The sequence below is a fragment of the Scomber scombrus genome, chromosome 4, assembly GCF_963691925.1.
Source record: "Scomber scombrus chromosome 4, fScoSco1.1, whole genome shotgun sequence".
NCBI lineage: Eukaryota > Metazoa > Chordata > Actinopteri > Scombriformes > Scombridae > Scomber > Scomber scombrus.
In genome coordinates this window covers 4,400,175-4,472,263 of record NC_084973.1, presented here as the reverse complement: position 1 = coordinate 4,472,263, position 72,089 = coordinate 4,400,175, and the positions used below count along the sequence as shown (strand labels likewise).

At 38.7% G+C, this 72,089-nt stretch overlaps 1 protein-coding gene across 2 annotated transcripts; it reads left to right on the top strand.

Moving 5' to 3' along the window:
- Positions 1 to 35,194: 35,194 nt before the first annotated feature.
- lhx2b (LIM homeobox 2b) lies at positions 35,195 to 47,528 on the top strand. 2 transcript variants are annotated; one of them, XM_062417759.1, is made up of 5 exons: positions 35,195 to 35,377; positions 36,875 to 37,077; positions 37,960 to 38,330; positions 42,065 to 42,270; positions 47,250 to 47,528. In XM_062417759.1, the coding sequence occupies exons 1-5, from the start codon at positions 35,195 to 35,197 to the stop codon at positions 47,526 to 47,528; spliced, it is 1,242 nt and encodes a 413-aa protein (XP_062273743.1). The 2 variants fall into 2 exon arrangements, with proteins under 2 accessions (XP_062273743.1, XP_062273742.1); XM_062417758.1 differs by having other exon boundaries at positions 37,960 to 38,349; positions 42,072 to 42,270.
- The last annotated feature ends 24,561 nt before the right edge of the window (positions 47,529 to 72,089 follow it).

Sequence of the window (72,089 nt, the reverse complement as noted above, 5' to 3'; positions counted from 1 at the left end):
GAGAGTGAAAACTCCATTACCACAGAGCCTCCGCTTCCTTCAGCCATCAAATGAGTGAGACAGAAAGTAAAGGACGAAAACAGCCAGTGACAAAACAGCGATGACTGATTACTACAACGTGTGTGCGTGCCTGTGTGTGTGTGTGTGGGGGGGGGGGACTGTAGGTGTAAAGTGTGTTTGTGTACCATTCAACCAAGCTACCACTTGCAAGGCCGCCTCCAAAAGTGGTGGTGGTGGTGGTGGTGTGGGGGTGTGGCGAAAGCAAATTCGGTGTCTATCGGCATAACAATGGAAGTGATTGGAGCTAACAACCCGAATCACTAGGCACGGGGATTTGAAACATATGTCATGTTGTTGCGCATCAGTGATAAAAACTAATAACAGTATTCCCCGACTGCACTGTATGAGTGAGAATCAGACACAAAGCCCGAGTGGAGCGCCCCCCTCCCTCCTCCCCTCCACCTCTCTCTCTCTCTCTCTCTCTCTCTCTCCCCCCCCCCCCCCCCCCCCCCCACCCATCCCACAATGTCAGATATATCAGCAATGCTAATGCCCAGGCAGCATCCTGTGCCGCTCGGCACTGAACCGCTGAAAAGACAACCATTTAGGCTTTAAAAGACACACATAAACAAAAAAGGAAGGAGGAGATGAAAAGAGAGGAAAAAATGAAAGAAAAGGCAAGGGGGGGGGGGGGGGGGGGGGGGGGGGGAGAATGAAGGGAGGCCAGGGTTTGTTGGGGTGGTGGTGGTGGTGGTAGGGGGGAGTCAATTACGTATTCTGAACCTGGCCGATGTAGTCCTTGGGGATCTGCCTCCGCACCTCAGGATCTGTAAATAATTGACAGATAATATTAATTGGCTTTGGATTAGTGAGCAAGCTCAGTATCACACATTAATATTTGATCAGAGGATGATAGGGACCCTGGCAGGGGATCCGAAGGGGCAGCTGAGGCTGTTTTGTTGATTAGGCCAGAGAAGGGAGGAGACGGAGGCAAGTAGTAGCAGCAGCAACAACAGCTCCAGACACACACACACACACACACACAGATGGAAACACACAGCAGTGGTTTGATGCTCCCGTTAGCTCCAGGCTGCTAAACCTCCTACTGCCAGCAAACTGCCTGCTCCTTGTTTCGCCACAAAGAAGAAGGAAAGAAAAAAAAAGAAAAAGAGAGGAGGACTTCCGGAGTCGCTTTGATTACTTTTTTTTTTCTTTTATTAGGGTGTGTGAGTGAGGTCTGGAAGTCAGCTAAGGGTATTATGGTGTTTTAACGAGACTGTCCTCCCAAAAAAAGTCACGACAAATCCGTCGTTTTAAGCAAGCGCTCCCCAAAACAACATATGTTTACTTTCAAGAAACAGCACCTCTAGTGGCCGTAATTGTTATTACACGGAAACATGCTTGTTTTCCGACCGCGAGTCAACATGAGTTTCTTAAAAAACCACGACCACAGTCGCCCCCTAACCCTCACTAAGGTGGTTATTATTGTAGCCGTGATGACGAAGGTCTATGAACCGTAAGGAAGTAGTCTTCTTAACCCAAACCATAATCTTGACCTAAACCTAACCAGACTTTAACCGTAGCCTCGTCTCATTATAAAAAAGTGTTTACTTTCCAACAGTGATGTGTAACAGTTTTGGGGTGTCAGAAGAGAATACTTCAAAAATGGTTCTAGGGTGTACAAGTTATCCTTTGAAGGACTTGTTGATTTGTACCTATATGAGGGGTTAATGTACTGTGATGATCTAAGCACTGATTCAGAGGATTTACCGGCCTACCAAAAATATAGGTATTGTTGAAATATATATATTTGGGAGAGTATTTGTTCATTTATAATTTTTACTTTCTTTTTGTTCTGTCTGTATTATGACAAAAGTTCATTTACTTATAAAGCAAGTCAAATCCCTCTGTCTCTTACATTTTCATGATAAACACAGAAGACACCCTAATGCCCCATTGACCCACAACACAAAGCTTAACCCTTAAACAGGCAACATGCACCAGAGGATACAGACTCTTTAACACCCTGTTAGGAGCCTGATTGGTTAAGGTGGTTGTTCAATTGTATGTGCCTTGTCCTTTTTCAAATTGGTATAAGTGAAGCTTGTGGTAGCTATAAACTTTGATAGAAATTATAAAATATGTTAAGAAATTAGTATGTGTGATTTTAATGACCAGGGAAAGCAAGAATGTATCACTTCTTTTTATCAAATAAAACATCCAATTGTTTACTATTATGACCATTTTTAATACCTTAAAATTGGACAGTGTACCTGGGTTGAGATACAACTCATGAAATCCAAAATATACAAAATATTTAAAAATATATATTTTTGGAAATGTTTTACTTTGGTGCAAATGATGAGATGACAAGTCACATCAAATTATTTTTTACATCTCATTTTACAGTCCTGTTTAAGGGTTAGTAAAAGTATACAATACTAACTCCATTCGTCAGTCAGCTGATTGGAGCACAACAACATAAGTGCAATAAGGTTCAAATTATCCTACAGAACTCAAACAGACCTCATTTAACCCTTACATACTGTTCTGGTCAAATTTGACCTGTTTTTGAGATTTGGCAGATAGGACATGATATTGTGTGATAGTAGATGTTTTTGGTGTAAAAGCTAAAAAAAAACACTCTCTCTGCTCTCTGAAACATGAATGAAGGTTTAATCACACATTTATTGATCAGTCAGATCCACTATTGATGCTTTCTAAACACATCTGTGGTATAGACACTTTTTATGAGGAGATTCTTAGACCGGGTCAATAATTGACCCAGAACATACTGTGAGGGTGTAGAATATGAACAGTATGTAAGGGGTTAACTTGTCTGTAACCTGTGTTTGATCAAATATTGTAAAGATGAATATTAAATAAAATGTTACCTATGAACACCCACTCACCCCTCACCCACCCAACCCTACATCTCCATAGCTAAATAAATGATACAAACAATATGAATAATAATGATTAGCCATACAGTGCAAAAGAGTAAGTTTAGCATACAATCAAAGAGTAAATACAATAAAATGAGTATATACATATATATATATATATGTGTATATGTATTTTTTTATTTTAAAGCTGTGAAACCTCTTCTTCTACTATGATGCACAAAATCATGCAAACACTTTTTGAGTAAGAATAAAACAATGTGGAGTAAACTTGAAGGTGCACAGTCTCTCCTGCAGCAGCAGTGATACACAGAGCGGGGAGAAAAAAAAAAAAAAAACAAACAAGACAGATTTACGCAGCAAAACAAGCTGGCAGAAATACACGCACAATTAAACTCATGGAGGCTAATTAAAGTGTTACTGGAAGCATGCAGCTAGAGTGTGACAACATAATGAAAGATTGAAGAGGGGAGGAGAGACACGGGACCCCCCCCCCCCCCCCCCCCATACCCTATACCCCTACCCTTCCTTTCTCTCTGAAAACAATGCCACCTCTCCCTTTCTCCACTCGCCTCCTCTCTCTCATCTACCATATGCTGCCATTTGTTTAGTCAAATCCCCTTTAAGCAGTGCAGATCTATGGCTCTGAGGCAGTGCTTTTGCTACAACTCGGATCACTCTCCATAGACGCGATCGGCAGCTCGTATCCCTCATGGCCCCGTGTCACTCGTCCAGCTAGAAGAGTCTCCGGGGAGCGGCTTTTTTATTGCTTTTCCACATCATTTGTCTGGCGATTACAGCTCTAGCCTCTCCTGAACCAGGGGAATAATCACAATATTTCAATTTTAAAGATAGCAGGGGAGAGAGAGAGAGAGGGAGGATGGCTAGTTTGGTTTGGAGATTGTTTCTGCACCATGCTGTGAAGAGAGCAGTGATAGGATGAGTTATGGATCACCCCCCTCCCAATAGAAATGACTGCTTAACATTAGGAGACGAGGACCTCTGTAAATCCCTGCAAATGTTCAAATTGGGTTTGATTTAACTGGCTGGGTTCCTGTGATGCTTTCTAATAAGAGGTTAATTTATTAAATTAGTTAGAATGTACAGTTTCTTTAAAAAAAAAAAATCATTGCCAATAATTTAATATGAATGAGTGAATTATTTGTAAGGAGCAACACAATAACGAGTCAGGGAAGCCAGCCAGTTCATTAATGAACTGTTCTCAACATCTAACCCGTCTCAGTTTAATAAAATATACACACTGTGTGTTATGTTGACACTACATATTTTGTCCAGTCACTAAAACACTAGTAAGTCTTCCAAACTGTGAGCTGCGAGTCATTGCTGTGTCACTTGTGTGTCACATACAGAAATAGAGACAATAGTTTCCATCAGCACCAAAGTCACAAATCCACCATATTATAATTTTCCACTGTGCACAAAACTCCAACCACAGGAAAGTACACATTTAAAAGTGAAAAGTTAAAAATGATTTGTATTTTGTTTTCTCTTGTGTGTCCTCGCTATATTGAATGTGTAGTTGTTGTTTTTTTGGTCTATTCTGTACACACACATCTATTGGACGTCTGTTTGTCCTGGGAGAGAAATCACTCCTCTGTTGCTCCTCCTGAGGTTTTCTTCCATTTCTTCCCCAGTTAAAAGAGGGGGTGTTTTTTTGGGCATTTTTTTCCTTATTCAAATCAAGAGTCTAAGGATAGAGAAAGTCTCCTGAGGGACATTTGTGATTTGTGATGTTGGGCTATACAAATATAAACTGACTTGAATTGACTTGTTCCCAGAGCTGTTTTACCACTGTTTGCACACTTAGTTTTGATTTTTTCTTACTATGATCAGCTACACGCCACTAGGACCGGTAGCATTGTTTACTTTTACTATAAGAGGGTAATCAATGGACAAGAACATCTAAATCCACATCTTTCATTTCCAGTGAAATGCATTATGGGAGAATACTGTAAAATCATCAGCACACTGCATTCTGTCTATTTAGAGTATACTTTATTTTGTCACTTTGTGTGAATAATGGACATGGCATTGAATTAGGATTGTTTTTGTCTTTCTAAAGGAGAATCTCCTGTATGACAGTACATGATGATAATTGAGTGAATTTTTTAAACACACTGAAGAACTGAGGCCACTGTAGCTGAGAAAACAACACAACATAAGCAATGAATGCTACCTGCATTTGCACTGTAAAAAAAACAAAATCAGCCTTACATAGATTTCATTGTCAGTAAACACTTGTACAACATGTTGCAGACACATAGACAAGTGTACAGATGTTTGGTTTGAACTGTGAAGACAAATAGACCATACTGTGTGAGCTGTATTGATTGACTGGGTGTTACATCAATATAATGCCTTGAGATGTAGAATGTACTTCTGTAAAAAAAAAAAATCTAACGCTATCACTTATCAGCATGACTCCTAAAAAGGAGGTCACCTCTGCAGGTGAGGCTGAATGATTGCACAACACAACTACAACTGATGTGTGTATACACCGAATACTGTACACAGTAGCAGTGGTAGAAAAAGTATTGAGATATTTTACTTAGCAATACAACAGCTAAAACTATTTTTTGTTGTTGTATAAGAATAAATCAAAGAGGATTTAATATGGATTTTTTGACACTGGTCAATAGAAAAATGCCCTACAATGTCAAAATGAAAACACATATATAATCGGAGTTAATTACAGGTATAAAAAAATGTATATAATACACACATATACACATACACAAAACCAGTGAAGGTTCAATATTAGTAGCAGTTGAGTTATTTTGCTACAAAAACAGAAAGAGATTAACACAAACTTACAAAATGACTAACATATTTTAACTGTGGTTGTGAGTATGTAACCATGTACTTCATCTTTAGACTATTGCTTCATATTTAACATGCATCGGTTGCTTCTAGAACTTTGCTGATCTGTCTCATCCGCCACTGTTGTTTAAGTTATTGAGATTATTCTCCACACTTTGTGTCATCAGCTGCAAAATTATGCAAATTTCTACAATAGTGAGTTTAAAGCATTTAATCAGATCTTGCTTTATGCCTGAACTCAGATTGTACTCTTAACCGTCCTCCTAAATACAGTTTTCTGCTCTTTTACAATCTATATTTTATGAAAATCAGACCTCTCAGTCTCTGTCAACTCTATCACCAAACAAGGGATTATGTTCTTTTTTTCTTTTCTTTTTTTCTTCTTTTTAAAAAAATGTTTTTTATACATGTATTGCCAACACAAACTGTGTCAGTGTTACAATTATTTCAATTAAATAAAAATGACTTTTTTGCTAAAATGAAGACCTTGTGATTGATTTTGAGAACTGGCACCAACATAGTTGTCAACAAAACTTGCCATCCCTGTGCACATGAGCTTTTCTGCTATAGACAACCACGGTTTATTATAGTTGGAGTCTAAACCTTCTCTATTGATAAGCAATAATCTAAAGTAATGAATTTAGGAGGAAAAATAACAGAACACAAAGAGATGAAAAGTGGACGTGAATAAGGGCAATCCGTCTCAGAGAGGATTGCTTGAGACTTGTGCATGGACCCCATAATCCCATTGCTCCATTTCATGGAGTTTTACCCAGAGGAGCTTATCCCCAACATCTAACCCCTCACATACTCCACTTGGTAAGATGGGAACTAGACTGAGAGAAAGCAGAATGACTGATGGGAAAGTTTTCATGAGGAGGACTGTTGAGTCCCATGAAGTTCTTTAATTAAATCTCTGAATGAAAATGTACAATTGGATATGCTTCAGAGTGGACTATTGGTCTGCTTTTCCTTGTGGAATGGATATTATAGTGACTGGATTCTTAAAGGAACATGTGAGGCTTTGTATTTACTACTGTATGTGAACCCAAAAGTAGGGTTGATGCAGATTTTAGTATTATAGTGATGAGTCATATGTTAGCATCTCATACAGCATTGTTCCTTGTATTGGCACAGCAGGGGATGCTACTGTATAAACATACAGTACCATTTATTAAAGAGGTTGATCTTGGATCCAGTGATGTTCTTCTTGATAGGACAGGCCTTCATAAATATGTGTAAGAGCACATACTAGATTGAATATGTCTATGTTGAATATGTGTGTGTAGATTTTAGTGTAGTGCTAATTCTACTGTGTATCCCACCAATGTTTTCACTGACTAACATTATTATATTTTAAGTTGATAATGAATCGGTACTGGAGAGGAGGGTCCGTCGGATAGTCGAACCTCGGATTCAGGAGGAGCAATGTGGTTTTCGCCGGGTCGTGGAACTGTGGACCAGTTCTACACCCTCTGCAGGATTCTTGAGGGTGCATGGGAGTTTGCCCAACCAGCAGTTCCCTGCTTAGGCTGCTGCCCCCGCGACCCGACCCCGGATAAGCGGAAAGAAGATGGATGGATGAATTATATTTTAGAAGCTATATTCATTGCGTGTCCCTTTTTGTTGCAGACCCTGAGTCGGTTTGTGAAAAATGGGGGCTCGTCCGAGATTTGAACCCAGGACCTGTCGCCGGTTGGTTGGTTGTCATGACAATCAGCCAAAGTATTTCCCCTAATAATCATCATACACAACAATTATAAAAGAGGTGTCTGTGCAGCTGTTGAGAACACACCTTCAACTGCACAGAAGGTCAGTCATTACTCTTTGTATCATGGATTAGGGTTGGGGCCAGGGTTAGGGTTCTACATTTAAAGTCTATAGGGCTATGCTGTGGTCCAGTATCCAGTTCTCATGATACATTTAAGCACACAGCAAAATGTTAAGCAAGCTGTTGTTGTAGAGTTGGATTTCCAATATGTGAATTAGGTTTACTTAACAAAATAATATCAAGTCTGACAGTGTTGTGTTGGAGATGAAGGTAATGCTTTATTTTACAGGCTCCCTAATTTCCTGGGAATGTTTGGAGTAATTTGCAGATATTTGATATTTTAAAGCACTTTACAGAGACAGCGACACAATTTGGTACAAATTATGAGAAAAAACTGAAAAAAGTGTTGGATTAGTTGGTAAATGCTTGCTCATTATCAATTATTTGTGTTCATACATAGATGATCTTTTTCAGAATGTCTTAAAAGACTCCTGACAATTCTTTGAATGACAAAAAATACTTTGTTTCAGTGTGTAGTTTTGTGTGCTAATCCCAGAATTAGCATATTAGATTTTTACAATAATTACCCACAAGTGGCTTCTATGTAACTGTTCATTTTTAGGACATTTCTTTGAAACGGTTATGTCATTTGGTCATATATGGAAAATGTGCTTGTTATAGTTTTTAAGAAACACAAAACACTGACAACTAAGTATTTTCTGTCAGTTACAGAAAAATAACCAACTTAAACATCTTAACAGAGAGTTACAGCCAAAGCCTCTGTGAATGGCTTAAGAATTGTATGAAATACCTTCCAATTACTCAGAAAATAATCTAGGAAATTAGTATAAAATTAAAGGACCTGTAAAATTAAGCATTACTGAGATCAGATGTCACTGTGACGAATATGTGGTTGCGGTTGTGGTATTCTCTACAATAAAAATGCAAATTAAAGGTAAACTCAATGTTTAAAAATGTAATATAATACAGAAAGTAACTGCTCAGCATTGGGTTTCCATTAAAGTAAAGGTTAAGGTAAAGAGTCTGGTGATATAGTGAGTTTTGAAAGGGAAAAATCCTGACCGGTTCCAGATTTGCAGCAACCAGTTAATGGTCAGTCTCTGAGGAGAACTTGATGTGAAATCATCATCATAACACGAGCAACAAATCAGAATTGAAACGACAGAGACATATCTCGCCTCTGTCTGAGAGCACAGGAGGGTATCTTCCATCAGAAAGTAGTGAATGAAAAAGCTGTCAAACAGGAGAACATAACTTTCTGTCTTCATCCAGAAAGGGGAGGTGGGGGGTGGGGGGTCGTAAGTCCCTGGACAAGAGGGAGGGATGCTGCCGTGATCCAGTTGTAGCCTTTGATCCCTGGGATGACCTGAGCCACCAGCTGGACTCTGGAAATGAACACACTAGAGGCCTAGGGGACCCAATCCATCACAGTTGAATCCTGCACATCGCTGTGCTGCAGAGTGTGTATACATGTGCATACAGCAACACACACGCACACACTCTTACATGCTCGGGCTAATTAATGGCACAAATTGCAGGGCTTGCAACTCACTAATATGTTACATTGTAATTATACCTGGTGTTAAAACGTAATATGTTACTAATATTTAACATATTCAAACATGCACACTTTTATATGCAGGCTCCACACATGTACATGTACTGTACAATCTAAAGAGTGGGAAAATAAATCAGCAGTACAGTAGATGAGCAGTGACATCATAAGAAAACTCAAGTCTGATGCGGCAAGGAGGAGGAAAAAAAAAATCCACAATGTGACAAATTAAAAGACATGCAGCGTTTTGAATGAACAGAGGAAATTATGTCTCTCTTTCCAAAAGATGAATGTTGTAAGCAGTGCAGTTGGGAGCGCATGCTAAATCTCATTAGACAGAGCAATACCCAGAGCAAATTAAACCATTAGCCTCCGACATGTTTAAAGGAACACTTTAAGATCACTTCCTATTAAGGCTTGCCAGTAAACAGGCCTTTGAAATGGAGCCCTCAACTCGGAGCAGAGCAGTGTTGCAGACATCTGCCATACCCAGCCAAGCCCACAGTAAACTGCAGGGGAATGCTTTCTGTACTGCGCATCGCTCCACATAACACTCCACATGCTGGTACGGGGGGGAAACAAACCCTGGGGATTCATGGCCTCGTAGAGTAGAAGGCATGAAAACAAGAGTAGTTTGATACTGATGTCTACTGTGGGTTTCATGTTGTGCATTAATAAATATATATATATGGCGTCTGCATTCATTTGGAGCACGGGTGGCCACATTCGCATTGTCACCCGTCACCTCGGCAGTGTTAAGCCGCCTTGTTGCTCCCATTTCACAAAATAATAAAAGTGCTATTTACAAAATCAAACTTGTAAATGTTAAAGTGTGGTTTAGCCTTGTTTTTTCATAAAGGCTCAAGCTAACACTGTTTTTCTCCTTTTTCTTCTTTTTTTCCTACAAAGTCATGAATCTACAAGTCTTTAAAGCTTTAAATGATTAGTGTATTAAGCTCGACAAAAAAAAAAATACAGTATTAGCTCTCCCTTTAACACAAAGAGCAGGTTTCGGGAAATTACAACCATCTGCTGAAGTTAGCATAATTCACAACGGAAATGGAGACACACCCCCCTGAAGTTTACTGAGAGGAACCCACGGGGAGTAAACCCCCTTAACCACCATGTAAAAACACCACATTTCAGACACAGGGCCATTTTAAAATTGCTTACATTTCTTCAGAGCAATCGTGATATATATTGCCTGTGCTTGTTACGACTCCTCGTGTTGTGAGGGTTGTTCTTGAAACTTTGAAAATGCTAAAGCCAACACAAAACTTATAGATAAACTTTGTAACTTACAGCAGAGCAGAGTTGTTTGACTTACGTTTTTTACAGGTAAAAGTCATGCTGGCAAAGGAACGATTTCTGTTTTGATGGTATAGTTTTTTTTTTTTTTAATTATAAATGTAAAACTGGGTAGTTAGCACGAGAAGTGTTAGCTGCTACGGCTAAACAGACAAAAAGAAATGAGTGCCACTAGTGTTGAAGGACAGTTAATGTCTGTCTTAAAACTACAGTCAGGAGCCTAAATGAACATTGAAACCTGATTTTCTGGCTGTTATCATTCCTCCTGTTCAAACTAAAAACAAACATGTATCTAAAAGTTGATCTGAAGCTAATATGAAGCTTCAGCGTCCAAATGAGTCAAATCTTCATCTTCTATGTTTCAACGTTACAGTGTTTTTAGTGCCAAAGTCCCTCATTTTGTTATTTACTAAAGGTCTGCATGTGTAAAAACGTGTGCAAACTTGACATCACCCGCAAAAAATGTGAACGCTGATCTACTAACGCAGCGCACTGAGGTTTGTGTCTTTCAACTGTGCAAGATAATACGCGCTGTCCATTTAGTAGTTTACCATAGTGAATATGTAATATGGGGCGTTTCAACCCCAGTGTGCAAAATACAGGGAGGAGAAAATGCAAATATGTTATTTAGCACACGCATTGTGATTTACCAAACCTGAAGGTATTTTTTCTGATGCTAACTGCGTCTATAAATAATACCTTTGAAGGACAGGTATTAACCTGCTGTTACTATGGAGACGAGGAGACGGAGGCACCATGACAGAATACGCACAGGACGGAGTTTTTCCACCTGTGTTAATATTTGTGGAGTGGAATATTTTTGGTTTTACTAACAGCATTGACTTCGTCACAAATACTCTCCCATATGTCGGTTTCTCTGGTAATATTTGTTTTTGTTATAACTCAATATATTTGTTAACCTCTTCCACTAGAACCTGATCACATTTCATTTTGCGTTTGCAGCTTTCTGCTCGTCCAAACTCTCCATAAAGATACAAAACCCTCATTTAAATACTGCTGTCTGCACCCTGTTGCACCTGTTTTCATTTACGCAGTTATCCTTAGTAGATCACCCGCTAAACACACGCAAACAATCTATTGCACCATGCACGCAATTTAGTACCCACTATTTGGGATCTTAGTAAGTCAGGCCCTAAGAGGGAATGTAATGCTAAAAAGACTGTAAATGTGTCAGATATCACTTGATATGACTAACTCAGACTGCTGAAGCCTCATATAAGCTTCACATCAACTGTAAATGACATGGGTCACGTTTTACTAGCTAGTCAAGTGCAGAAGTAGTTACTCATTTAGCTTAGAAAAATATCAATACAGTTATAACCAATGCTAGTAGAATGGTTCAAATTAATACTTTTGGCCGGTTTGAATTACAACCACATTGACTTAACTTTATTGATTGCATTAAAAACATATATTTTAGTCCACAGATAACACACACCATCTTAATCAAGCTTAAGCGAGATTCTGCACACATTTAATGATGCATCTTGCTTAAGCTTCCACGATGGACAAGTGTAAGACTTTCATGCCATGTTACAGCTTTTGATGTACAAATTTATGGTAAGGTTAAATGAATAACAAAATGAAGTTATAATGGCATTCGCTGAGCCTACACAAGGTACTCATCTTGGTTTTGGAAGCATTGGAACACATCTGTATGTGTCTTAACCAATACTGCCATGTATACATCTGTACTGTTGTTTGTCCAAGTATTGTAATTTCATTTTCATTTTTTCTGTTTATTTTATTGATATGGTTCTGCAGATGTGTCCGAAAATAAAGTTTTCTATTTTTTCTTCTTCATCTGATATCATTTCTGAGGATATTTTGAAACCCTGATTTGAGACTCACCAGACACCATCTTGGGGAGAGTGTGGCACTGAGGTGGGTAAGAGCACCCCCCCCCCCCCCCCCCCCCACCACTACTGTAAATGTGACTGACAGAGACACCTATCATTCAAGAAAACCAGCCCACCAAACATCTATAAGCTTTCATCTTTAAAATTTAAGAGACGGCACCAAGGCACACTACTCTACCATAACTAATGTTCTCTAGCTACTGTTATTTGCCAGTTTTAGTTGATAGTTAAAATAAAAAGTTAGCAACTATATGGGCAAATTTACCTTTTTAATGTATTTATCTAGACATTTCTGCACTGAGTGAACATATTTTAGGAGATGTTTCTGTGTACAGCAAAAACAACTACATTTCATCAGTTGTCGACATGTTTGAAATAATTGTGGCCTTGACAGAACATATAACCATGTTTATGTGTCAACAGAGTCTCAGAAGCATCTCAGACATCTTTGGATATATTGGACACATCTTGTCTGGATTTCCTTTTTCCAATTCTGACTCATTGGATTTTTCCTCTTTTAAAAGTTGAAATTTCTGACTTTCCAACATCTGTGAAAAGCAGAGTTAATTCTTCAGTATAACGCTTTTGTACTTTGAGGTTGTGTGGTTTGGATTCAAGCGTCAGTGGTTAGGCTCTAGGGAGTTGCTTGTCTACCATGGTGGAAGCCAGCTCCATGTGTTGTGAGCAGTTTTAATAGGGTGCTGGGGAGAAATAACACTGCTGAGAGGAGCGACCATAGGCTCTCTGCAGGAGGAGTGAGAGACAGTTGTGCCAGCCCCTGGTCAGAATCACACACATTCACATTCCAGTCTAACTGGATATTGCCCCAAAGTCCCCCTGAGGAGATTAACCACAGCTGAGTGTTAACTCTTTCGACTCTGCTTGGCTACCTGCTTTTCACCAGCAGATGCCTTTTCCAACACCTCTGTCAGGCTCCCTCTGCCTCCATCACCTCATGAGCCAATGAGCCACCTCCATCACTGTGACTGCACAATCCCAAACTATACTTCACTATAGTCTGGTTTTGAAGACTGGTGCCAATAACTTTAGAACAATGCAGCTTAAACCAGCACGCATACACCGAGAATGGACTTTTCAGTGAAGTAGGAGAAATTTAGTGTCAAGCTTTTGTTTTGATATGTCTCAAAAGAGACAGCATCTCAGAAATATGTCCAACCAATCCAGCAGAACTTCCTACGTCTTCAAACATTGTTGTAAAAAGGCAGTTTAATCAAAGCTTATATGTAATCAAGAATGAATCAATTAAACTTTATTGGTTCCTACTCATGTTTTCACTAAAAGTTATTTGTTACTCCAACAATAAACAGCATGAGGTTATTTGCTTGTTGGATGTCTAATGGCGCTTTTCCACTATACAGTTCTAGCAATACTCGGCTCGACTCAGCTCGACACGGTTCCAGGACAGACCTTTTCCATTATGAAAAAGTACCTACTCAACGTGGGCAGGGGGCGTCATGGCACGGCTCCGCAAAACTGCCGTGACTTCGTTTTATACGCGACACAAAACACATAAACAATGGAGGACATGGAGGCAGTGGTGTACTTGCTGCTGTATGAGGCTTTTTGTCACACACAAAGCAAAAAAATTGAGCCGTATAGCTGTAACGCTGTTGCCGGTATTTAAAATGCCGGGTTGGATTCTTGTGTTAGAAGGCTCATGACTCTTCTGACCAATCAGTGGCCGGCAGTCTGTTGACGTCACATTTAGTATCGGCTCGGCTCGCTTGGAACCTCACCAGAGCAGGTACTAAAAAAGTACCAGGTGCCAGGTACTATCCCTAGTGGAATGTTTTAAATAAATGATCACGATATGTATTAATATATATATTAACTATATATGCATGTATTGTTTTTTCAGAGAATTGTATTCATGCTCAGGGTGGAAGCAGCAGAAACATTGGAATTAATTTTCTGCAGTTTTCATACTTTGCAAACTTATCTGGTGGGTCACATTGGACCCCTTGATGGGCTTGTTCTGGCCCACCAGCCATATGTTGGACACCCCTAATGTAGACAATTCATTTTGTCTAAACACATAAACATATACATGTTTTCCTGTGAATGTCATTTTGTACACAATAGTTATTGTTAAGTATACTGAAGCTTCAGGATCTACAAATGGCAAAAACTTCCTTTTTTTAAAAGTGTTTTATTTGTTTTCATCATTTAAGATGTTTGAATTTGACTGTATGTTAAATATCTTAGAAGTGGTTCCCTTCAGTGTTATCTCTGCCATACTGAAACCATACAATTATATACATACATCATTAATTATATTATTATTAAATGTACAACATATTCATTCAGACTGCATCTTGTCCATCATGTCAGATAAGAATAACACTAACCAGCCAATATTAACATTTTCAAACAAGACATCATCGGCTCCATATATCAGCGTACGCCTCCTGTTAACTTTGATGTTGGCTTTGCCTGCGCTCCGTCCTCTCTATCATATTATTCCCTTTTTCTTTCTCAGCACTGTTGAGGCAGACAGTGATAGACTGGGTGTCATTTTCCTCTGACCTGCTGTATCCTCACTGCTCTGCTCTGTCTGCCTGAGTCTAACATCTTCTTATCATTCTCCCTGAGTTAATCTCTGCCATAAATCTCTCTCTGTGAATGTCCTTTATTCTGCTAATCAAGCCTGGATACTGTCATCATATTTAATTGTTTATACTATTTTATGTGGGGGGGGGGGGGGGGGGGAAAGAACATCACCATTTCATACCTCTTGACCCTTGGTTAAATGTACAGATTTAAAAGACTTTAAAGACAATTCTTTGGTAAGTATGTATTTTTTCATTTATGTGGTGATGATTTATGGGTAGGTGGGAAATAAACACTTCCTCAAATATATACAATGGATTTGAATTTCATTAAGCTTGAAATAGTGTATTAAAGATTTCAAAACAGCTAATAACCTACATTTAGTAAATAAGAGGAAAAACTACAGAAGTTATAGAACTGCATTGAAGACAAGAGTTTTGGTCCCTGCTTAATGTCCATATTCTATTTTTGCTCATATGTCACAATGAAAAAGTCATATTAGATGATGCATATGTGGATGTCTCAGCTGTTGGCAACATATAGCCAACCCTGCAAGTCCCCAAATGGACAATATAAGAGTTTCCATAGTTAAGCCATGTTAGGGCTTAGCTCCAGTGTGTAAAGGCCGAAGGATTGCTAAATTATAGTTTATAAGCTTTTCTCATTCTCATATCAGACTTTTTTTGTATGCTAAGTTCATCCAGGATTCACAGTATTTACCACAAAATGTTATAATCCACAGAATGGCCTAACTCCAACCAATACTGATCCTGTTTCCTGTGTCTAAAATATTTGTACATGCAACCTCTCAGAAACACACTCAAACATACATGTTCTCCGTCCCGCAGGCTTGACCCCCTGAACGTCTCATTATTAACCACTTCCTCTGTGGTGGCGATATAAAACACAGGCGTGAGTGCATCAGGCAGGAAGGCACTGGATGCTTCACTACAGCTCTGACCACGCGGGAAGTTCTACGTCCTTGAGATCCAACTTTTAAGCATCAAACGGACAGAAAAGTCAAACTAATTGATGGTGCATCTGATTAAAATGAGTGGCTAATGAGAACTGAGCCGGGAAGAATGCGAGAGAATCGGTGTTGAAGCTCAACTTTTAACCTTTCTGTCGGAGGGCGAACCACTTTGATGTTCCTTGGTCTTTTCATCAGGCCCGTTTTTGGTTATGAAAAAGGCATTTTCAAAGTACAAAGGCGAGGCTCACATTTGTAATTTGTCTCCTCTTCGGGAACAAATGGTCATCAGGAACACAGTGCGAACTATAAATAAAGCTGCAAAGTGAGAGGTGAGGGGGGCTGAGGGGCGCTGTCAATCCACAGAGTAGATTGGGGAGGTTCGGATCCACAGCCGTTCTGCCTGGAGTCTTACACCCAGAGCGACTATACTGTGATCACACCCTCTGCAGACTTAGAGGCTCTCGCCTAGTTAGAGAGAAAGGGAGCGGGAATTGGCGAGGGGTGGTAGAGGTTGTACATGTGTGTGTGTGTGCGTGTGTGTGCATGTGTGTGTGTTGCAAGGGGTGCGAAGGGGAGTGCAGGCGGTACTTGGATGGAAATAAAGGTCGAAATCCTTGACTGCGAAAACTGTCATAGCGGGGGACATGTGCAGAGCCTGTTTGCCTAATAACCTGGGTCTTGTAAAAATATGAATGTGGAGTCCTCTGGAGCATATAATTTAACACCACTATGCCAGGGGAGATGAGTGAGAATTGAAGCGAGTACACCTTGACAAAGGCTATTCTCTTGGTTTCACACCAGCAGAGCAGTACCATGCAGGGTGCTGCTGCTGAAGCAAGGAATGGCACAGCAACTAGCCTATACGAATCAAAGCTGCACAAAAAATAGTCACATTCATGCAAAGTCACTCAATTTATACATCTGTTTCGCTTTTCCTTATCATTGCAAAACATGTTATAGAGGGTAGCACATGTAACCGGTTGTTCTATTAACTTGGTATCACAAAATTTTGCAAAACGAGCCTTGTGAAAATTGAGTTCGACTTTGTGATAAGAATGAGAATTGAACACATCACTTGTTAATGCATAAAAAAAAAAGTTTCCTCATGATAAGCAGCAGTGTTCATGTATTATAGTTCACTACTTTGCGAGTGCCGAGAAGATAAAAAAATATGCCCACTAGAGGGCAGATATGAACATGAGTAAACATGACTGGAAGAGGTCCCTATGCTAAGTTCATATCAGAAAAATGGTAGCAATGACAAACTATTTATTTCTCTTCAGAGCTTTTTGTCATTATTGCTGTAGTTTGCTCAAGGAAGCCTCTGGAGTTTTTGACCATTAGTAGTACTCTGGAGGAGTGTTTTGAGCCCGGTTTTGTTTGTTTGATCTAACGCTATTCTGCTGATCCACATTTGGTGGCAGTAATGCACAAATAAGAGTTGAAATGTACCTACAAAGGCAGTGAAGAAGAAGAATGCAAGCTTGGACAAAGCATGTACACATTTCAATTAGTTTAATTCGTTTCAAAACCAGCACACATAACACAAACAAAAAATGTGTGTGATACAAGCGCACAGAGCAGTGTCCGTGAACAGAAAAGCATCCTCACAAGATAACCTTTCTGTTCTGTGCACAGGAGCTGTGATAAACACAAGCTCAACCCTCCCTCAACATTTGTTTGCTCGTCAAATCATCAAACCTTTGCGACTTTGGAGGCGGGGATGGAACAGATACCTGAGATTGACTGTTTAGGGGTCAGTGAGCCAGATGAGCAATTCAAAAATATAAAATTATAAAATGGTTTTGGTAAAATATATAGAACTGTTTTAAAAACAGCATCATCTTTGTTAAAATGTACATTTAGTGTTTTTGTTGGTTTTATGTCATTTGAAATGACATTTGCACCATTCTTTTTTTTACCAAAAGTAAGACTGAATGCTCCTGAAAATGTCAAATGGTGTAACCACAAAAGAATGATAAATATTAAATATTTTATCCACCTACAGTGTATTTAATTGGACTTATACTAATAATGACTTCATTAAAAAAAATGTTACATGGTTCCTAATTGACATGATTCCAAGTTTTATTGAGAATTTACTGTTTTTAAGCAAGTTGAATTATTTGGTACAAAGTATTTTATGGTTAAACCACAAAATATTCTCTCAAAATTGATTAAAAGCAGAAATTTGATGCTGGGTCCACAAAAAAGAATGTGTGCAAGTTATTCATACATTTATTTTAAAATTGTAACCCCTTTAAATTTGACTAAACCAAATGTGTCCTAAATCTCCAAATACAACTAAGTTAATTATAGAGAAACATCCCCAATGCACCTTAATAAGAAACACTGAATGACTGAGTGATATGGCAAGAAAATCAAATTGTGACTTTTTTTAAAAGTTGGGGTTAATTCAAGATTTGAATTCTTTTTTTTTCTTACCAGATTTTTCATCTAACTAGAAGATGGGCATCCAGTTTAATTATGATTATTTGCAGGGACAGAGTAGAGACGTCCACTAACTAATTACTCCTGTTTGTTATCCTTGACATCAGCTTGACATATAAAGACTGCTGCTAGCAAGTGTTACCTACTCAGCTACACAGCAGGGGCAGACTGAAGCAAGTAGAATCAAAGCACTTCAACTCTCGTAACCAGAGATGATATTTCATCAACAAATGAAATACAGTCTTTTTCTGTCTGTCCCTCTTTTAGATGTGAAAATTCACTATGAGATGTCCAGTGACAGCTAGCCACCTGGAGTTATCGGTTTTTAATTAAAAGTCTAGCAGCAGTCGATCAAGATGCTTTTTAAGTATTCCTAAGAGCAGTGCATTACAGTAGTCTAGCCGACTGGAAATAACAGTATCTACAGTATCTAGTGTTTCAGTATCCTCCCAGTGGTTCTAGAAAGTGAGGTAAGCGTCCATATTGACCCCAAGATTTCTGACCTGTATTACACTTTCCAAAGACATTTGGGTTTTTTAAAAAGATTTCTTTCAGCATAGACACCTTTATTCAGCAGTAGACAGACAGGAAACATGGGAAAGTGAGGGGGGGGTGACCTGCAGCAAAGGACCTCCTGGTACAGCTGCGTATGTGGCATACGCTCTAACCACTCCACCACCTGTGCGCCCCCAAAAACATTTGTGACAGTTTAAATTAGTTCCAATTTGGACAAAGGGGAAAAGTGGAATAGTTAAGACTCTGAATCAATGTTCTGAGATCATCAGCACTGACTGGTGCAAAATGTATTTAAATGGTAGTGATTTGAGAAGGAGGCAGGGTACAAGGAGCATAAGTGATAATGGGAACATTTGCCCTAATAGTCATTATTTTGTTTTGCAAAATCCTCACACATATCAGCAGAAATAAAATCACTTGGAATTAAAGTTCTGTAGTTGTTTAAAAGTTTATAAGGGATTGTGTGTATTATTGTTTATGACAGGAATCTGAGGCCGAACTCAAACGCAATCACTGGACAGGCAGGCAGGTGAAAAACAAGTCTTTTGTATTTACAATTAACAGGTAAGGTGAGATGGAGGCTGGCTGGGGTATTTGCTGAGGTGTGGAGAGGGGTATCCAGAGGGGAGGGCTTGGCAGAGTATATCACAGGAATGAGAACTGGCTGGCAGTCTTAGCAAACAGCCAGGAGAATAGGCAGACATGTATTCCTGGAGAAAAGGAGAACAGATGTATTTTCAAGTTGGCAGGCAGGCAAACAAACTGACAGACAGATGAGACAATCGGGCAAGTTAAACTGGTTACAGAGCTGGAAACGTGGCACATAGACAAACTTTGTATGCCACAACAATCCAGCAGTGACTGGGTGTTGGTGCAGGGTTCTTGTAGTGAAGAGGAGATGGCTTGATGGCAGAAAGATATGCTAACTGTGAATAACAGGCAGGTGCCCAGCAAGAGAGAAGGAGAGAGAGAGAGAGAGAGAGAGAGAGAGAGAGGGAAAGGGAGAAGGGAACTAGCAGACAGCATAAACCAAAACACAACAAGCAAACCTCACTTAAGGCAAAGGCTGAAAATAACAAATACCAAGCAGCTGATCGCTGAGCGACCCACTGGGCTTGTCCGGTTGCTGAAGATGGAAATCTTGGAAGAGGACAGGAACCAGGATAAGACATCCTTCCCAGTCAATGAGGTACTGCAGGGCTGTGACCACAGCAGGTTGAGACCAGGATACGACGGACTGAGTAAGTGGGGTGGTTGTCAATGTGAGGAGGCAGAAGAGGAGGAGCTGGAGGAATCAAAGGACTGGAGAAGACAGGTTTGAAGAAGGACACATTAAATAAAAGGTGGATCAGGAGGGTATGGGGGAAGACAGTGAGACAGTGACACTAGAAAGTTTCAATAAAGGGGACAGTTTCTTAGACTTCAAAGGCAGATCCCGAGTAGAAAGCCATACCTTGTCTTCATAGGAGTAGTTGGGAGCAGGGGTGCAACGAAAGTTGGCTTGTTGCCGATACCGGTCAGAGGCTCTCAACAGAGCTGAACGGGCACAATGCTAGGTCTTATGGCACCAACAGATGTTGGCTTGAACAGTCTAAAAACCATAAATGCACTGAAATGGTGACATACCTACCGCAGCAGTGGGTAGGGTGTCATGGGCATACTCCACCCAGGGGAGTTAGCAAGCCCATGGGTTGATGAACACAAGGCAGTGCAAGGTTGTTTCAAGTTTTTGGTTTGCCCTTCCAGCCTGACCATTAGTTTAGGGATGAAACCCAGAGGAAAAGCTGATGGTGGTACCAAGGGTAGAGCAGAAGGCTTTTTCAGACAGGGGAGGTGATTGGGAACAACAGTCCAAAATATCACAGATGTTGGGCCTTGCTTCTGACTGTCTGGGCTGGGCCAGTCAAGGACCACTTTTATCCTGACTGGGTCCATCTTTACTTGTCCTTTGGCAATGATGTAACAAAGGAAAGAAACAGATAGGGCTTGAAACAGGCAGTTCTTCAGGTGCTGTTGGAGGACTTGACAGACATGCTGAACATGTCAGAGGTTGTCCTTAAGTATGTTGTTTACCAGATAATGGTACACTGCAGGGGTGTTGGTGAGAACGAATGGTATCACCAGATACTCAAAGCGGCCCAGAGGTGCGTTGAAGGCCGTCTTCCAATCATCTCTTTATAGATCTAAACCAGGTTATAAGCACTGTGGAGATGAAGCTTAGTGAAAACTGTGACTCCCTGTAGAGGATCAAACTCAGAATTCATATTAGGGAAAAAATATTTGTTCTTTACTGATATGTTCTTAAGTTCTCTGAAGTTGATGCATGGCCAGAGGGTTTTGTTTGTTTATCCTGAAAGAAGAAACTAGCATTGAGGGGTGAAATAGAAGGATGGTTGATCCCTGCAGCCAAGAGTCCAGGATGAATCTCTCCATGGCTTCCTGCTCAGGCTTGGATAGGTTTTAGAGGCAAAAATGAATAGGTAAATAGGCAAAAGTAATAATTGAGGCTTACTAAAAACTCCCTGGAGGTTGTAGTACTCAGGAGGGACGAGGGACAGGTCTGGCTTGAAGAGTGTTGGGTTCTATTGGCTGATCCAGATACTCAGTGGAAAGACCTAACTGCTGGAACTCAACTGGAGATGACTCACACATCGGGAGACATTGGCATCCATCATCTGTGTTTGGCCTGCCAGACCTTGCGAAGGTCGAGCTCACTGGGATGGAGTATTGTTGGGGAAGTGGCTTTGCCTCCCTCTTCTCTGTTCACTGAGGAAGTTATCCATTCAAATGTCTAAAGAAATATGTTCATCAGGTTTAGAGGGTTCAGGTTGTGACACCAGTTCATCTTTAACTGTCATGAATCTGAGGCAGAACCCAAATGCAGACGCTGCACCAGCAGACAGGTGAATAACAAATCTTTCATTTAGACCCATAAGGTGCAGGGTTCTTGTAGTGAAGAGGAGATGGCTTGATGGCAGACAAGCGTGCTGACTGTTGATAACAGGCAGATGCGCAGTGAGAGGGAGAGATAGGAAAAGAACAAACAAACAGACAAACCAAAACACACCCAGCACACCTCCCTCAAGGCAAAGGCTGAACATTAAAATACACTCACACTTAACAGGAAGGCATCATAGGCAGGAGTCATGGAGGAGGGGTCATGACAGTTTATTATATTTCTAAAATGTGCTTGCCTTGCTTTTCTAATATCTTAGTTATAACTAACTACTAGATTTTTGCAAATATCAAGATGCTGTTGAAGCTCATTTTACACTAATTTTGCTTAGTCCTTCTGCATTCCCTTTTCTTCTTCAATTCAATTATCAATTCAACCATTAGCCAAATGATTTTCACTTTTATCAAACATCACTTTGATTTTAACAGGATCTAAAATCCAAAAAACCAAGTCATCACAGAACAACATATTAGACATTACAACATTATAGAATTTGGTGGCAAAGAGCTGAGTTAGCAGGCAGGTATACCTTTGCTGGACAGTTGGGACAGAGTTGACCCTTACAGGATCAAAACTGATATGAAAAAGATGCATTAATAGTCTGATGAAGCAACGTCAAAGTGCTGACACGGAAAGGACATTAAATCTAAGATATGGCTCCAGTTATGAATGGTTCCAGTTACATGCTGAGAGAAACCACATGCCTCCAGCTGGTTGTTTAGTGCTCTAGAATAGCAGTCTCCACTGTTGGAGACCCACTGAATAGATATTAAAGTCACCATAAATTGATATGAAATCAAAATCTAAGGAGGTTTGGGACAACAGGTCATTGAATTCAACAATTATAAAGCTGGTTGTTTTTGTTGCTTGCTACACTATGATTAATAAGACAAGAGTTGTGCATTTTAGTGTCCGTGCAAGATATCTGAATGAAGTCTACTTACTAAATGTGTGTTTCCTGCTTAAAAACATATCATTAGAGTGGCGCTACACCTCCCTCCCTCCTATCAAACCAAAAAACATTCAAAAAGTTAAAATTTGGTGGTGATTAGTGTAGAACTACCTCTAGAGTCCAGCCAAGTTGCAGTTAAAAGTAATATGTCCAGCTTACGATCTGCAATTACTTCAGTAACTAGCACAGCCTTTCCTGTAGAGTTTTAAAGTTGTCTCACTCAGCCAAGTAGCTGAGACTGCAGTCTGTGTGAGAGAGAGGCACTAATCTGAGACAGATTTTGATGGTTGGCTGACACGTGTTAAGTTTTTAGTGTAATAAAATGGGATCACCTACCTTCAACAACTTGAATAGGCGTGACGGGATAGGATAGGGATATGGTCTTTAGGACATTTTGGGGGGATGTTACTTGTGCTACCTATCCTTCCAACGCATCACAGGGACTGCAAATGGAGAACAGTTTTTTTGGAGAGCAGTCTGGTGTGGTTTTTGGATGTTTGTCTCCACATAAACAATAAGAGTATGGGCATTTGGGTGGATATCAGAACATGGATGAGTTTAATCATGTACAAAATTTTGGCACCAGGCCAGCAGTATTTGGAGTTTCCACAAACCTGACAATGGAGACTCCAACTATGAAAGACTCTTTTCTGTCTGCACAGCCTTTACTGTAGATGTCAAGGTGAGCCCATCAAGGCTGGGGACAGCATTCTTTGTAACACCTCTGACCTAGCAGTGAGCTCACCTAGCGGTGGAGTTCGAGAGAGGCATGACGTCGACATTGTTGCTAGCGTCAGAGAGAGGGAGAAATGTTACTTTTACATCTGCCCAGGAGTTGTTCAGAGGTTCAGCAAGCTAGCTCCATAGTGCATGGTGCATCATGCCATGGAGGCTGCAGAGTGGCTCGTTGGCATTGTTGTTGTATTTATGGCTAAAGAGAAGATCATCATTACATTCTCAGTGGCTAATGTAGCAGCTATCATCTATTACTTTTTGATAGAAACTAATGTTTTTGTGCATGCTGTAATAACTCAATCTTCACAGTTTAGATATTTTATAAATATGAATTATACAATTTGATTGATCCCCCACAAATTATACTTTCCTGAGTACTCAAGAAGATACAAATTTTGTCATCTGCACATCTGTGATACTTTTTAGAGATGTCATCTTGCTGCCCAAAATGTTTATCTGTGTGCACCGTATGTCATCAATTATGGTGTATGCAGTCACACATCAATATATACATGGTGAATGTAGAATACGGGCATGCTCACCATCGTCTTTGTCCGCTATTCTTCTCTGTGTTTTTTGTAGAAATGTGCCAGACCCTTTATTCACATCCTGATAGAGTGCCCTCAACTTTCATGGGCTTACTTGAATCTTGTATCTTGTATTAGCATCAGTTTATTTTTTGAGGATATGCACAACCAATACACTGAAGGAATGCAAGATATGCAAAGTGAAAATGCAAAGTTGAAAAGAATATGAGCAATCCAAGCAGTAATACATCCTTATTGGAGTCATTCTCATTATCAACTTCAAGATAGACAGTAAAAGAAGTGAAATTATTAATCGAGACCCAAACGTAATGCATGATAATATATAGTGACTTTACTGAAACTTAAATTCCAGATGCGCCATCTAGTGGCCAATAGAAGAACTACAGAATTGTCAAAGTTGGATTCATGTGTCAGCGGTGCTGCCTGGCTCCTCTGAACTATTTAAATGACAAATTACTCCATGTCTCCAGTTGTATTACCATTTAGCGTCCCTCTGACATTTTGTGAACACTTTTCACATTTTCATTTAAAGATACTGTGCTTATTTCATAAATGTGAATTCAAGGAGGCTGAGCTTTATTTAGGGTGCATGAGACTGCAGTACTGTATGGACGTTGTTGAAAAGCAAATACAGGCAGTGCTATAGAGCAGCATGACCCATTCTCATTCATAGGGTCCACTGGGCACACAGCTCTTGACTGGCTCAATCTCGAGTCATTCACTCAGTTCAGTCATGGGGTTTTGGAGGACTTTTGCTGCTGGGATGGAATAAGAAACAAGAGAGCTGCTTTCTTTTGTCCCCTTTTTCTCCTTCCTTGTACCAGCTCCGGCTCTGTCCTGCATCTGCTAGGCGGATTAGGCCGACAACACGGAGGTTGCATTATGTCCTGAGGGGGCTTTACTGTAAGGTTCGCCACCAGTTCTCTCTCCCTCTGTCTCTCCCCACTTAATGTACCGCTTCACTCAAAAGCAGCTAAATCTTTGTTAACAGGGAAACTATGAACTCAAAGGGAGTTAATCAGAGTCAGTGCAATGCTGGCTATTTGCATGTGAATCGGCTGTGGCTGTATACCAGGCCTCTTTATGTCATTCACTCCACAGTGCCTCAGGCTTCTGTCCTCTGAGACATCACACTGCCATAGGTGCATGTTGGGGAGAAATATCTGTACGTTCTTGTATTCTGCAAGGAAATCTACTATTAACGCGTCCAATAATCAACTAGGAAAATGATTTTAGCTTGCAGGCTGCATCAGGACATTTTTCCAAATTCCGTTTTGTTTTCAGTTTAAAACATTTGCTTAGTCTGCTTTATAATGATCATTTTTTCTACTTTTTTAAACGCCACTGTTTGCCAGGTGCTTGCTGTAAATTATAATAGCAAGCGGTTGAATTTTAGGATATTAAAATTCCCATTTTTCAAATTTGTTCCCATATATTTCTTTTTCAGACGTGATGCAAAGTTGTATTCGGAGCCGTGCTAACAAGCAATGTTCCTCCCTTAAGGTGAAACTACCTTGCTTGTTGTTTTTCTATATGATTTGATTTGGAAAAGGTTATTGAGAGGGGGAGGAGAGAGGATGTCAAAGGAGAGAGTAAATCTGATGTGGAAATGTAGACTTAGTAGGATTTATCCATTTGAGAAAAGACCTTTTCACTTGTTTTGTTGGTTTATCCCCTAAACCCCGTCTCACCCCCCTGCCTAAAAGCTTTTGACATCTTCATCTTGTTCACAGTGGGCAGGCTTTGTTTGCTCTGCTTGAAAAAGCGGATGGGGCTCGGCCCTCCCCTCTCCGTGGCACAAGTGTAGGACTTTGCCATGGCAAAGGGGGGATTTCTCTTTCCTCCTGCCCCCTCCTTTTTCACATAACTACAATATGGTCATTGTCTGCCAGTGAATAATGTGGCCACTCGGGCAGCATGGACTGCTCCTCAGGCTTTGACTGTGAACCAGCTCTTTTCTTCAGCGTGAAAGGACTCTAATCCATGTAAATATAAGACTCCGAGTACAGCTTGGCCACGGTGGGGAGAGCGAGAGGGAGGAATGGAGGGGAGGGTCAGCAATTTAACCTTTGACCCAACAAATAAGAGGCATGTAAGTTTTAGAATTGCTCTCCAAAGAGGGGCTCCTGTGGCAGAATGAGCTTCTTTTGTAATCCTCGCAGTCTGGGGTTGATTGACAGGGGCTGGGATGGGAGCATGGCGCAACACAAAACCAGGAGAAAAACAGTACTACAACTCAGCAGTGAGAAAGAAGACAAACGGACGATGCTAATTATTGATCACCTCTATCCAGGATCCAGCTGTTGTGAGGGGGAAAAAAACATGTAATCTTTTAAAAAATTTAGAGCTTTAATAAAATGATTTTACATACATTTAATAAATAAGGTTATTTTTGGAGAAATAAAAGTTTAAATAAAAGTTTACCACAGCATCCATATGAGAAGTGATGAAGCTCAGTGCTGATCAGATATACAGAGTTTATCTGAGTCGTGTCATCTGAAGATTCCCCACTGAGAGATGACTTCTGCTTTGTCTTTGAACAGGTCCAAAAGATACACAGAACCCAGACTGACAACACTGTCTAATAAACTGATTAAATCTCCCTCATGTTTTTTTTTTTCTCCCCTCTGTCCATTTTCAACTCCAACCTTGAGCTCTGTTGTCTTTGAACACATTTTTCCTGTATTTAATGGTTGCCTTTGATGATTTCACACATTCCCATGTTGAATGCAATTTATGCATGAGGTAAAATAAAGAAATAGTAGCCTAATTAGAATTTAAAATGGTAGTCATCTGTGTTTGTTTTTTTCTGAATCTACTGAATAATAAACTCAAACATGAGAGATTTTGCTTATTTCATAGCATAGAATGTATGAATATACGCACAGGCTGACACCGACCAGCATTTATAGACATTAACGTAGAACAGATGAAGACCTCCAAATATGAGCTGATTGCCTCCCAAAGTGGTCGATGAGGATGTGAAACCAGAATAAAAGTTGTGTTGCAGGATACTCTTTATTCGAATACACCATATTTCAGAATGTAAAACTATATTGATATATCAGCGGTGAAAAGTAACTACACATAAGTGCTGGAGTTTGGTTCAATTTTAAGGTATTTCAATTTTTATATATGTAGTTACTTAAAATGCTTAAGTTATTTTATACTTTTAAACTCTGCTACATTTGAAAATAAAATATTATAACATACTTCAAAATAAAATGTTTAAACACAGCCTTAATGTTAATGCATTAATTCATCAGACTTAGTCTAATAATTTAATCTAATCTAATCTACACTTTGATAATATAACCTGGAAAGAAAAATAAAGTAGGTAAAAGAAGTCAATACTAGAACCACTGTCTACAATCTTGCAATTATATAATTAAGTGGGTTATATATTATACCAGCACTATTTTTTTTTAATAAATATTTTAATAAATAAAATAAAAAGTGTGTGTTTTGTTTTTTTTTTTAAACATAGATCAAATTGAGGATTGTGTCACTGGCTTTGATCCAGAATCATCATTATTATTATTATTATTATTATTATTATTATTATTATTATTATTATTATTATTATTATTATTATTATTATTATTATTATTATTATTATTATTATTATTATTATGTTGAGTATTAACATTTAAACTGTGCATTAATTAAACTATTTTGAATTCATACTTAAGATATTATTACTATTCTTATACTATTATCTTACTAACACACCATCTCAACGCTGTTTGTGTGTTTTCTTCTTCTTCTTTTTCTGTGCTCCCTATTCTTAGAATTGACTCCAATGTGGTTCTGACACAAAACCACATTGTAAACCATGCAAAGTTTTTTCACATGCTTTTAATAGATTTTGCCCAAATTTCCTTGGAAACTCTGGTAAATAATCTAAAATAATCTGTAAACATTTCATACTTTCTATTCCTGAATATTTAATGTAATGATACATAATACAGTACATTTAGTGTATATAGGATAATATCCAGCATATCTCTGTGCCCAATCTGGCTCAACACACCTCTTTCTGTCATTTTCTAACACCGTGCCAGTTGGAACATATGCTGCCTCAGTTTAAGCACTGAGTCCTAGAATATGCTGTGCTGAAAAGTGTAATGTAAAGAAGCATGAGGCTGGTTTAACTCAGCTCTGCTGTGTGTTCGCTCTCCTCCTGTTTTTGGATATTTATCACCTGACAGTTGACCAATATTACAGTGTGACATCTGTTCCTTCAGTTCGGTTAACTATGTCCGTTCCACACCTTTCCTCATGTAACCTACACCTTCCCTTTGTGGCACGTACTCTAAATTAAGTGTTGCCATCTTTTCCAACTGTCACAACACTGTAGGAAATAAATGAAGCAGCTCGGAGGTCTTCTTCTAGAGAGCTTTATCCAATAAAACACTAGAGTACCCTATAGGGAAAAGCAGTGAGTTTCCTCCAAAGGGTCACATAGTAATAAAGATACATTTATATATATTTGCCTGTTTTATTGTTAACATAGAGTTTCTACCTCATATCTGTGTTTCTTGGTTGTTTTTGCTACTATATTAAAAATGTAAAAGCTACAAATGAAGAAAAGGAATGAATTTGGGTTTTATATGAACAACTGTCAAAAAAGGATGCTACAATACCAGAGGCAAGTTTTCTCAATAATTCTCTCCTCTCTTCTTCACATCCCTTCCCCTCCGTTCCCCTACTTCCTCTAAGTGACTTCTTGCTAGGAAACAGGAGGTAGAGAGGCAGGGAAGGAAACAGGTGAGGAAACACCAGCTAACTCATTATTGTACGGAGCAAGCTGTGAAATATTGTTCTATTCTCAAAGTGTCTAATTTGAGTCGTCTTTAGAGTTGAATTGGAGAAAAGTTGAAAGGATGAGCGGGATTTTGATAAATGAATTCCACTTTGTGAGTGAGGAAGAAATGTGAGATTTCATTGAAAGCTCCGGAAATAGTCAGTGTACATTGAGTTTATCCAGATACTGATTCTGAGATGAAGAATCTGGAAGAATTTTGTGTTTTTTTTCTCGACCCTACAGATTCTGCTTACGACCCTTTTGGGGGTCCCAAACCTCAGGTTGGGAACCACTGTAATAGAGGCTTTTTAATGGCATTTGTGTAAACTTATCTGACAATGACATTCAATCTGATGTGAACACACCGCTCCTCACATGAGAGGTTCAGGTGTGCTGTGTGTGTGTGTGTGTGTGTGTGTGTGTGTGTGTGTGTGTGTGTGTGTGTGTGTGTGTTTACACTCATGTGCAATTCTTCCTTGCGTTATAAGTGTTTTGTGTGTGTGTGTGTGTGTGTGTGTGTGTGTGTGTGTGTGTGTGTGTGTGTGTGTGTGTGTGTGTGTGTGTGTGTGTGTGCCGGCGACTGCGATGGATGGTGCACGTACAGTGATTAGGTGATCCGCTTCCTCTCTTTCATGTGTTTTTAGTCTCCTCTGCTTTGTTCCCTTTCTTAATTACAGCAGAGCTCTCCTCAGAGACCATGTAACCCACTCCCCACTTCCACAGCAGCATCCCATTAAAGCCAACGCACCCCCGACGCCTCCCCTCTACCTTTATTGCGGAATACAATTAAAAAATGGGACGAGAGATCAAAAAGATGCCAGGAGCCTGACGAGGGTGATGTTTTTCTGAGAAATGCAGATTTGTGTTATTGATGGCTGCCCCGTTTGGAAATCATTACGGAACAAGGAGTAATCAGTGGAGCTGTATCAGCATTTTAGTTGTCGACAAGCTGCAAACACCACCCCCTAACATACACACACATACACACGTTGTCCTAGGTCACTTTTGGGGACATTACATAGCCTTACATTCATTTTCTGGAGACTAACCCTAACCCTAACCCTAACCCTAACCCTAACCACCTTAAACAGCTTTTTTTCCACTTGGGGTCACAGCTTTTGTCCCCAATTACACAAGCTGTCCCTAATTAACTAGTCTGTAGTCTCAAATTTGTCCCCAAAAGTAGCCTATGATAGACATAAACACACACACACACACACACACACACACACACACACACACACTCACACAGAAGTGCGTTCTACAAAGTGTTTAAGTTAGCTGCTCACACTGTTTATTAGCTCCATAGTGGTTATTAGGATTAGTGCATTCTGGACTCGTTGGTGTGTTTACCCAATTAAACAACAGCTTTAAAGTGTTCACAACATGAGTCTCATATCAGCTCATAATATCTGATAGTTTTTCATTTCAATAAGACGTGTTCTGTTAGTAAGAGCTGGCATAAAGTTGTAATTTCTTTGTACAGAACAGAGCCTCAAACAACACTCTCATTAGTCTAAGTGTCCTGAAAGTGTTTTTTTTTTCACCTGGATAGGAGAAAAGTTTAGGAGGAAACATTGGATCTGATATTTTTTGATGGGCTATTGTTGGAATTATAGTGGGGAAACTTGACATAATTGTATTACACAGCATCAGTGCTCACTGTTGGCCACATTATTTAATCTGTGAGTGACTGATAGAGAGTACAGTGTAATCAGGTTACAACTGAAATCATGTCTTCACTGTTGTGTCTGACAAACTATTACAGCCTGAGGTTGAATAACTGCTGTTAGACTAAACAAACAATATTTCATTCATTTATACCTCAATCAATCATTAAATCTTTATTTATATAGCACATGTTTACATGGAGCAGGTCTAGACTGTACTTTATATGTTGGTTAATACAAATACTGTAAATAAAATGTCACTACTAAATAAAATATGAAAAAAATCAAAAATTTCCAACAATTCAGAGTTGGGGTTAGGGTTAGGGTTAGGGTTAGGGTTAGGGTTAGGGTTGGGGGTGGAATCAGTAGCCTACCTCTATAATCATAGTATGGCCCTCATTGTAGTATTGTTATATTGTAATAAAGGAGATTTTAGGGAAAGTGAGCTGTTCATGGATCAAACAAAAACACTGAAATGTGTGTTTTTGGCACTCAAATGAATTAAACAGCTGACAAATGAAGTTACATCATCAGATTTATACAAAGACCAAATTTCATTATTTGTATAAATCTGATGAAGTATATATATATATATATATATATATATATATATATATATATATATATATATATATATATATATAGTAGTTAATATATAGTAGTTAATATATATATAATTAGTTAACTATTATATACTATAATTAACTATTATATAGATATAATAGTTACCACAGTATAAACATATGACAGAATTTCTGACTATGGTTAAATTTATATTGACATATGGTCTAACTCACATTTGAACCTGCAACCTTAAAGCTAGTGATTATGAATCCATACTATCACCAGAGTTCTCTTATATTCTTTCAACCAATCCTCATGCAGAATGGTTACAATTTAAAGTATTGATAATAACAGTGTGTTAACAATCCGTTGCTTATTTCTGCTGCAACGTGGATAAAGAATATAGCTTATAACAGTCACTTGCTTCTCATTGTATTCGTGTGAAAATGATTTAGACTGAAAAAATGCTTTCGAACTATTTTAATCTGAAATCTGTTCTAAAATAAGTTTTTATTTAGAGTTTATTCAACTTTTTTAGGGCTGAAATGTATTATTAACGTGGCCTGTTTGTAAAATATGATGAAAGTTGTATATTTATTCAAATAAATCATAAAAATGCTTCCATGAGAAATAAACTGGTGACTGCTGTTGGTGATAGTTTGTCTTTCTTTGCATCCTTCCATTTAAAAAAAAAAAAAAAAAACTTTAAATCAGCACTGAAGATGTGAGTCAGCCTCAGCCTGCCCCCATGTTAAAAAAAAGGAGCGAGTTTATGTGTGTGTGTGTGTGTGTGTGTGTGTGTGTGTGTGTGTGTGTTATGGGTGGGGGTTTGAGGGGGGTTGTAATATAATGAATTCAGTTTTACCTTTTTTTAAATAAACGCACCATAGATGAATTAAATATTGAACTATTTTAACCAGCGCAGCTCTGTCTTAACACACTTGATACTGTTATTAATTATCATATCGTGATTTTTTTCCCCTTCCTTTTTCTCTGCTCTAAAAATTAAGTGAGCACACATTACTGAAGATATTCCAACATATATATAGTCCAGACCTCTGCCAACATTTGCATAAATCATCTCCAAATCCAGTGAGAGAAAAACGCGTCTTCCTCACTCTGAGAAGTGACTTAAATCAAATCCTAGAAACAAGCCGCTCTTGCTCTTCTGATACAAACACATATAAACTGATATTTTTTCCTTAATCTTACACTCCCACCTAATATCATATTTCATACACGCCCGCAGACATGCCCGCTGCCGCTATGTTTAATGTATAAACCCAGCCTTATAGCAGATAGAAAACGCAGATGATAAATATGCATGTATTCAATTAAGGGTATTACAGAGGGCTGATTTGCATAAGGATTTAGGAGCTTATAACATCATATTTGTGCTATAAAACTTCACAATAGCCTAAACGCGAGCTTTTATGCGCGGGAGGGGCAGGACAGGTATTTTTTTTTTTAGAAAGGAGAGAGAAGAGGGAAAATAAATATATCAGGAAATAAGAGGTAGATTTAAATTCTGGTGTTCATTTATCACATCAATCTGCAGCTTAAAGCAAAAATGATGTTTTTAAGAAATCATCAGGCATATATAAAAGAGTGGAAAGGTTGATTGTTGGATGGATTTCATTTTTTAATCATTTCACTAACTGCTTGAATTGACTTCAGCCCCCCCCCCCCTTAAAAAAAAACAACAAAAGCCAGAGCGGTGATGTGATAACGTGTAATTTTCTCCCACACCGCTGTAACTACCGTCTTTTGTGCGAGATCAAACCTCTCCTCCGGTGCTCAAACACGTCCTCTGATGACGAAGTCCACCCCCCCCCCCCCACACCCCCCCTCTCACACTCCCACCCTCACCACCGCCCGCCCCTCTTCCCAATTAAGAGCAGAGAGCTAATTAGAATGAGCGGATCTGGGATCAGTTGAGGCTCAGGCTGAAGCTCCACGCTGCTGAACCAAACTGCTCTCTGTCTGTGCTTAGAAATACAAGAGTGACACAGAATCATAGAGAAGTTCATGAAGACGAAGAGAGAGAGAAAGACGCTATAAATGAGGTGACACCCCATTAGTGCCAAATGATTCTTTACGTTTTAACATTAAACATTAATATTGTCTTTATCAATAAACCTCTATTTATTTTTCTGATAATTCTAATCATTCTGGTTTGACCTGGTTTGCTTTCAGTATCTCTGGAGAATTGTAGCATGAATTGATTATATTTTAAGGGCCTTACTTTTCAATGGGGACCCCTTTTAAAAAAAAAAGAAAAAATGCAAATAAAGCTTTTTTATATGATGAGTTTAAAGCAGCGCCAAAACCTTCCACACACAGTATAAGCCAACTATTAAATAATAACAATAAATCATAATGTGGATGTTGTTGGTGAGAAGCTAATTTGAACATTCAGTGTCACAAAAAAGTGTCTTCTCTGGAGTTTTTGTGCTCCTGTGGTTTTATGAAGTAATGTTAATCAAACAAAAAAAAAAGTGTAAAAGGAAAAAATGTGGGTTTTTTTATTTCGTGGCTAAGTTTGGAGACTTTTGGAAGCAGGTTCAGTATCATGAGAGGCTGAGAGCAGCAGCAGCAGCAGCAGAAGCAGACTGGCGCACGGTGCTGTGGAACCCTCTCTGTGCGTCACTTGAGTTAAAGGTCCCAGCAGAGACACACACACACACACACACACACACACACACACACACACACACACACACACACACACACACACACACACACACACACACACTCTCGCTCTCTCTCTCTCCCTCTCTCACACACACTCTCACACACTCTCTCTCTCCCTCTCTCTCTCACACTCTCTCACTCTCTCTCTCTCTCTCACACACACACACACACACACACACACACACACACACACACACACACCTCACCAGACTGAAACTCTCTCCTCTCTCTGACTCTTCTCCTTCTTCTTCTTCTTCTCTTGAACCGACCTGTCAAACTGCAGCTTGGACCGGAAGAAGGGAAGACGGATGGACAGATAAAGAAAGTGTGTGACTGTGTTTCGGTGGTCGGTGCTTTATAAGTGAAGCAGGAGCTGCTGACTGCTGCTGCTTTTTCCAAACCGGTCGGTAAAGTACAGCCAAACAGTTCGGTGACTGGCGGAACAGCCAATGAACATAAATGGTGCGTCGTGACGCAACAGGGCCCCGTTGATAAGGAGCGGAGAGTCCAACCGGGACCTGAGAAGGAGGCACGGCGGGTTTTGGAGGGGGCCAGCAAACACTCTGCCTATCATCAGTCAACGTAAAGCCAACTCCTCCTCTTCTGCTGTTACGCACATGTATCCTCCTTGGCAAAAGACAAAACACTAACTAAACAAAACAGACTACTGTAAAAGGAAAAAGCGCTTCACACAGACGGCCGGCGGGATTTTATAGTTGACCAAAGAAAAAAAAGCTTCAATTTTTTCTTTTTTACTGCTGAGAGAAAAAGTAGTAAATCAGCTGCTTTGAGCATCAACTTGGACTGTTGAACCTGGAGGAGAAGAAGCTTTCATTTTTGTGGGAAATATCTTTTGATTTTTCTCTGTGACTGTGTGATGCAGTAAATAAGGCTGCTGCTCTGCTTTGCCGCTGTCAATTCTATTTGAGAGACAGAATAACTTGTTGTTCTGAAGAAGAAGAACAAGAAGAAAAAGAAAGAGGAGGAGAAAAAAAAGAGGGGGAGAAATTCGCCAATGCTTTGCAGACTGCCGAAACCTTGAAATATTACTCCCGGCACAGAGGAGGAGGCATCGGTGCAGAGAGCCATGCAGCGAGGGCTAGTATAGTTTGGTATGTTTATTCACCGTAAATGGAAAAGAAAAAATAGAAAGTGTTAAAAGAAATAATATCACAATTGAGAGAAAGAGAGAGAGAGAGAAAGAGAAAAAATCCAATCGGCACAGAAGAGTGAAAGAAGCGGAATCTGAGCTCTTATTTATGAATTAATCATAGCTTATTAATAATGAGAGCTGCAGAGATTCGGATGACGGTTTCCATTGGCAGATGAGACGTAGTGTGGAGAACACGTGTCCAATTTTTCCCTCATATTTTTTCCTCCCTGATCTGGATTTCTCACTTGTCACGGCAAGAAAGGAAAACCCTTCCAAAAAAAAGACTGAATATTGAGTGGCGTTATTGCGCAGGGTTGTGCCTCTGATGGACATCTTGGCTTGCAGATCCGAAGAGAACAGTTATAATATCCTTCCCTCTGCGGCAACGATGCTTTTCCATGGCCTCCCTGGAGGCGACGTGCACGGTGTGGTGGAAGAAATGGACCGGAGAGGAAAGAGCGAGTCAGCAGCCATCAGTTCAGCCATCGATATGGGGGAATCAGAGACGGTAGGAGAGAGATTCATCTGGCCCTCTATACGGCTTGTTAGAGCAGCCAGCATGGCAGCTTGGAAAACATGTGACAGTGTCTGGACTGTTAACAGCTCCCAGCACTTTGTTTCAACCCTGAACGCTTTTTAATTTCAATTCAAACAGAAAAAGTGTCAACTTAAAGATGCCAGCTTCTGTTGAGTTGCTTTAAAACGCCTCTCAGGCCGCTAAACTTCTCTTAAAAAGGCCTAAACCTTCTTATTTCTACTGCTACACTTCATCCTGAAACTAAAACTTCGTTTAGTTCCAGCAACTAAACGGACCCGAATTATTAAAGCAATAAAAAATGATAACATTTGTCCAGAAAATGGAGAAATGTATTGATTAAATGTGGCTTTAATGATGCGTTCAAAACACATGTAAAACATGGACAGCACAGCGCACACACAAGCCACGCTTTAAATGATTCACATACAAAAAATAAAATGAGAAATTAACACAAACATTAACATTAAAATCAGGTTTAAACCTTTTAATATTTTACTTTTTAGAAAATGGCTCATAATCTAAAATTCTCTGATGTTTTTTTAAACAATAAAATAAGTAGCCGGAGTTATTAGAAAGAGAGTAGCTTCATTATTTCTCACAGCACTGTCATTTAAATGAAATCAATATTAGATAAATATTAGTTAATTGTAATTCTGCTTCCATATTAATTTACTAATGATTTGTGGAGGCTTTACGTGTGTGTTTACGTGCATGCACGTGTGTATATGTATGTGTGTGTCTGTTTTGTAGGCCTTAAATGACAGTCCGGCATCATAAACCTTATCCACATATTATGATCATTATTATTATTATTATTTAAAGCAATTAACAGCAAAGCTCTTCTACCAAAAGTCATTATTTATATCATTTCCTACAGTGTTCACGCTTCATAACAGTGACTTTATGTCAATTACTTTCCTTTATGATTATTTTTGAAATGTTCTGTTGTATTGTAACACTATCAGAAATATTATAATAATGACCATATGGCACCTTTAATGATCTGCTGTAGTCGCATTGTAATTCATAATTATGATACTGTAGTGAGCTATTATTTTTATAGGATCATTTTCTTTACTGTAGATAAAATGTTGAATATTGTAGACTATAAATTGAATATTTCTTCTATTGTGACAGTAGAAGGGAGATGACATATCTTTTTATTATTATTTTTTAAACTGAATTACGCTTTTGCACCTAAAATAATGAATCATATTTTAATATCACAACAATATTTAGTTAGTTATTGAAGTTACAATAATAAACTCTATATATAATCTTCCTCAGCAGTGAGATCTGACTCTACTTTCTGATTTTCTCCGATGATACTGTGATTCTAATCAGCTTCTAGTTTTTCATATTTATATTAAGATCATTTCATATAATAATGATGCTGTACATAAACAATCATTTATCCTAACAATATGTCCTCACGCTGTCCTCGTGCCTCTCTCTCTCTCTCTGCAGTCCATGCCGTGTATGAACAGCGAGCGCGTGGCTCTGTGCGCGGGCTGCGGGAGGAAGATCTCGGACCGGTACTACCTGCTGGCCGTGGACAAACAGTGGCACATGAGATGTCTCAAATGCTGCGAGTGTAAACTCAACCTGGAGTCTGAACTCACCTGCTTCAGTAAGGACGGAAGCATCTACTGTAAGGAGGATTACTACAGGTATGAAGCACAGGCCTGGAGCTGCACACACTGTCCAACACACACCACAGTCCACTGCGTTGCTTTTTAAAGAGCTAAATATCTGTTTGCAATTATGGTCATTCTGGTTAGTGTATGATTTGTACAGTTAATGACCAACATAAAAAACAATGCTCTTTAAATGATTCAAAACAAACCATGCAAAAGCTCCAAATTCGCCTTTCATTTAAAAAAAAGGCAACATTTAAACATTATTTCTTTCCTCAAACGCTATTTTCTGATCCCCATTTTTTTATTGATGATATCTGACATTCTGTGTCATTATTACAATATATATTTGAGTGTTTTTATGACAAACAGTGCCATTATATCCATGTGTTTACCTCTCAGTAAAACAGTGTCAGGAAGTATGGTAGCCTACTAGGAAAAAAGAAAAAAAAAGAAAGACAGAATGAAATTATTTCGGAGATGTTAAAAGTCTCCACTGAAAGCCAGATAATGTAACAGCTACTTTTTTAGTGTTAGTGCATCTCTCTAGAGGAGGATGACCCCCCCCCCCTCCCTCCCCCCACCCTCATCACCTCCAGCCTTCACTGACTCATTGGCCCTTTAAAAATCAAACTATTTTTAAATTGGACATGTGAAAATATTCAAATTGTAGGTTGTGTTTTGTTTTAAACGTTAAATAATCGGCACATTGTTAATTGTAAACATATTAAATTAAATTTCAATATCTTAACTTATCTTTAATAACACATGCCGGCTGTCAGCGTAACTTTAAGCTTTCTGTCTGATTCAGGGAAACTTTAGGCTACATACACACGCATAAGCACACACACACGCACACACACACACAAACACACATCAGTCCAGCCGCTGATGAGGTTTCTGTGTTGTCCGCAGAAGATTTTCGGTGCAGAGATGCGCTCGGTGCCATCTGGGAATCTCAGCCTCGGAGATGGTGATGAGGGCCCGGGACCTGGTCTACCACCTCAACTGCTTCACCTGCACCACCTGCAGCAAGATGCTCACCACCGGAGACCACTTTGGCATGAAGGACAGTCTGGTGTACTGTCGGCTGCACTTTGAGACTCTCATCCAGGGAGAATATCAGACACATTTTAACCACGCGGATGTGGTCCCTCACAAAGGCCTGGGCCCGGCCAACACGCTCGGACTATCCTACTTCAACGGCGTGGGGACAGTGCAGAAAGGCCGGCCCAGGAAGAGGAAAAGCCCCGGGCCTGGGGCCGAGCTGGCCGCTTATAACGCAGGTAAGAAAGAGACAAGAGTGTTTACTTACTGGCAAGAAATGTGCGGGTTATAATAATAATAATAAAAAGAAAATGCATCATTCAATCATAAACAATTCATATTTGATCCTATTTGGAGTCGCGTCAAATAATAATTCGAATTTGACTAAAACAAAGGAGAAAAGTTAAAAAAAACAAAAAAACAACAACAAAGAAAGAAAGAAAAAACATCCAATGTGCTTTTTGGTATCTCACTTTTAATAGGAGCTGATTAAGACTGACAGACTTCATTAATGAAACATTCCTATAGGAGCTTTTGTTTGTGTGTGTGTGTGTGTGTGTGTGTGTGTGTGTGTGTGTGTGTGTGTGTGTGTGTGTGTGTGTGTGTGTGTGTGTGTGTGTATGTGTGTGTATATGATCCTAACTTTATCACAGGATACATCGTGCTTTTATTTGTGCTCTGTGTCATATTTCTGATCCGTGATGAGTGAGTGTTTCCTAACTTTTATCACAGAGGCTTTAAGGTGTCACTAGAATATTTATTTAATAACCCTTAAGAGGTGGCATGGCGGCAAATATACTTTATTGATCTGATTGCGTTGTTTAAGGTGGTATTCAATGATTGATTGAGGAGTTGTGTGTGTGTGTGTGTGTGTGTGTGTGTGTGTGTGTGTGTGTGTGTGTGTGTGTGTGTGTGTGTGTGTGTGTGTGTAGATATAGTTTCCATTGAGGTAACAGTGTGTGTTAGAAATAACAGCATGTTGAGGCCAAACATAGTGCATGAATGAGTCTTAATAACAAGTGATAAACAGTGGAAGGATGAAAGAGAAGCATGCAGGCCAAGAGTCAGAGCAGTTCAGACTGAAAGTAAAGTATCTTAGAGGAAAGGTGTAAAAAGAAAAGAAAGAAAAAAAACATGGGAAGGTTTGTTAGTGATTCAGAATTTGTTACATAAGTGTGTTAAATTCAGGCCTTAAAAACATGTTTTATTAACAGTTGTAAGCTTGAATGTGTGGATTTAAGGTTTCACATAGATTTCATATGAGCGGCTTTCATAAAGTTTAAATATCACATTATAAAGATTATTCTAAATGTTCATCTTTTTTCTTTTTTTTTTTTTTAAAGAAAAGAAAGAAAGACATTTTTTGTTAGTGGGTCGTTTTTTAAAGACATGTTTCAGTTTAGTAAGTCTGTTAGGAAAAAAAAAATCTCCCATGTCCTCTTTGGAGGATAAAAAGAAAAGTTTTTTTGATGTTCCGGCTTTTGCTTTCACCCTTTTCCACTTGTCAGGCTCCATAGACATCTACAGACCCTAACACCACCCCCCCCCCCCCCGCCCCCCACCCTCCCTCCTCCTACACCCTTCCCTAACCACCCACACACACACACACACACACACACACACACACACACACACACACACACACACTCTCTCTCTCTGTCTCACTCTCTCTCTCCCTCTCTCTCTCTCTCTCTCTCTCTCTCTCTCTCACACACACACACACACACACACACACACACACACACACACACACACACACACACACACACACACACACACACACACACACACACACACACACACACTGCTGGAGCCTTTTTGCATTGGGACATGGCCAAACTGGGTGTGTACCAGAGAGATCAATGTGATTTGATGAGTTATTCACTGGAAGAGAGAGCAGGGAACTTTCTTACAGCACTATCTGGTTTGAAATCTCTCTCTCTGTCTCTCTCTCTCTCTGTCTCTCTCTCTCTCTCTCTCTCTCTCTCTCTCTCTCTCTCTCTCTCTCTCTCTCTCTCTTTCTCTATGCTTCGGCTTCAGTTAATTAACCTTCCTCTTATTCTCATAAACAACACCTAGATTAGAATCTATACAACTTGTCAGAATCCAAGATAATAACCCTGAAATGATTTCTTCTTTTAATTTGATCGATTCTCCACAAAAACTTTTGAATAGTATCAGCTGCAACAAGTGAAATAATTACACCTTTTTTTTCTCCTCCTCCTATTCTTCTCTTTTTCTGGATGCAGCTATTGTTTCAAATATAAACAGCATCCCTTTTTTATTTTAAAGATGCTACCCTTCTTTTATCTTTTAAATTTAACCAATTAATGAAAAAAATCACCTCCCACGGATGGACTTTGCTTTAAAAATAAGAGCACGTGCTTTTTAATCATTGAGATAAAAGAAGAAAATAGAGCTTAAGGCAAAATAAGTCACTCTTAATCTGAAAAAAGAAAAAGAAAGTCGCTTTTTTCCTGCTCATTGTGTGTATTTAGTTCAAATAAAGAGTGAATGTGAAAGCAGATCTCAGAGGAGAATAAAGAGGCAGTGCGCCCTCTTCTGTTCTCAGCCGGAAACAACATCAAAGCTTCCACCTGAACAAATCACATGAGAACATGTGGCGACCCCGGGAGCACGCAGCTCCAGGATGTTATTAACACTGCGAAACAAGAGATTGTGTTGTGAGGAGGAAGAGGAAGACAGGCAGGAAAGAAGGAAAGAAGGAAAGAAGCGTCTACAGGCTGCTGCTTCTTTTTTTTTCTGTTTCTGTTTTTTTTTGTGTGTTAAAATGCTGCAGCATATGCTTTGGCTAGAAAGCAGCATTTGTTCTGCCTGGTGTGTATGGACTAATTAAGTGAAGTGTTATTCTGATGGTTTTCACTCACTTCATATTCATCGTTTGCAGCGTTCTGATATTGAACACGAACTGTTATGCATGCAGCAACACTTTGGACGTTGCCAAGAAATTTGCAGGCTGGGACAAATACATGTTGTGTTGTGTATATGTGTGTGTGTGTGTGTGTGTGTGTGTGTGTGTATGTATGTGTGCTGAAGCCAGGCTAGCACCTCCTCCCAGGATAGACAGACAGAAAAGAGACTGAGACAAGAGAGACAGACAGGAGAGGTGCGCACTGAGAGACGATCTGCAGCTGGAAGAAACAGCTGCCGGGTCACTGTGTCAATATGGATCAGATTGATTTTTATGGATTTGAAGCGATTGAAAAGGAATCCAAGCTGACGTGAGAACACATGTTAAAAAAGCATGAAAATGATGACATAAAAAAAAGTCTTTAAAATGTTTTAAAATGACATTTTAGTAACACATTTGCAGTCTGACGCACTATAAAACTTCCTTTTTTTCTTTCTTTCTGCCTTTTATAAGCTGATTTTTTTTTCTCTCCTCAAGCTCCACATTCTTAAAACTTGCATTACTTGCCTTCCTCACTCATGCCTTTTACTGTGAAGCATCCTCATGGCGTCATGGGGGTCACTTCATATGAAAAGCTTTAGTTTTTCTTTGATGCTTTCAAAATAAGTGCATTCAGTAGGTGTAAAAATGATGTATATGAGACATTTTGGGCTGCTTCTGTACACGTAAATGGAATATTCATTGATTGCAGGGGTCATGAGAATTTTAGGGGCCCAAAGCAGGTCAGATTTAGAATTTAGAATAACCCCCAAAGGAGCACTGTGGTAGTGGAGTGGTTACAGAGCATGCCACATAAAGGCAGCGTCCCTTGGTCCATTCCAGTGAACCAGGGACCTTTGCTGCAGATCATTCCCCTCTCTCTCTCTCTGTCTGCCTTTATGTCATCCACTGTCAAATAAAGGCAGAAATGCCCAAAAATACATCTTAGAAGAATAAGAATAACCCCTAAAGTGACCCAAAAATGATAAAGATCAGCGATCGAATTAGAGATCCTTCTTTCTAATCATCTCTTCTTTTTCTCTCTTCTCTCTCGGCCTGCAGCTTTGAGTTGCAACGAGAACGACGGTGAGTCCATGGACCGGGACTCCCAGTACAGCTCCAGTCAGAAGACCAAGCGCATGCGGACGTCCTTCAAGCACCACCAGCTGAGGACCATGAAGTCCTACTTCGCCATCAACCACAACCCAGACGCCAAGGACCTGAAGCAGCTCGCCCAGAAGACGGGCCTCACCAAGCGGGTCTTACAGGTAAACACAGCAGCCTTTACATACAGTATATATATATACATACTGCTTTGCTTTACTAAAGGATGAAAAGGCCAACACAGAGGTGAGGGAGTTGGTCTTGTTTCCAGTGCGGATCATTCTGTGGAGAATATATGAAGTGAGCTTTTCCTACGAGGAGCCAAATCAGCTGTTTTATTTGAACATGTTTCTGTTTCTCATTCCAACCAAATAGTTGGAAGAGTTTCAGGAAGCTGCAAACAAGCTGAGGAAGTACAGAGAGGGATTTTCTCTTTCTTTCTTTCCTTCTTTTCTTTACTTATTTCTTGTAATCTTTCTTTCTTGTGTTGTCTTTATTTCCTTATGTCTTTTGTTTTTCTTTCCTTTTCCTACTTTCTTTCCTTATTTCCTTGTTTCTTTCTTTCTTTCCTCATTTCTTTTATTCTTTCTTTCTTTGTTTTTCCTCCTTTCCTCCGTTAGTTAGTTTGTTTCCTTATTTGTTGTAATCTTTCTGTCTTGCTGTCTTTCCTTATTTCCTTATTTCTTTTTTCTTTCTTTTCCTTTCCTTTTCTTTCCTTTTTCATTGTTTCTTTCTTTCCTCATTTCCTTTAATTTTTCCTTCTTTCTTGTTGTCTTTCTTTTATTTCTTTTATTTTTTTGCTGTCTTTCTTGCTGTCATAAAAGAAATAAGGAGAGAAAGAATCTTTTCCTTATTTCGTTCATTCTTTTTTTCCCTCCTTTCTTTCTTGCTGTCTTTCTGTCTTTCTTTCTGTTCCTCTTTCTTTCTTTCCATATTTTCTTGTTTCTTTCTTTCCTTATCTCTTTCAATCTGTCTTGCTGTCTTTCTTTAATATTCTTTCTTTGTTCCCTTCCCTCCTTTCTTTCTTCTCATTTTTTCTTCTTTCTTTCTTTCTTTCTTTCTTTCTTTCTTTCTTTCTTTCTTTTTCTCCTTTATTTCTTTTTCTCCTTTCTTTGTCTTTCTTTTGTTCTTTCTTTCTCTCTGTTTCTTTTATTCTTTCGTTCCTTAGTTCCTTGTTTCTTTTTCTTTCTTTTCTTATTTCTTTTATTCTATCTTTCTGTCTTTTTTTCTTGCTGTCTTTCTTTCTTTTGTGCTGTATTTCTTTCTCCCCTTCTTTCTTTCTAGCTTTAAACAGATGTAGAATCTCTCTTTTCCTTCAGGCAAAACAAACAGTTACTATGTGTTCATATTAGAATTCAAAATCTCCTGAAAATGAAAGCAAAGCCATAAAAAAGAAAAGAGAAAAAAGAAGCGTAATCTATTTCAGTGGACATTGTGATGTTCTGGTGAAGACTGAGGGATGAAAAACAAAAAGCTCTGTAGTACACACCAAGAAAGAGAAAAGCACAACAGAGCGTTTGATTTCCACAGAAGACGACAGCAAATTATCTGGGGGACTGAGAAGAAGAAATGAGACAAAAAGGTTTCTGAATCAAAAATTTTCTGAGAAGAAGAAGAAGAAGAAGGAGAAGGAGGAGGAAGAAAAAAAAAAAGAAAAATCATCCCGCTGCTTTAATTAACGCTCGCAGAAAACAAAGCAGTCGTTTTGCTTTGATGCGTTTGAGTTTGGGTGTCTGTTATTCCAGCTGAAGCGCCTCTCTCCCTCCGCCTGTTTCCCATGGCTCCGTCATGATTCCATCGCTAACACGCTCCAACACTCCGCTCAGCTCAGTCACCCCACATCTCACATCTCACATATACTACTGATTTTATTCTTTTATTATTATAAAAGAAGACAGCAAAGATTAAGGGTATAAAATCAAGTCCGGAAAAAATGACATTAAGAAGCAGGATGGTGGCTCCAAAACAGGCCCTTTAAAGGGTCTTTAAAGGGATTACCTGGCTCTTTAACCATTCATTTCATTGTCTTTGCAAATACGAGAATAATGGTTCGCTTTTATCCTCGTACACAATGATAATTCCATGATTATCCTCTCAAAGCATCAATGAAAACAAAGAATGGAGCCTTTCTATTTTCTTGTGCAAACATAAAAGAAAAGGCTTTATTTTCCTATAGCTACCGAAGCCTTTCTCTCCCTGTGACTCGCCATAAGAAGCTTTTTCTAACTTGTGCACGCACGGAGAAGAAAAGTGCCCCGGCTTTGTGTTTTTAAGTGTTCTTTTATCTTTGACTCCAGTCAGAGGATCTGCAAACAGACTTTAAACAGACACGAGGAGAGAGGAGATGCTCACTGACTCACTGTGTGCTCTTCGGTTTAAAACTAATAGTGATTGGTGGTGTTGGTAATGTGGCTCTGTGTGAGGTTGTGGGACATTGATGATGTTTTAAGGACCGTATCAGGATTTTGCTACAAATAATCCTGAGTCCTCAGTGTGACTATGCTGATTGATCACACCTGTTTAAAGTTTGGTTTAGTTTAGAGCCAAATTCTACTTGGTTTCAGTTAGAGAGACATCATACATAGCGTGGGTTAAATAATGCTGCGTTCTCATTATAAATGTGTTTTTGTTGCTTTGGGCCAGACTTCAGCTCACACATTCACATGACTAACATGTTAACACATACACATCCAGCAGACCTGCAACAGTATTGGCGTTAGTTGGTTTCAGTCTGTGTTGACTCCTCAGGGAAACATCTGGATGTTTGGGGATAATCAGCTTTATTCTGTGTGTTGTTTGGTGTTGAGCGGGTAGTGTACGTACGGTCAGCTGTCTACTGTGGTTTTGAAATAAGGTTGATGAGCCCTAAAAAGTGAGACTTAATCTATACAAACAGAGCGACAGGCTGGAAAACCGAAACAATCAGCTAAAAGATGATCAAATGCTCTATATGGCTGAGGGGCGTTGCTGATTTGTGGGATAATTCTCTGGGTTTGTCACTATGAATGACACTGTTCTCATATACTGTACAAATATATATTAGTGCAGATTGAAGGTGAGGTATTGCACATGGTCATGGTTAAAAGAAACCAGTGTAGAGTGTCCTGTAGCTAAATGGTTATAGCTTATGTCACATACCCAGAATGTCCCTGGGTCGTGTCCGACGAGGGACCTCTGTTGCATGTCATACCTATCATTCTCTCCCCATGTTTCCTGTCTGCCTCTACGCCACTGACTGTCTAATAATGAAGGTAAAATCATGTTTAAAAAAGAAACCAGTGTCGACTGCAGGTAGAAAACAGGAAATGAACAGTGGTCATTCATGTTAGTCTGAAGCTTCGTCGACCGATCAATCCACCCCAGTCTCTTCCTTTTTCGAAGCTCTATCACAAAAGAACTCTACTGCATATCGGGAACATGTAAAGATACACCTTATTTAGGCATTTGAACTAATGCTGCTGTTTTTCTTGCGAGGACAATCTCAGTTATCTTTACGTTACAGTTAATCGTTCTCCAACACAATCTACAACGTCCTAGATCCCTGAATCTTGTTTTTTGTTCTTCTAGGCAGCCATGCGTCTCCATTCATGTCATGACTATGAGAATTACCTTGCAGAGACATGAAATGATGCTTAAGAATACAGTAGGTGTTCAGAGTGAACATCATGTCTGTTTTTATTAGTGCCACTATGAAAAGCCTGAAACCAGACCCGTTACGTTTCGACGAGTTGATTGTCACACTGTGTGGCCAGCTGACTGATATCAAAGGCTGCATAGAAGAAAGAAAATCCGATGGTGTGTTAAGCGAATGGTCCACACTGTTGGAAAGTATACATGAGTTGTAGTTTAAGGGTTAAAATGTGCAAAAACGAAGGTGTGGACATTTAAACCAGCAACGGTTGAAGCAGGCGGTGGATTGATTTTATGGTGGTACCTTTAGTGGTATCTAGCCATGCAGATAGTTTTATTTTCAGTATAAAAGGGATGCCGTTACTAGAGAGAGATGATACGGAAGTACAGAAAACCTGGACAAATAAAACTAACACTAACTGTATGGTTAGATCATGTTTTTGTGCAATTTGGATGAACCAAGGCTTTACACACACGTCCCAAACCATCAAATACCACCAAGCTACCCTCTTCAATCAATACTTAACCCTCACTGTTCATATTCTGACTCATAATTAGTCATTAATAAATGATGATTAATCTTTAATTTAAAAAAAAGACATTCACAATCACTATTTTATGGTCCAGGGGAACATTTTATAGAATATAAAGAATAAAACATGTTTGAATGCTGATTTTTATTTATTTATTTATTTTATTTTTTATTTTTTTTAAATATAAACAGGTCAAATTTGTACATTTGCATATAAAAAAATGTGAATCAGCTTCACACAAAAAAATATGATGCATTTTACTTCAATTTTTGTTTATTCAGGGTCACATTAGGTGTGTGTTTACAGCTCTAAAGTGTACCAAAAAATTTGACCCTGAATACTATTTAAGGGTTAAATTCTTAAATGCCATTTAAATGGCTATCATGCCATTTTGATGAAATGGCCCTTTAAGAACCCCTGCTAAAATTTTTTTATATGAATCTCTGCATGTTAGTTTGTTGTCCTATCGTAACTCTGCTGTTGGAGCTATTTGTTGTTCTTGTTAGATTTAATAATTGATTTGATAAAATATTAGTATCATTTTAGTTCATTTGAGTATTGGTTGATGCTTTTGTTTTGAAGGTACTTGGGCAGTTATGGGGCACATAGGTGAGTCTGTTTCTATAGGTAGGCAGGTATAAGACCAGCAGGCACCGGGAAGGGTTGATGTTTTTTACCTGGGTGAGAGAGGTGGCAGACACTATTGTTCTTTGTCTGTTTGCTTGTAAAAAATGTAAAAACAAACCGAAATGCTTGCTCCTTAATGCTCGCCTGGACAATGGACGCTCGGTGATTTTGAGTTTATTTATTTTACTACCTTTTTATTAATTAAATATTTTATTTTTCAAGTAAAGGACATATCTGCACTACAACTACCATCAGTAATCTCATGTGTTAGGGTTAGGGTATCAGTGAGTGTAGAGTCTGTGATAGAAAGTCTTCTGCAGTTTCATTTTATTTCATATTTCATTTGTTTGCAGGTCTGGTTCCAAAACGCTCGTGCCAAGTTCAGGAGGAACCTTCTGCGGCAGGAGAGCACCGGCGTGGACAAGGCGTCTGACGGTTCCACGCTGCAGGGCGGCACGCCGTCGGGCCCGGCCTCGGAGATCTCCAACGCCTCCATGAGCCCTTCGAGCACCCCTACAACCCTGACGGACTTGACCAACCCCACCATGCCCACCGTCACCTCGGTGCCGAGCGGCTTGGACGTCCACGAGTGCAGGAGCCCGTGTCAGACCACGCTGACCAGCCTCTTCTGATGGACATCCCCCTCTTCCCTCCTTTCCCCTTTATCCCCCCCCACCCCCATGAACACCTCTGCTCCACCCTGCTGGATCTAAAAACTGAGAACAATTGACTCCTTTGAACATTAAACGGATTAGAAAAAGAGAAGGTAACAGGAACAAAAAAAAGAAAAAAGATTTCATTTTTGCTCTGAGCCCATTAGAGACTATTTGCATAGTGAGGCGACCGAGCCTTACAGATGGAACAGTTGTTGTTATTTTGATGTTGTTGTCTTGTTGAGAACTGAGGAGACTTGATTTGCATTTTTCAATGTTTACAGAAAGAGACTGTGAGGGGGGAGAAAAAAAGAAAACTGCTTAATTTTTTTGGAAATTCATTTTTTCCAGCACAGTATTTATGTTGTTGTACAAGAGTCACTGTTAGAAAGGATTGTAAAAAGTTCTTTTTTTGGGGGGGGGAAATCTGAGATTAAACACAGGTTACAATATCCTACGACTGCCATGTGCCTTACAGTCCATTTTATCTTAACTGCTGTTCTCAGATGTTGACCAAGATCAGACTCAGAAAAGAAGATGGGGTAAAATACTCCTTATACGGCTTGTGCGCATGAGTGTGTGTGTGTGTGTGTGCGTATGTGTGTGTGTGTGTGTTGTGGTTAGTGTCCGCACATGTGTATTGTACGTACAGTGCTACACATTCTGCAGTACTTTAATTTAAAATGTACCGTTTTCAAAGGTTGATGAGAGAGTTACGGCAAGCTAATTATTCTCCTGGTCGTTGTGTTCTTCTTTCTTTTTTTTTCTTTTTTTCCCTTCCTCACTTTGAGCTGGATTCTATTTGAGCTATAAAAAAAAAAAAAAACCTGCTGTACACAAGGACACGATGCACTATTAGCCGAGCACAGGTCAGAAAACATTTCAGAAGAATTCTTATGTTTCAAACTTACATGGTGAAGTTTGCCACTTCAAGGCTTCTCATATAGTCATGCAAATATGAGACTTTTAATGTGAATTGGCTATAAAATGAATTTGAATAGTCTTGTGTGTCATATTCTATACATGTGGGATAAAACAAACCATTAAGTATTCAGAAATACCCCTTAAACTGATTTAAACCACAGCTAGGACTGTGAATTTACTGATTTTGGTGAGAGATTTTCATTGACACCAAACATATTTTATTTTGAAATTGTATATCCTACGCGGATGAGGCTACTTTTAGCAACAACAGTGCAGAATATGAAACATATCACATTAGAATACTCCACAGTTCCTGCCTGGTCACTGAAAAATGTGCTTATCTACAGACAGAATCTGTATCTTTTCATTATTTTCTGAAGCAAATGAGAAATATCGACTGTTAGGGTGCAATACTATTATTTATGTCTCCGCATCATTTTGGGCCATTCCACTGCTTATCAAGAAAAATCTCTCATTAGCAGTTCAAGTACTGTAGGTGGAATTATCTTGCAGATTTTTCTTGACTTTTGTCGCAGAATGTTGAGTTGAAATGACGTGTCAAAGCTGGATATTTTGTGTATGATAGAAAACACGAGCTGTGAACGGTGGAGGAGCCGCTGGTCAGTGCCAGACTGCTGTAATGATTCAGACAGAGCTGCTGTGTGCTCCTGCACATTCTTGTACACATCCCTGTTGTCTTCAGTTCTGTATGAAATATAAACACTATGAATTATAACACCTTTTCCTTTTTGATAATAATTTGTGCCTCCAAGTCCAAGTGTTCTTTATAGACTGGTGTGTACGTACTGTACTGAATACACACAACGTGAGTGCTTATGATTGGTGATTTGTGGTACAGCTGTGCCTGTAAATTAGTTATATGAGTAGAATTGCAGTTACATTCAGCCACAGAGAGGTTTGGGAGGAATCCAGCTTAAAATATATCAACACATTTAAGGAGAAACCCATTTTTATGCATCTTTGATGTTTGTGATTTAAAGACGCATCCTACATCATAACTACCAACCACTCACCTGTTTAATACTCAGTCAGATATTTTTAATGCCCACATTTTTGCTTGAGGTGGAAAAGTTGGTGTCAATACAGAAAAAAGTATGATGAAAGCATTTATATAACAAAATATCATCAGATCTGCCTCCATTCCTTCTTTTTTTTTATTTCTGGTGGTGTAGACGCCATATTGGTGCTTTAAGATCCAACACAGACATGTGATTCCACCTGATTGAAGAAAACATTATCACATTTTATTTCATCTTCTTTTTTTTTCTTTTTAAAAAAAAAAATATGTGCAACATATCAATAGCAACACACACACACACACACACACACACACACACACACACACACACACACACACACACACACACACACACACAATACAGATCTTTAAAAGTGTATGAAGATATTTGGATTTATCAATTATAATACCTAAAAAATATCTAACTTTATTCTATGGAGTCCCCCTATGACCTGTGTCCTTAATTAAGTGTGAATTGAATAACAATATAAGAAGGTGAGCATATATACAACCAAGCCCTCACCAGGTTCATGTTAATAGTCTTCATGCAGACCCGACCTGACCTCTACCTGACTTCTAAAATCATAAAAACATGAGATCGACTCATTACGATGCTCATTCCATACAGCGACACATTTCTATGTCATGCATCATGGTCAAGTGTGTGTGTATACAGTATGTGTATGTGTGTGTGTCTGCACGTATTATGTTTGATTACCTCATTTCATAAAGACTGTTACATTCATCCGCTTCCACCAAGTGTGGCACTAAAGAAACAAGAAAAAATCACTTCCCCCGATCACTTTAAATAAGCATCTGTGCCAAAGCTGAGAGTGATAGTAGCTGGCAGCTCTCCCGAAAGTGTAATCATAAAAAAAAAAAAAAAAAAAAAAAAAATCTGTTTTCATGAGCAGCTTTTCCTCACTCTGCTGGAGCAAAAATGTGCTCAATTTTCTCATGGCACCAGCAACAACAGCAGCGACTTGAGCTATCATAAAGGTAGGAAGATTTTCCCACTTAAAAATATCAGTTTACAACCTTCGATACGGAAGTTTAACAAGGAGGTGGAGGGAGAGGGTGTGGGAGTATAGCTCTCTTATAGCTACACTTTGTAAGCAAAACATGAATTATGAAAAACAGACCTTAACTTCCCCTGCAGTGCATAATTAGAAAGGGGTGTGTATAAAAGAGGGAGAGAGAGAGAGAGAGAGAGAGAGAGAGTTCTTTGCTGTGTACAGACTGTAATTATCTGAGCGCTGGTGTGAGGAGTTTGGTGACAGAATGCACCTCAAGTGACAAAATCTGCTCATCTTTATGTCCACAGTGTTCACCACATCTCTACAGGTCTGCTTGTGTGTTAAGTATATTAGAATATAAAATGTGTGTCTATGTTTGGAGCTCTCACTCCAGGAAATTAATCGGGTCAGGCGAACATATGGATGCCTTGGCCGAGCCTGGCATCTCCGTGCAATATAAGGACAAAACATAGGCGAGTTCAGGCTTATAAATTTACAGTGTTGGAATAAAAAAAACATATTTGGCTGCCTGCTTCATGTTAATGTGTGATGTGAATATGATCCAGTAATTACAGGCAAAGGAAGAACCTTGGCGAGCATCACAGAGAAATAGCACAACAGGCTCATAACCCCCAAAATTTACTGAGTGTTAATGGATGCTTATGTTTTTATTTTCCCAGAAATTGTTATTCTAAGGACACTAAACTGCATATTAACGATTTTCCGGAGCAGCTGGAGAGAAATCAACGGCCTGAACAAAAACCTGCTGTTTCTATAACCAACTCTATCTGCTCTACAACCAACTCTATCTGCTCTACAACCAACTCCATCTGCTGTACAACCAACTCTATCTGCTCTACAACCAACTCTATCTGCTCTACAACCAACTCTATCTCCTCTACAATCAACTCTATCTGATCTACAACCAACTCTATCTGCTCTACAACCAACTCTATCTGCTCTACAACCAACTCTATCTGCTTTACAACCAACTCTATCTGCTCTACAATCAACTCTATCTGCTCTACAACCAACTCTATCTGCTTTACAACCAACTCTATCTGCTCTACAACCAACTCTATCTGCTCTACAATCAACTCTATCTGCTCTACAACCAACTCTATCTGCTTTACAACCAACTCTATCTGCTCTACAATCAACTCTATCTGCTCTACAATCAACTCTATCTGCTCTACAATCAACTCTATCTGCTCTACAACCAACTCTATCTGCTCTACAACCGACTCTATCTTCTCTACAACCAACTCTATCTTCTCTACAACCAACTCTATCTGCTCTATCTGTAACTCAAAATAAATGCAATGCTTTTATTGTCTAGAACTGTCGCCTGCATGACTATGTGTTAATATGACAAAGAAGCTATTCATACTTGATTTTAAAATGCGTTCGATTGACCCGTGACAAGTGGACAGCCGAGACACAGCACCGTTCATATCACCCTTGTCTATGGTGCGTCTCCAAGGTGTCGAGATTTTGTCAGTGCCTACGTCCCTTCCGCTAGAAGATCCAAAGGCCCCACACCACGTAGTTATTACATCGGACACCACGTAGTTATTACATCAGACAAACATCAGATTGTTTGACAGGACAATGTCATATGGCGTTGTGGCGCTGTCACCAAAATAACCTCTATTTTCCTCTTATGTCCATGTCAGGGACAAATCAGAACACATTACACTACAAAAGGTATGTGGTCATATGTGTCCCAGACCACCTAGGCATGTGGTTTGTGTGACTGGACCACAATGTGTCTTGGTGGTCATTTACTCATATTTCTCACATTTTAAATACAAGTGTATAGAACAGGAATGTCCAAACTATTCCATAAAGGGTTGGTGCCTGCAGGTTTTTGTTCCAACCAATCAAGAGCACACGATTCGATCAATCAACTGTCCGAAGACTAAGATCAGTTGATTAAATTTATCAAGCCTGGCGTGCTCCTGCTCGGTTTATTAAAACCTGCATACAAATGTTCTTTATGGAATAGTTTGGACGCCTCTGGTATTTGGATTTTACATTTAAGTTATTATTATGTAAAATGAAGGTAAAGATAAATAAAAAGGTATGACTTTTAAGGGATCCTACCAATGCTCTTAAATGATTTATCTCTTCTTTTTTTTTTACTTAACAAATTACCATTTTCAATGGTGTCCATAGTGTTTTTCACATGTTTTTCTGTGGGTCTATTTCTACCTTCAACGCCTCCCATTGGTTTCCATTCTTTTCTGTACATCATCACAGAAGTCAACAGGAATAGTATAGACAGGCTGTACTTTTCCAGCTTCTGCAAAGCTGCAGAATTGACAATGAATTGAAAAGATTGGCTGATTAATTGAGTGTCAAAAGAATATGAACTATTTTAATTAATAATTGAAATGACAGACATTCTCTGGTTCCAGATTCTCAAAAGCCAGGATTTGACGCTTTTCTGAATTGATTTGATCCTTTTTTTCTTTTGTCATAAATGATGATGGCTATTTCTCACAGTGCTTTTTCCCATGTTGTGCAAAAATGTGCAAAACATTTTATAGCTGAAATATTGAAACGATTAAATAAGATAATAACCAGCAGATGAATTGATAAAGAAATCAATCATTGTTTTTGCCATAATTTGATCCTACTAACAAGTATTGACATATCTTATTCCACTGTGCCATAGAGCTCCATTGTTGCTCCCCAAACTATTAAAAACACATTAATGAGCCACATTGTAGCACTGGGTGACTTTCCTTCAACACTATGAACACACACATTGTAGTTTATTTTGACTCAGTCCCACACACACTTTCCTGCTGCCAGAAATGCTCACTAGAGTACCAAATGTGGATTCATCCGCCGCCGAAAATAGTCCCCAACAAATACACTATTTCCTCCTGTTTGAGTAACGTTTACTAAAACTACTGTGACCATCTCTTTTAGAAAATTACTGAACCTGAGAGGTTGACTAGCACATTGTTGGTTTTGGTCTCTTCACTGGATTTGTTGACCGTGAGAAAATATTGAATAACATCAGCCTTATCCTTTAAGGTATTGTTACTTTACTACAGAGACTTTCCAAAGATTTTTGCATTTCAATCCAAAAGCATTCAACCATATTACAATATAAATTTGGTCATATTAAAAGCCGTATGTTGGCCATAGTAACGGTTCAACTAAATAAAGCACATTTTAATATTGTACGAATAGATTTTTTATAGTTAAATTAATAGAAACAATGATTTTCAGTGATATGCTTTAGAAAATAATGTGCAGTAATGGAAAATATTAACATGCAAAAATCCTAGTATGGTAAGTAAAATCCTCCAGAGGTGTTTAGGAACAACATGCCATTAAAGTTAAGTTATTACACAAGTAATAATACTTATTACTCATTACTCTTTATTGTGGGCAGGGATTTTATATTTGACCCTCCTAACTAACGGTCATTTTTTCCTAACAGTCTGCTATGTGGGATCTGTTGCATTCACTACGAAACTAGAGCCACATCCGCATTTGCATTTCAGGCATTTAGCTGGCACACTTCTGCAGAGTGACGCACATCCACTTACAGCTACTTACAGAATAGCAGAAGAGGCTTAAATTCCTGGATCACCAACATTACAAGCAACCAACAGTAAGTAGAGCAAGGGTCAACGTCACACACACACACACATGCAACTCTCCAGCCTGTCCTGATTCGCGGCCTGTTCTCCCAGCCCAGCCCAGCTTTTCCCAGAGAGGCGGGTGCCAGGCAGGCTGGGTGCCGAGGGCTTTTAGGTCTCATGTTAGGTGTTTGAGCCAGAATCGTCAGAGGATGCCAAATACGCCGACCAGATGTACCCACACACTCATATAAAGTGGTGCGATGAAGGCTTTAATAGAAAGAGGCCAGTCTTAACAACACATGACAGGCAATATAGAAACACTGGGCCCTGTAAAGTTTAATATGCAGGAACGGTGCCAAATTTCAGCATAAGAGCAGCCCTCTAAATACTCTGAATTTTGCTCTTTGAACTGGGGGGATGGATCCAAATGCTACAGACAAGCCTGAAAGATGTTATGTATCACAACCAGCCGTCCAATTAATATGTCATCCATTTATATTCACATGCGGTTCAAGTGCTTGACTGGTTGGTGAATGAGTTATATCATTAATTCATGTTCATTTTTTAAAAATAACGTTTGTTTGTGTTGCTCTTTTTGAACACAGAGTTGAGGAAGATAATCAGCTCACACTAAGGTCCAGTCACGCTTTTTCTTCATCAAATTAAAGTTCATTAAAAAGGCTGTTAAATGATAAATATTTGCTTTGTAAAAAGGGCAGAAACACTTTCTTTTTGATATTAAAATGATCAAATAAAGGTATTTTTCATCTCTGTAATACAAATAAGAATTTGTAATTTCACAAAGACGCTGCAACATTTCTTTGAGGGAACGTACAAAAATTATTAGGATGTTAATGTTTTGTTTTCTTTTTCTTTTGGCTGAGGGGAGGGTAGACAGGTGTTACCTTCTCCTCGTTATCTGCTGCATCATGATACAAAGCAGAACACCTGTCATAAAATGAACCTACAATATAGAATTTAAGTTTAGCATCAGGCGTTGCTAACTCGTTCTACTAATCAGCATTGCCGGATCTACCATACGGGCAATTTGGGAAGTGCCCGAGAGCCTTTGAGCAGGAAGGGGCCGTCAATGATGGGAGAAATTTATATTTATTTATTTTTCGGGGTCTACAGTAATACAACACAAGGCTTGACCCATTCTCTTGATGTTAATAATTATGATCACTGAAACCTAGTATGTCCAAAAAAAAAAAGAAAGTGAGTTAAATGTGAGTTAAAACATGAGTTACAAGGTTTCCACCAAACAGCAGCTTTATCCAATCAGAATAAAATAAAAGCTGTTTTGGGGACATGAGCTTCAGTGTCCAGGGGCCCCTGGAGGTACTAATGCAGCCTTGCTAATCGGTGATGTGAAATGTAAAATGATGATTTGCTGTTTTGAACAATACATGCTCAGTTCAATAATTCACATGCTCATGCCCCTCAGCATTTAGCAGCTCTTAAATCAAAGTGGCTGAAATAGTCACCATTTTATTTATGTGTGCCATACATTTTGTAAATATTATTTCCAATTTGACTTCTGTTGTGGCATTATTGGCAATATTATTATTACATGAAGATATTAACGTTTAAATAGGGGTATAAAGTTAACACAAATATCAACATGGGGGCTCTGTTTGTTTTTTTTAATCAAGTGATAAGATTCAGCCTTTTCCCATCCCAGTCATTTTCATACAGTCCCTTAGTTGGTGTTAAGGTTAGTCACATATTTTGTGTTAAGTTTAGATTCATTTTATTGATGGTTTGGCTTACTTTACAGTACATAAATGCCCTGTTCGAGTCCACATAATTTGTTCTGGTTCACACATATCAGGTTACATTCATATTCATACACTATAATGCTGTATTTCCTGTGAAACCAGGCTGTATGGTTGAAGATTCTTCCTTTTTCAGATTAAATGAGGCTACTAAATGAGCAAAATTTCTTTTTTTCACTTTGTTCAGGTGAGGTTATACCGTCTGCCCGTCAGACAGTGGAGTGTCTGATGAACAAAGGACAGGGCTACTGCTTTAGCCTTGATTCTTCCTGAAAAACTAGATTCATTTGGGTGGGAGAGGAGGGGTAAGAAGGGGGGGGGGGGTGGTGGAGAACTTGAATGTAATATGTAATGAAAATGAGCTGGGTTCCGATTCCCGTTCCCTTGGTCATTATGTGGCCATTTAGGCCGGCTTTAGCCCCTCGCCTCTCACCCTGAGGGCCTCTCCATCTCACGGCTAGCAGCTAATTAGCATGAGGAGGCTCGGCTAATGCAGAGACGGCTCTCCCTCTGATCACATTCACTCAATGGCTGAGGACGCATGGAGAGATGAAATTAGAGTGATTAATTAGGCTTTGACACTCCGCCAAAGGTTCTCAATTTAGCCCTGTCACATCAATAAAAAAGGCATCTCCTTAGCCGCACGCCGGGGCGACCTAAAGGAAAAGGACGTGGGGGTATTACCAACAATTAAGACCAATTAGTGGGAGCAACTCTCCTATGGGAAGACATACATAAACACATGACAGAGAATTTAAAAAGTTATACCAAAGTTGTCTGCTGAAGCAACCATATCCACCTTCACCTCCCATGTTTAATAACTTACTAATACGATTACATCTGAGTGCTGTCACCTTTGTGAATTAGGAATGTTTAATTTCTTGATATAGATTTTTTTTCTTAAATGCAAATTCATTGTGTCTGTGTTGTTCATTCGAAAATATAGATTTCACAGTGCACTGTATTGCACAATAGTCATTATTAATCAGTCTGGCTAATTGCTGCCAGTCATTTTTAATGATTCTAATGCAGCTGGAGTGGCATTAATCTAGTTGTTCCTAGATAGAGGCTAACAGCTATTGTGGTCATTATTGTTAGGAAGAATCCATGATTAAACAAAGGTCAACAAGATTAGCAATGACTACAGTATAGAGTAGCACAAGAAATGATATGTTTTGTGACTTATATTCAAAATATTCATATTGTCATAGTGTTCCACTGTATGATTACTCGTTTTTTAGCATGTTGTTGGTCAGTAGTTAATGAAACACTTAAAAACTAAAGCTAAAACAGCTAATGAAATGCTAATCATACAGTGACAGAGACCGCCCCAACCAGAAAAGTATGGCTTAATCAGACTCAACCAAATGTTGACATTTTCCTATCATGCAAATGTAACACAATGCTTATTAATTCTATCATCGCCAGATAAATCTTTCTGTATTTCACAGTACACTGAGTTTTTAATCAGGTGTCGGGTTGGACATTCCCATGCTAACCAGTTTCTTGACCTGTCGGACTTCTTTTAAGCAACGTCACCATGGTCTCTGTGGCTAATCTGGTGAGCAACAATGTCTTTACTGACAGGAATGATTGCCTCTATTGAAATCTAGTTGTTGCTATTGCTAAATGCTAACTAATGCCACTTTTAAATTGTTTTTTAATTGCATTCATCAATTTAGAAAGTAATTATAGGTCAAGATAATCAAATTTTACACTATTTTATATTAACATTCTATTCACAATGATAAAATAATGACAGATTCAGGTTTTTTGTACATTATACCGAATGGTGCAAAAGCTAACTTCACCATCCACTAAATTCCACCAGACTTTGCCTCTCTATTACCTGGTCCTCTAAGGATTTGAGTTGGCAGTGGGATTGGCTTTGACTAAAACTATATCTATAGCCTGTGTCTTGAGTCAAACACCTGACTTTTTTAATACTCTTGCAGCTTAAAACAAAACCCAAACGTTCCACAGATCTCAACTGTCTTCACCTTGACAGAAAAAGGAGGAGAGCTCATTTAATCCAATCCAGCCATTACCATGTCTACGGGAAAGGACTGCCTTGAACAACCAGAGTAGAAACATTGCTTCATTATCCTCCTTCCCAGGTGACAAATCCTCCCTGAATAGAGCAGAATGTAAAAGTTTCCCTGGGACATGCCGGGCCCCTGCGCTATTTAGATATGTAGTGAAGTGCTGTCAGGGCGGAATGCGAGGTGCTCGGCAGCGCACAGGCAGGTTTGGAGATCTGCACTTAACATGGCGGCGCGTGAAGTCGGGTGGGGAGCTGCTGGGCTCTCTCTCCGTGGGTGCCGCTGTCAGCAGAGAGGTGGCATTTCCTGGTCTGACGCTGACAGAGGCTGTCTGCAGGCAGCAGGAGCACAGCCAGACTGACACCCTGTTTATTCACAGATGACATCCGGGCCGGGGATGGGTGTCACTGGCATTTTGATTCACCTGGCAATGTGAAAACTTCCCCTGAAACACCGTGTGATGAAGTCTTTGTAGAGTACACATAACCAGAATAATTGAGGTGTTCCAGTGTGTGTGTGGGCCCCCCATCATCCCCGCCACCCGGCTGTGCGGGGATGGAACTGACACACACACACACACACACACACACACACACACACACACACACACACAAACACATACATGCACAGTAGAGACAAAGAGAACACATTTTCTCAGACACAGTGTAAAATCAGCCCCAGATTTGCTACCACAAAATACAAAACCAAAATGTTCTCTATTAAAGCTGTAGATATTATAAATGTACCATAACCTGGAAATAAAATATCCACCTGCTCTCACAGCCTGTCTAACAACTGTCAGTGTCAGACTAAATTATCATGGCAGCCAAAGAGAACGTGCCTGCTTTGAGTTTAGGCAGATAAATATAGTTCAGGGTGAAACAATTTTGCTTTTCTTACCTATATATGTGCAGAATACACTTTAATTATCACCAAGAGTTTGCCAGGTAGCCTATAGCTTAGCCTACCTCTACATCATAAGAAGGAAAATTACACTTAAAAATAATGTGGTTTTTTTTATGTAGCTCTGATGAACTGTTGGAACATTTTACTCATGAAAGTAATAGCTGAGGTCTATGAGAATGGTGACATTGCTAAAACGATGTCAATCTTTGTTCATACTCTAGTGAGGCACTGTGGCGTGGGCCTCCACAGATGGCATGCGATTTACGCACTTGCACAGAGGTGTTTATGCTAACGATGTTAATTGCAATTTTGTCCGAAACACCAGAGGGCGCACAAACGAAATATTCTGTAAATAAACAGGACGTCAGCACGTGTTACCAGAAGGACAATCTCTCCAGCATAAAAATGTGGTCAGATGATCAGTCAGTTTATACAGATTATCTAAACCACTTTATTTGGAGGTTTCATTTAGTGTGAGTTCACCTGAAACGTTGCTCATAATCGCTCATTGTATAGCAAATCTGTGTGAGCACAACAGATCAAATTGAATCAGAATTTAGACATAATCCACTGATTCACAGCCCTGGTACACTGATTTGTGGCCCTGGTACACTAAACACTACTTAAAGCCAGGGGTCTAGGCTTCGCTGACTATCCCCAGTTTGGAAATGGATGTTAATATTACTTTTTTTTCTCTCATCCAAATAACCAGGGGTTTGCTTTAAACTTGTCTGACTACTCACTTGTTTACACCATCAGATTTATTTTTAATGATGTGTATCTAGATTTATGTTACCCAATTTCAGATACTTTTTCAATGACGTTGGTGAGTATAATGTTATCATTACTAAGCAGTGTTGCCAAAGTTGACAGACATCAATCATCCCAATCAGTTTTCATGAAAGCAGCCATTTTTAAATGTTAATCTAGAAATGGGTTTTCTCATCCATACACGCACACACAGTAATTGTTTATTTTGTATTTTATTTCATTTTTGTCCATACTACTCTATGTAATATTTTGTTAAAATAGCAACAAATAACATGCAGATCGGCCACCAATTTGTCTGCATGGAGACAAGTATAAACAGTAAATCTTAATAGTAGTGCAACATATCAGTAGTTGCCAATACTATGTTTAAACTGCGGTGTTGGGAAGAAATCTGGCCCCTCAAAGTATCCTTATGAAATTTTGTGGTGGACCTTGAGCAAGAAAAATTGTTTGGCAACTGGTCCTAAAAAATAAACCCAAAACCATTGTTCAAATAATATAAAATGATATGTTGCTCCAGGACTTGGTGGCAGATGTAAACGCTTTATCTTTTACAAGGGTATGACCAAATATTGAGTCATTATGAAAAACTTTTTTTTTCAGCCTCTTTGTAATAAACTGACATTGTAATTGGTTTTGTCAGTCATCACTATATGTATTGCATGTTGAGCCTACCAATGCCTTGTTAGTCTCAAACACACTAATAAGAGGAGAGGAGGGATCAATCAATTGGAAAACAAAATTGGTACAAAAAGTAGCCAAAATTATCATAAGACAACAACAACTCTTTTTATTCTACCAATTATGTAAAAGGAGCATATCTGGGCTGAAAAACCATACAAGGTAGTAACACTGTTACTGATATAAAAAAAATATATAGAATTAATGATTAAAATAAAGATTCAAGAAGAAAATATGCCTTTAAAGAATCCCAGAGAAGCACCTCGACGTTTTTTGAGGCTGACTCAGTGTCACACCACTGGAGATGTGAGTGAGCCTTGTAGGAAATAGGTGGTGAAAAGGTCAAAGGTCGCTTCGAACGGCTGAGCTCCATTCGCCATCTGTTTCATCTGGCAAGCATGCAAGTTCATTCCAGTGAAAGGGGAGACGTCCATCTTTGCAGTGACAGAAACATTATTTTTAGATCAACTGGTTCGTCCCCCGAACCTGCTGTGATGTCCATGTCAGATGTTCTGAAGGGGTTTTAATGTGGACTGGACATGGACTGACAGCACATACATGAAACCTGGAATTGTGTTAACATGCATTGTTTATACACAGAGATAACACTGATCAGAATAAAGCCTGGAACAATCTTCAACAGTTCATTAGTATTGATGTAATCTCTACTCAAGGACCTCTGGGACACTCTGAGAGACCACTGGAAGTCCCCAAATCTCAATTTGAGCAACAACAGATAACAGAAATTGCATGAATTTGTCATTTTGGCTATTTGTTGATTAAAGTCAAAAGTTGGGACATGTTTATGGCATTCAACTTCATTTCTAATGTCATAAACTCTGGATATTTCACTAAGAATGAATTCCAAGGACTCCATGGACTGTGGTTTTAGGATATATGTTACCATACATGTTTGAGAGGAAGAGTATGTCCTCTTTTTATGGAGGTTTTACTTCATTTTACCTTACACTCCCTCATGTCATTCTTTAAACTACACAAAGTTCATTGTTACAACAATATTACAATAAATGTATCATCGCCTGCTTAGTGATGACTTTGTACCTTTTAGTTTACACCTTTGAATGAGGCTTTTGTGAAAAATCCCCTAAAATAAATGAAGAATTATTTTTAAAATAATTATGTAATTTGAGCTGCAAGGTATTTGGTGTGAAATATCTGTGCAGGAATGTAAAACTGCATAGATTCTGCTGAGTGGAGAGGTTTGAAGTTACTAATTGCCATTTTAACACCAAGGCCATGGACATCAGAAATGGGAAAACGTGGGGAGAAGAGGTTAAATATAGCAGTATGTGAACCGTGCATGTACCATTTTACTCATGTTGATAATGATAAAGCTCATTTAATGTTGGGCCTTATGGGGCCAGATCAACGACAGTTACATTTTGTCAAAGAAAATACAATTTGGCATTGAAAACATAGGAGGAAACACTGACATTGAAACATTTGTATTGGAAAAGTTCAGTGCAAAAAACAGTTGCACTTGAAATAAAACATGTTCTTCATGTCTGTTTTTTCAGTACCAGATATTTTTTACGCTGTCTTTTTTTTTTCATTGTCACTTGTTTTCAGTTTCAACTTTATTTTTCAATTTCAACTTTATGTCAGCCTTTTAGCTTAGAGAAAAGGACCCTTACTGGGCCTACATTACCAAGTATGCTTTGAGGTCCCACAAAGATTTGATATCCATGGCGATGGCATCATGTTGGAGATTTTGAGCTATACTCTTGTCATTTTTGTTGTACGACTGTTAATATATCATTTTGTGTTCTTTATTCCTTTTTTTAATTGATGCTCTTTCTATTTTCACTGTCCACTTGCTGCTGCAATACTGCAAATTTCCCCATTGTGGGACTAATAAAGGAATATCTTATCTTATTATGATTGAATATTTTTTCAGGCAAGAACATAACAACGCAGATTCCCAATCCGTGGTCAATTTATCCAAATAATGTCTGTTTTTAAATCTGCTGCAATGTTTTCAGGGTTGTGAGGAGTCGCCAGTCATCTCGCAGTAACAGCCCGAGTCCTGCGTCATCATCCCAGGCAGAACATGATCTGATGATCTGATCTGTGCAGCTTTTTGGTGATATACGGATGGCTCTAATGTCTCTGTAGCATTAATACAAATGAAATCTAACAATTATAGCTGCCACATTGGTTTGTCTGAATGTAAAGTGAAGCTTGATGTTTTTACTGGACAGAACAACAGCACTCCCTCTGTTGATAGACGCATCATTGGCAAAAGGTTTAGGGGTCCTTGCCCAGTGAAAAAAATTTAATTTAAAACAAATTTCCTGCATTTCTATACCACCTGACCTCTTGGATTAAGTCAAGAAACAGCCACATGCACAAGTCCAGATCAGTTAGATTGAGGGTGCTATGAAAACCAAGAATGCATCAAGAGCAATATATAACTGGGTGGACAGGAAATTAATATTAGAGGAATGGCTATATCATTTTTTAAATGATATTTGTAAAAAACATTATGTAGCCTTAAATGGTAGTAGATAACCACAGTAACTCACTCTTTCCTTTGCGTGTGCACAGCATGAGAGGAGAGCGAGAGACAATGTGCTGCTGCCAGAAGAGCCGCTGACTGAGATTACTCTGAGCAGCATTCATGGGAATACATTACGATATAATAGCAGTGTGTATATTTCTCGCTTTTGCCTGTTACTGTTGCACTATGCTGCTCTGTCTTGTCTGTCTGTGCGCTCTCAGTGTCCTGTTTTTGCGCCATGTGTGATGTGAGAGCGTGTGAAAAGTGTCAATTTCATGAGTCTCACGCTCAATCGGTGAGAGTTGGCTGCCCCCCCCCCCCCCGGCTGCACAGATCAGATCATTGTATCATGTTCTCATTGGGACGATGACTTGGGCTGCGGCTGCGAGACATCCGACTGGTCTCACTTTGCAAGGTTAGCAGCTCCTCGTATCTCTGAAAACATTGAAGCAGGCTTATGGATAAACTGACCACATATTGGGAGTCTAAATGGTTATTTAGACTCCCAATGAAGTGACATGTTAAGAGTCCTACAGTGAAAATGACCACAGTGTGGTTCAGAAACTCTACCATGATGCCATCACCATCGTATATCCAATGTTGGTTGGACTGCAAGGTATACTGGGTAATGTAGGCCCGGCAACATACTGCTATTTTCACACCAGACGCTATTCTGATTGGGGACTCAAACCAAGCATGTAGAAGTGGCAATGACTGAAAATGTAACCATGGATAACTTTTCATGGATTTGTCAGGGACCTGGCAAAGATGTTGCCAACAAGAGATATATACATTATTAAACACAGTGGATCCTTTGACATTCTGCAAAGGAAAACTGGCTCCGAGATCCTTAAGGAAGACTTTTCCCTGCTACTGGAAAAACTGAGCGACTGTCAACTATAACATGTACACATTTCTGGACCAATCCCAACTTCTGAGAAAGGAATTTAATCTTTTAGCAAACCTTGGCCCGAATACATGGCTGATGTTGGCCTGCCTTACCCATGGGATGAAGTTCATTGACAATTTCAATATCTTTTGAAACTGGAAATACATTTTGGAACTGTAAAGACCACTTTAAACCTGATTAGATTCATCCATTGGATCCCGACTCCTTGGCGCCAATTATTCCTTTAGGATGCTAATAACCCTCCACTCCACCACACACACCAATCAAGGAGTTAGTTAAAACTGTCAAATACATGAACTATTTAACAGCAAGAACCACACTCATCAGCACTCAGGTATCAACCAGAGATGAGACAGACCCCATGCTGCTTCATTAAATATACCGGTGATCTTAAAAAGCGGGTTGCATGGTCAAACACATCGTAGCAACGACAGACCATCTGGTACCTGTCTCAATAATCTTAAATTTGTCAGTGTTCATCCATAACCTGTCCTCCTTTTCTTTCACGGAATCCCAACAGCAGAAATGAGCTCTTTCAAATGTTGGATCATTGGCACCTTCTTAGTTAATGATCTGATAACTGAAAATAATTTACATGGTATATTTTTGGTTGAGACCAGGCTAAACAGCATAACTGGTGTACCAACATTTATAGAGGCTTGTTCAAACTATAATATCTATCAGTTAGTCAGACAAAACATGATACAGTAGGATAAGGGCTAGCTATTTTCTCTACATAGTTTGCATGTAATGGCATTGACTTTGATGAATTTACATTGTTTGATAGATTATCCCCTCGTGGTAGACATTGAGCTGCTTCAATTATGGTTGGTTTTCCATTTCTTTCCACCTACAGTTAATGTGTCTGAGATGCTAATCTGTTCAGGTCAGACAGGCTAAAGCTAAACTAATAAAACTGAATTCATGCAGGTTTTGTTTTATTGCAACAAAGTGGATTTTCTTATTATTCTTTGTCATTCATGACAAGTTTATTAGACTTCATTTCAGATTTAGTGATTCTTGCTCTCAATTTAATACATTTGTACTCTCAATTTAATGAAATTCACCCTCATGCCATTCTCTCTCTTTAATAAGGTTTTACTTTGATCTTGGACTAAGATATGACATGTGGTCTTGGCTTTTGGTTTGTAAGCACACTATGTCATCTCTGATATCCCTTATAATGGACTTTCACCATAAAAACGTTCATGCTCCTGTGGATGTCTTCCAGTTCATAAAAACTGAATTTTTGGGTTCAAGCTTTAATAAATCAAACCAGTTTTACCTGCTTTTCATTCAACACACATCAGCACATAAAAGAAATTACGGACGTGACGTTACAGGGGAAATGTCATTTTCATTGTTTTCTTCAAACTTCAGACTAAATTCTTTTGGTGACCTCTACAAGAGGGGAACAAGCAAAATAGATAAATTGACAACAGCGATTATTAAATCCTGAAGACAAACTAGAACATTTGCATTTGTTTTATTGTAAATTTCCCCTGTGGGACTAATAAAGGAATATCTTATCTTATGAAGACAATGCGTGTGAGAGCTGGACGCTACTGTCAGCTCCATCAACAATTTCTTTAATATGATGAATTTGGTTACCATGGAATATAACATTTAAAACATATGGCAGTCAATAAGCAGTATGGTGGTATTTCACTAATGGCCACAAGGTGGGGCTATTGGTGCCACACATTCTTCATGGAGAACATGAATACCAAGTTTAATTTTCTTAAAGACAACAGCATTGTAGAAATATCACATTATAATACAGTACAGTAGCACCCATTGTGAGTAGAGTTGTACATACTTGTGCAGTGTGGCTGTATGTAACTGCAATCCAATGTAGCATTGAAGTGTTGTGGCCCGTTAAGTGCAGTTTGGTAACCAATTACAAACCGTGTTAACCAAAAACAAAATCATACATTTTGCATTTTATTCAATTTAAGTATGGTATGTACTGTGTGTGGTGAAGAGTAGATCAAATATGTGTCAAAAAGACCAAAAAATGTGTTAATTAAGCACTTTTAGTTGTTGTGATCAACTTTCAAATTTTCCTTCCAAAGACTTTCCATTATAAAGTTTAGTACTTAAAACTTATATAAATAATGAAACATGTCACAATAAAAAAAAGAAAGAGCATACATGTCCTTAAGAAGACAAAGTCTGTAGGACAAACAGAAGACCAAAAACGGCGAAAAAATAAAGATATATAAACTAGAATGTACTAGTGGCCACAAGGTGGGGCTACTGGCGCCATACTTTAATATGTTGTGCACACTTGCAGAACTTGTGTATCAAGTTTCATTTGAATAAAGACAACACAATTGCAGAAGTTTTGTGTTTTAATGTTACTTTACACCCTCTGGAAGCTGTTGAAAATCTACCAGGACTAATGATGCCTGCAGGTGGGATCGAACCTACGACCTCATTTTTGTAAGACAGCCACGCTATGCTGTGCAGCTAACGTATTGTAAGAGTTTATACAATTCTGTGTTTTTTTGTCTGTGGACTCTCCCGGGTTCAACAGATTTATGAAGATTCATGTAAAAATGTAAACTATGAAAATGAAAACAGTTTTTGTCAGATTTTTATTGGAGGGCCAGGGGTCACTATTTTCCTCCTACTCGCCTACACTGTAAAGACAGTTAATTGATCATTTAGGTCACATGGTGCAACATTTAAACATGGAATAGTGAGGTTGAAACACTTCAAAATAAAAATGAACTGCAGATTTAGTACGGATGTATTCTTTCTTGTCCAGGGATGATGGACTTTTATTTAGATATAAATAGCACAAAAGAAGATTGTTGTCCATTTGATTCCATTGAATGTTAAATAGGTACACTTTGATTATATAAAAAAAGCTATTTTCTAAAATCTCCTCATGGTTTAAAAGCTGCACTTTAGGCTTCCTACCCCTACCCCTAATCCTAACCATAATAAATGAAAACTATAATACTTACTGTATGTAGCCTATGATTTACCACAATTTGTTGTCCTAAAACATAGAAACAAAAAAAATCCTTATTTTATATACATATATATAAAGTATCTATGCTTATTTTACGTGTTGTTTATGTGTGTGTTTTTATATTTTGAAGCACAAACACTTTATATATATATATTTAGATATATATATGGATGGATTTTAGAAACTTTAATATTCCTATTTATTTTGTAAGTCCTTACATTTTATATTTATTATTATATTTATGTATTACATGTATTCTATTTATTAGAAACTGTCATATTAACGTGCCTTGCCTTTTCAATTTAATAGCTGGGGGAGAAACCGTGGACAAAGTTCAAATTAAAGCTCCCACCACCTTACCTGTGTCAATGGTCCCTTTTTACTCTTTGTCCCCATGCCCCTCTGGGTTTTAACCCAAATCTAACCCTAACCCCCTAACCCATGTAGCAGGAAAAGGTTTTATGGTAATTTAAAAATGTTCCAATCCTTCAAAATTATACTTGTAATTTGTTGCAGCACAACTGAGCAGAGTTATTCTTCCTTTTCCTTTCCAAGTTGGTGAGTTTTGGTGAGTTGACGAGGCTTGTTCTGCACAGAGCGCTCACTCCAAAACATTCTTACATGCTCTAGAGTTTTGATACGTCCTTGCCTGAATAAAGAATGAACCAAATACTGGAATTTCACAAACTATGGTAATGTAAAGGCTCTCAATTAGTACCACTGAGATTCTCCTCTTTGCTGTGATCATATAAAAATCTTAACTTGAACTGTGAAAAGAATCCACTCAACGAAATAAGACCCAAATTAAAATCTCTGGCACGTGTTCTTCCAGATACAGCTGAGTATACAGAATGCAAAAAAAGAATATTAAGAACGGACAACTGTGATTCCTCATTTCATAACACAGACACACAGCATGAAAAAGACAAACGCACACACACAGGAGGGGCATGGCTATAAATAAAGTCAGCTCATAGAGCCAAGGAGCAGTGGCATATGATTGGAGGGAACGTGCACATGAGAAAGGTTACAACAGCTAGTGGCCCATTTGTCTTGTTTGGATACAAACTACTTGATTCCCCAAATGAGTGGTGAGGAATCCGATGACACCAGCACTTAATCACAGCCTGTTCACCATTATAAATCAGTTGAACTACTGACACCTGAACTTTATTCTGTGCACACTGTAAAGGCCACAGGCGCAGGCTCACGCTATTAGCAGAGGGCTGATCCATTGTGTGTGCATTCAGGTCAGAAAGCAGGGCATGGGATACATGCTGCATGCATCACCTGAGTGCACAAACAATAATATGACAAGAGAGGAAACAACCATAAAGGACAAATATCAACATAGAGGATTTTTCTCATGTTTTTTTCACACACACATCTATATATATATATATATATATATTTTATATGTAATTAAAATAAGACATTAATGAAAAGTGTCACAGTAGATCATCACTGCTGGGGTGACATTTTTAAAAGTTTTTTACTTGACTTTTATGTAATTTTGTGTATATTCAGTTCCTTTTAGGATGCATATTTAGCCATATGTGTGTCATGAAATTGTTTCACTTTGCATCCTTCGGACAACTAAATTAAAATAAGAAAGAAATGACTTACTTTGTGCTCTTGAATTACTTTATATGTGCTCTGGGTTGAATAATTTGTGCGCACAAATCAAGAAAATGAAATGTTAAACAATAATTTAACGCTTACATACTGCTCATATTCTGGCATTTCACAGTATCTCCTCATAATTAGTTTCTATATATAATTTTGGAACCTCAAATCATTCATGAATATCTCATCAGTCATTCATAAATTGGTGATTAATCATTACTGAAGCTTTCAGGGAGCAGAGAGTGTATTCTTTAGTTTTTACACTTCGGTTGATCGAGAAAAACATATTTACAATCACATGATATAATGATCCAACTTTACATAACACTGGAGAACATATGCTTTCAATGAATGTTATTAAATGTGAATTTTTGAACTGTGATTTGCTATTTTTATAATAAATGAGTCAATCAGCTGAACAAAAACATGTTTTTTGAATTAGACCCTGAACAGTATGTAAGGGTTAATATATGTTGTCAATATAGGATGTTGAAAAGTGCTCTCTTACTTAGATGATAGGTGCAAACATACTGTTTCAACATTCATCTTAAGACAGGTCAGGTGCCCATAAACACATAAACAAAGTTTTGGTTGCTGAAATTGTTTCTTCTGTAGTTGTTTGCTATTAAAATGTCCTTTCCTAACATGTTTTACATGTTTATCTGAAGTTAATCTTATACAATCTGATGCTGCAGTTTGAGTTAGATTAACCTTTCATTGCAGCACACATAAATATACCCTCTTTATTTGTCTAACTCAGACTGTTGACGCCTTTTATTAGCTTCAGATAAACTTTGGGATATATTTTTGCACTTATCAGTAACTGTGAATTTTGTCCTTTATCACTATACATAGGAAGCGTGTTAAGAAGGAATCTCCTACTGGCCAACAATAACAGGACAAACTATTTAGGTACCGGACCGTTGCCTTAACGCATACTTCTCATGATTCGTAGAGCAGCCACACAGCAACTATTCCTCTTTATATTATTACAGTACAAGACAGCTTGTTTTCATCCTGTTTCTACATGTCAGCCATCATTTACATCTATGAGGTCAAGCTGCAGTTTCTACCACTAATAATGCTCATTATCAGTTGTCTCTCAGTGACCTCTTTGTGACACCAGAGAAGATTAAAAAAACTAAAACTTAAATAAAGTTAGGTGAAGTGCAGTATTACTTGTCATCATCCATCATCCATATGGATCCATATAGCACTGATGATACCGAATGACATCAGCAAGTCTGTCCAATTAAGAAGTTCATGTTTATATCTCTTTTTTGCTCTATAATAATAAAAACATGTGAACACAGAATTAACTAGAACTTAGAGGTGAAATTGAATACTTTCTTGTTATTGATCCAGTCCAAACTGCGGTGCGATTGGTCTAATAAGCAGCAACACAGAGTTATAAGGACGCTGTGCTATCACAAGCGCTGCATTGATAGTCACACAAACACATACACACACACACACACACACATACACAGTCACTCTCTACAGCGCACTCTTGCTTGCTCGCTCCAGATTCCGGGAGATTGTATCTTTTTTTGCGGGCATCAGGGAGCCGCTACAACATGGTATACAGTACATGCAGCTAATTGTTAGCAACCAAAGCTGCGCATTTATGGCACAACGTTCACTGTAACGTCACACTTATTTTTTAAAAGATAGTTGAGATGATGAGGACAATTGCAGCAAATGTAATAACCAAACAATGTTTTTATGAAGGAATTCATATTTTTTGTGTTAGCATCACATTACTAAACCACAATTGAATGCCTTCCTGCTAACAGTCTGACTGCTAACTGGCCGCTACAAATGACTCATTTGTGTGCATGAACTAATAATAACGTGTGTACTAATTAAGACATTTAAAAGAAATGAATGGTTAAACATTTACTTCTGACACCTGGTGGTCTCCGTAGCATCCCATTTTCCTTTTGTTGGCATACTTTTGTTGTAGTCTTTTGATAACTGCTTTCTTTGGATAGTTGAATGGCAGATACCTTAGTTTACATATGTAATGCAAGGGGGGTTTTATTAAGCGTTTGATAAGAACTGAGGATGGTCACACTTTCTCATCCTATAGAAGGAGGGCGTTTTGCAGAGCCACAGGTTTCATTTCATTCATTGCGCTCAAAGCCTGGCTCAATAGTCATTTGTTTGGGACAGGCGTCATTTCAACGAGGCTGTACAATAGATGATTGACAGGTCTCTCCTTCACTCAGACATCAACATGAACCCCACCTGATAGGATGAACGTGAACCTGTGTGCAAGAGCCTTCGTCCCAGTACACAGTGTTCAAAACAGCTATTGTGACAGCGTTCCTGAAGAAACAAAGTAATGAATCACTATTATATGGAGACAGTAGACGGAAAAAAGACATTGAATTTGACATAAATGCAAGATTATTATCAACAAATTAACACATGCCACTCATGATATTGTCCTTGTGCACATGTGTGAAGGATAGTATGTCAAAGTTAAAGTTGTTTAATTGAACATGTGGAGATTGTGTGTGTGTGTGTGTGTGTGTGTGTGTGTGTGTGTGTGTGTGTGTGTGTGTGTGTGTGTGTGTGTGTGTGTGTGTGTGTGTGTATGTATCTTTGTCTCATTTACGTGAAGAGCATCACACCATGTCTCTTGACGCATCAATGACATGGTCAGTGAGTGTGTTCGCTCTGCAGCAGCTTGTTGGGCTGAGTTGTAAAGCCTTGTCCCCGGCTCGCCCTGCCTTTATGTGGCTCAGACAATAGGCAGACCTCCCAGCAATGCAGCTGGGCCTGACCCTCCATACAACAGCACTCGTCCATACACTGTAAAACTTCACCTTAGCCAAATATACTCACCAGCTACTGTATTTGTGTTTTGGTCACCAACAATTGTCTAATAGAAGAAAGTAGCAGTTACGTTGATCCGTCCAAGACGAAGTAGGTTCTGTTTCAGTGGTTCCTCTTGGAAACAAAATGAAAAGTTTAAAGTTCTGCTATTGGCCTCTAGAGCAGTAAATATTCATTACACTCAACAATGAGATTGTATTAGACAGAACTAAGCATTAACAATGCAGCTGGTTTTATGAAGTTTGTGCTGAAGGTGGTGCTAGCAGAAAGCAAAGGGTTTTATACTTTTGGAGTTTGATGTGTAGAGAAAATTCTTGGTCAATCTACCTGTTATTGATATGTCTACTGGATAAAGAGGTTTGGTCTTACAGTGGCAACAGAAAAGGCAGATATAATACGATTGATCCTCTGGAAACCATTAAAACCACAGCAGATTTTATGGATCCAATGCAGCTAATAGACTAGATATAGATAACTTGTCCTGGACCAACGTGTTGTAATTGTATGTTTTAATGTTTCCATGTGTTTACTATAATTGGGTTTTATTTTTATTTCTCAAATTGCATGTTTTTATGTTTTTGTTATTTCCAATTCTTACTGTTAAATGTTTGTTTTATGTAAAGCACATTGAGTTGCCATTGTGTATGAAATGTGCTTTATAAATAAAGCTGCCTTGCCTTGCCTTGCCTATTCTGCAATAGATTTTAAAATTTCAATTTCATTTTAATATAACTTTATTTCAGTATTATTATTATTATTATTATCATTATTATTAGGTAGTAATTAATTTACTTTAATTAAGATATAACCTTATATAATGGGCACCACCTCATAAAGGAAACCTCAAATCTCAATTTGATCAATTAATTAGCCATTTAACCAGTTTAGTTCTTT

What these genes read in the sequence shown, in the direction of transcription:
- lhx2b (XM_062417758.1), top strand. Translation starts at nt 35,195, where the DNA reads ATGGACATCTTGGCTTGCAGATCCGAAGAGAACAGTTATAATATCCTT. An exon ending in ATATGGGGGAATCAGAGACG is followed by an intron (nt 35,378 to 36,874) that starts GTAGGAGAGAGA and finishes CTCTCTCTGCAG; the next exon opens with TCCATGCCGTGTATGAACAG. An exon ending in TCACCAAGCGGGTCTTACAG is followed by an intron (nt 42,271 to 47,249) that starts GTAAACACAGCA and finishes ATTTGTTTGCAG; the next exon opens with GTCTGGTTCCAAAACGCTCG.